Raw genomic sequence first — 72,089 nt, 5'->3', positions numbered from 1 at the left:
TGATATCCTCTCTCCCACGTACACACAAAAAATACTCACAAGAATGTCTACTGCAGCACAATTTGTAAAATTAAATTTGAGGAACAGTCTAAGTGTCCATTACCATGGGAGGATTAGTATATTCATTAGTATATTCATTTAATAGACCACACATACAAATGAACAAAATGAAACAGCGCCTCACATACGAGCATAGTTAAATCACAGAAACAAGAGACAAAAGAACATTGAAGAAGATATGTATTTAATGGAACCTTATATGAATGCTGTAAAAAAAAACAAAGTATATGGGAGTGATAAATATCAAATTTAAGATGCTGGTTACATCTAAGAGTTATATTTGGGAAGGAGGGAAATGAGATCTGGAGTAAATAAGTTTTAATTCTGTCTGTAATATTTTAGCTCTTGAAAATAAAAGTAAAGGAAACACGGTAACATATTGGATTTAAGCAGAGTCAAAGAATAATAGGCATAGGAATATCTGCTATATGAAATCCTTGTACATTTGACATATTTCATCATTAGTAAGAAACATATTTAGAGGAAAATAAAAACTATTTCATCTAGTGTTCCTGAAAATTTCTCTCCAGTTTAGGAATCAGCCATCAGCCTAGCACTGAAAACCCAAGATAAACTCAACCTGAATTAAAAGTTTTGTGTTGAGGAATTAAAGTTGGCATTTAGCAGCTACATGTTGACTTCACATGCCACTAAAGATTTCCAAATATTAACTCCAAAGATATTAAATTCTATAAAACATCAAATGATTTCATGGCCAGAAAAGTTGATTTAAATATGTTTTAATGCAACTTAATGCTAACCACATCCCCCGCCCCCCGCCAACAAAATTGCAGTAGTTAAAAGAGGAAGCAAAGAAGCCTAAAAATTGTGAGCTGTGGGAAATTCCCAAAATTTCTCACAAATTGCTGCTAGGTGGTTTTAATGACATCTGGCTTTAGAAGTAAAATATCTTACACAATATTACCTAAAACTCCACCTAAAGAAGATGATAGAGAAAGGGAGGAGGAGAAGGAGGAGGAAGGGAAAGAAGCAGAGACCAAGCTCTGGTGCCCAAGACCCTGGAATTAGCCATCCAAAGAGCTGGAAGCCATTTTGAAGATTTGTAAGGGTTTCTTCCCTAAGTCCTTACCCTTAAAAACAGACGTAACATCTCTGTACACATCCCCAGGTCCAAAAGGGTCAAGAGATAGCTGTTTACAAGATGTGGATGGAGTTTATGTATCAGCTGGGATGTCAACCATGTGTACGTTAGGACACTTAGTGGTGTCTGAGCGTTCTAAATTTGAACTTGGCCCTGTAGGTCACTAAGAAGGTATCTTTGTCACATATATTTTATTTAAAAGTATGTCAGTTTAAAATACAGCTTTTCAATTTTTTTAGTGATATGGTAAGTCTACCTCCATATATCTGTATTCATAACCTTAGGTCTGGCAAATGTTAGGGGTGGGCCTGGCTTGATCTTTTTATCCTTTTCTTTTCCTGCTTCTTTGAAACCTATTTCTATACTAGCCTATTAAAAAGATTTAAAAAGAGAGATAAAAATAACTGTCATGCCTATCTCATAGACTTGTGTTGAGAATTAATTGACTTAATGGATGAAAAATAGCTTTGTAGCCTATCAGCATTAGATGAAAGACATCACACATCTTGTTTTCCTGGCATAGTCCTTCATTTTATACATGTTGGCCATGAAATTGTCTGAATTTCTCCCTTCTGTGGATACCTTGGGCACTGCTGACTCTGCAGTGATGCACACTGAGTAATGACAGCACTTGGCTTTGGGTGGTTCTTCAGATTGCCCAACACTGAGCTTATAGGTACTTCTTTTATTGTTCTTCTGGAGAGTTCTCTGTCTCCAGTCCCTTGAAGTCTTACTTTTGTCCTGATCTATGTCCTATTTGATTTTTCTTACATTTATTCATAAGCCAGATGTTAAGAATAGTTATTTATCCTCAAGATAAACCTCAGCAAAAGGTATTAATCACTCTTGCTTGGAAGTAATTTATATTATACCAACTCTTTTCAATATCCAGAAGAAGACACCCCATCTTCTCATGTGTTACCTCACTTTAAAGTCAAAACATCATAGCAGGTAGTAGGCATGCTTTTGACCATTTTACAGACAAGGAACCTAGACTCAGAGTGATATGGCGACTTGCCTGTGGTCACATGACAAAGCACATGTTTGTGAAAGCTAGGAATGAAATTTAGGGTGGTGTGATGACAAAGTCCATGTGCTTCTCTATCCTTAAGATAACTAGTAAACCTTGAAGGTATATATTACATGGTTCTCCTGTTTTTATTTTCATTTTGGAACACATGCAGCTAATGTAGTAAGAAAACCCAGGGGGGAGCGCCTGGGTGGCTCAGTCGGTTAAGCGTCTGACTTCGGCTCAGGTCATGATCTCACAGTTCATGGGTTCGAGCCCAGCATCAGGCTCTGTGCAGACAGCTCAGAGCCTGGAGCCCGCTTCAGATTCTGTGTCTCCCTCTCTCTCTGCCCCTCCCCTGCTAGCGCTCTGTCTCTCTCTCAAAAATAAAATCAAAACATAAAAAAAAATTTTTTTTTAAAGAAAACCCAGGGAGTCCTCTCTTAAGAAACACAGGCCCAACCAAGTTCACCACAGGCCTCTTTTAGAAAGCCAAGAGGAAACCAGTTGTGTGCCCTGTGTACCTTGTAGCCCACCCCTGGCTAGGGCAAAAAGGGTCCTTGCAGCAGATTCATGGTCCAACCCAGTTCATCAGGTTAAGGCACTGATCAGAATTTAGGACCATGGTTACCAAGCAGGGAGACTTTGACTATGGTAGATATTTAGAATATGATTGGAGATAATAATTCTGGCCTACTTACTGGCACAACTAAAAGAAAGAGATTTGCTTGAGAATTCAACCTGTGTTATTTGTATTTTCTAAGTGATTAAAGTTTATCAGTGACTATCTACAATGTATCTGCTACTTTCTAACTAATATGTATTTCAAGACATTTTAAATATATTTATGCTGCATATCATTTGGTTGATCAAATTTATGTTTGAAATAGTTCACAGGCAGCATGAGGCTACTTTTTCCTCTTCAAATCACAGAATTGCAATTGGCTCAGCATCAGACTTAAATCCCGAAAAACTCAAAGGTTAGCATTTAGGAACCAGGAAGCTCATCAGGACTCTTACTTATGGGAAAAATACATTTCTCATTCTTAACTACATTGTTTTCTTTGCTCCATTAATGTATTTACTCTAGCTGTCTTTTGTTGGTCTACCAAAAAACTTCAGTTGAAAAAGGTGTCAAAGGAAATTTAATTATTAAAGTAAAAAGCTGGGGCGCCTGGGTGGCTTAGTCGGTTAAGCGTCCGACTTTCGCTTAGGTCATGATCTCGCGGTTCGTGGGTTCGAGCCCCGCGTCGGGCTCTGTGCTGACTGCCAGCTCAGAGCCTGGAGCCTGTTTCAGTCTGTGACTCCCTCTCTCTCTGACCCTCCCCTGCTCACGCTGTCTCTCTCTCTCTCTCTCCTAGAAATAAATAAAAAACATTAAAAAAAAATTTTTAAAGTAAAAAGCCATGACTCTCTTTTCTCTAGTTTTGAACCAGCAAAATGGCTTCTTTTATCATCTACGATTTTAGATTGCATACTTTCTTAACTATTCATGAAAAATGTTCAATTTGATCCATTATTTTCCTCAGAATTCTCTTTCAAACTATATATGACAGATGGCCAAAGTTCATTTATCTCTACCTAACAGCCGAACAGTTGTTTTGCTTAATGTTATATGTTAACACATATATTATACAGAGAACAAAATCTTAGTGGTGTGAGAAAATTGTGAATTTTTTTAGAAGATTTAAACTCTAGAATATTTTAATTAATGCAATAGTTTCATTAGTTTGCAAACAATGATTCTTGCTAACTCCTAAATGTTACTAGTAGTGAGTGGTCCCTCAGGACATTTAATGAGTATATCAAAATAATTTGAAACTAGTGTATTGATTGTTTGTATATACATGGGGGCTTGAGTAAAAATATGTTTTGGAAATGTATTCCTTTAAAAGTTTAAATAACCAGCCTAGGAATCTTGTATTAGCATGTTAATCGGAATCATTTAACGAATTAATGTAAATTAATGATTATTGCCATATGATATTGCTATATTGACTATATTGCCCCTTTTCTGGTTATCTTGAATAAATAACAATTTATTTGAAAAGTGAGGACATACATCATTCCCCTCTTCTTAACCCAGTTCCAACTGAAATTTTAAACTATTGACAAATGAATAAAAGAATCTGCAAAGAAAAACATGAATTAATATAATCGAATTCATCATTTTTCTTTTCAGAAACTGCAAGGCATTGCTACTCGTGAACTTCATCCATTCATATTTAAGAACCTCCAGATTTAGAGGTAAACGTTTCCTCTTATTCTCCCATTTCTCCTAGGAGCAGAGCAGATTGATCGCTGAGTTGATTCTTGTTTCTATCTTCCAATACTTTAAGTTTCAGGCTTTTAAATTGTGAAATAAGGGCTAGAAAACGAAACTAAGGAGATTTTTTTTTTTAATTCCAAAAGTGTAAGGGCTCAGTGGGTTAAGTGTCTGACTTCGGCTCAGGTCATGATCTCACGGTTCGCAAGTTTGAGCCCCTGGAGCCTGCTTTGGACTCTGCGTCTCTGTCTCTCTCTACCCCTCCCCCACCTCTCAAACATAAATAAACATTCAAAAGATAAAATTACAAAAGTCTAGAATATGTTCCACTGGTATTAGAAGGGTAAGGAGAAGCGAAAGAAAACAGTAACGAGTTTTGGTATCAAAATAATATGCCACTACCTAAAAGAGATGAACGAACAACAAAAGAAAAATGTGGATGGGAAAACAAACCAAAAAAAGAAGAGAAAATTACATATTCTCCAGCTAGATTATGGCAATAACTTCCTAACTTGTCACCAGTCCCCAGTATGTGCGCTCTTACATCCAACTCACACCCAAATAACCAAATTCATCTTCATAAAATAAGACTCCCATCTTAGAGCCTTGTACAAAAGCCTTTGGGAACAAACTGTTGGTTATAGATCAAGTCCATACTCTTCAGCTGTCTATAGTCTGGTCCACTCCTACATATGCAAACATTCCTTATATTATCCCCCTAAACAATCATCCAACCCAGTCAGCATGGTTCCTACCAACAACTGTGTTATTTAATTTTGTTACTCTTGCTTATAGGGGCTGCTGCTCTCCCAGGCTTGAAAGCTTACCTATGCTCTCAGGTATGGCCCAAAGCAATTCATACAGCCCAACAGAACACAGTCTTACTTCCAGAGCCTTAATGTACTCGTATTCTGGTCCAAAGATTCTTGCATGTGATTTTATGCTCTGCTGTATTATTCATCAACTGTTAAGTTTCATGAATTCATTCCTTCAGAAAATATTAACAGAGCTCTTATCGTGTACAAGGTAATAGCTATGAAACTTTAAAAAGTGACTCTCAGCTGGGAGGACAGATGCCCCCAATTTGAAAATGTGCATGCGGGGATGCTTTTAGTGACAGAGAGATGCTACTGGCATTTAGTTAGAGAAACTAGGGATAATATTTATCATGCAATAATGGGTGTTGGGTAGTCCCATAATATGACGAATTCTCTCTCCTAAAAAGTGACTATGGAAAGCCCCAAAATGGACCAGTCATGGCTCATGGCCTCAATGAGCTTACTGGTTCAGAAGGAAGATAGTATGAGTATCCTGCATAAAAATAGGGGTTTTTTTAGTGTTTTATTTATTTTTGAGAGAGAGAGAGTGAGCAGGGGAGGGTCAGAGACAGAGGGAGACACAGATTCTGAAACAGGCTCCAGGCTCTGAGCTGTCAGCACAGAGCTCGACTCAGGGCTCAAACCGACAAACCGTGAGATCATGACCTGAGCCAAAGTCAGACGCTCAACCAACTGAGCCACCCAGGCGCCCCCTGCATGAAAGTGTTTTATCTCAACAGATAAACTATTTGGTGTCAGAACTAGGGTGGCTATTTTCCATCAGTCCCTCACAGTATCTAATACTTGTCTGGATACACGGTAGGTACTAGGTAAAGACTTACTGACTTGAAACATATTTTTTTTACAAAACCCTAAAAGTCAATGTATGTCATCCAGGGGAGGAGTAGTTCTACAGATAATCATGTCATTCTCACTGCATATGAAATCAATAAATATGACAAAGCTGTGACAATAGAGCCTGCTAAACCTCTTCAAGGTCGGCTATGAAGGTTTTTTTAGTGGAAAAGGCAGCCTCTGGCAAGACGTAGCAGGAGACAGGGAACAACAAAGGGTTGGTAAAACATCGGAAGCCTCAATTCCTCCTCTTGAGCCAGGGGTTTGCTATAGAACATTTTACCTTATACAGATTGGTGCTGAATAACTGCAGATTTGCTTTCATTTTTCATATCCTCTTCCTGACTATAACAATCATAAACTGCATACACTGCAGAAGAAAAATTTACTGAGCTCATCTACACAATATTCTTCCTTTGTTTATAACCAAATTTTATTCATCTGTACCTCTTGTTGGGCTGCAACAGTTAAATAAAATGACAAATAGTTTTCATTATACATGTCAAGAATGAAAAAACACATATGTGCATATTTCAGAACACTACTTTGAATGTTCACTGTGCCTTTCTGTTGAAAGGAAGACTTGTTTTGCATTTGCCCTTACAACAGCACTAGGTGATGATCATCCCATTTTATAGCTGTAGAAGACTGTGGTCCCCAGAAATAAAGTAACTTGCTAGAAGTCACATAGTCTGTGTCTAGGCCTGAACTAGAAGCCAGAGCTCTTGACTCCCTAGACAATAGATTACTCAGGAAACTTTATTTATCTGCCTTTATTGCTTCACAGATAAGAAGAGCCCTCCAGGAAAAGCAACAAATCTACATACCATCAGAGTTGCTAGACTTCTGCAATCTGTTTGGTTTTGCAGGATTTTCTGCGTTACACTGTTCGTAGTTAACTCTGCACCAGAGCAGGCAGGAAACCAAAATTTGTCATTTGCAAAAAACGTCAATTTGCACTAATCAACAAATTCTAAGTCAGTAAGTTGAGCTTGCTCGAAAGGAACAATGTTGGAACTGTCTCATGCCTGAAACTTTCAAGGAAAGTAATGATGTTTTGATCGAAAATCACAGATAGAATTAGAGTAGACGCACAAACTACCACAAGTCCTACAGGCTGTAGAATCTACTTTAAAAGGAAATAAAGATCCTGTTATCTGCAATGGAAAGTTTTGGAGTAAGAAGCACAAAAGTAGATTGGTCCAATGAAGACTAAGTGTTCACTATAATGTCTTACTATTAACATTCGTGATAAATTCTTAAAAATTAGATATACAAAGGTATATATACTTCAGAGATACCTACTTGAATGAACAGAAATTCTAAATTAGTTGGTTGAGGGGGAAGCAGTTCACTTTGAAAACTAGATGTTGCACTTCTACTATATTTTGGGGGTAAAACCCCTTATGCCTATCAGGCCATCCTAAGGAACCAATCAGATGTAACATTTATCACTAATCACTGCAAACAGATTACAGACTGCTGGAGTGCCTGAGTGGCTCAGTCAGCTAAGCAGCCAACTTCAGCTCAGGCCATGATCTCATGGTTCATGGGTTCAAGCCCCGTGACCCTGCTGACAGGTCAGAGCCTGAAGCCTGCTTCAGATTCTGTGTCTCCCTCCCTCTCTGCCCCTCCCCCATTCATGCTCCGTCTCTCTCTGTCTCTCAAAAATGAATAAACGTTAAAAAATTTATAAAAAAAAAGATTAAAGACTGCTTAAGGGTAGGCTCATAATGAAATAATGAGTGTAAAGGGATTACCCAATGTCTGACACAAGATGAATTTCCAACAAACGAAAGCTTCTATATTAATGTTTTTATATTCACTATAGTGCCATGCACAGTGTTTGGATATTGCAGGCAGTAAGTGCTTATACATACTGCTATTTAGCGTCTAGTTTTCAGATAAATAGAATGCTCTCTACATTCTTAATAGTAAAATAAATGAAATTTACTAGAAATGCTGTATTACATTTGGAAGTTTCAAAAACTAAACATGGATAGCAACATAAAGGCCAGTGTTGGTGTAGAACACCTATGACATAAAACATTTTTCTAGATTTCTTTGTAGATTTGATAATAGCACCATTAAGACTCAGATGCTTTTTGATACTCTGCTATAACCAGTGCAAAGCAACTTGCAAGCTCATTAGGCTGGTAAATATAGTAGATCCTTGGAATTTATGGATTTAACATTTGCAATTTCAACTATTCATGAAGTGACTCCAGGGTCCATGACCTGTAGTTAACTTGTAATGTTGCTGACACATGATTTTGGATCTTTGGTGTTGAGAGAGGCTGATATACTAAAGTTGCTATAACTAGTAAGTGAGCTGGCCAGCTGCCCAGCATCCAAAACTCTATGCCCTTCTATACATATTGGCGTGTAAGCAGCAACTCTACTAACATGATAAAAGGTAACTTTATTTCTGTGTGAAAACATGGCCCTGAAAAGAAAAACAATGAATAGTGCTAATACTGACAGTGAAAAGAAAGTGCTAGTTCTTAGTCAGAGAATGGCTTTGTCAATGACTTTAGTCTTGTGTTTATAGAACCATTAATGGTCTGAAAAGGGTCTGTTAAATTTTTCAGTTATACTTTACTGCATTTTATGAGGGAAATTATATGCTAGAGTGATATTTGAGGATATGGGGAGTCCAGAAGGTCTCAGGGCCTATTCCTTGTGCATGGGGAAGGTGTGCCATCCTCCCATTATGGTGCTCCATTAGAAACAATAGCATATCACTCTCAATGGATAAGTTTATAAAAAAAATATTGCAGAAACTCTTTTATGTATCATCTCTCAGGCTACTCTAGAGACTGAGGGCTAGTAATCGGGTTACAAGGACAATTGAATCATTATTAAATTTCCACCGAAACAATTAAAATGCATGCTCACTCTAAAACTGCAGGTTCTTATTAATTGACATTTCGCAAACACAGATGCCTTTAATCTTCACTAAATAAATGTAAATGTATTCTTTAAATCTTAGCAACATTATGTACCAGTTGGCACTTAGTCAAAATTTTCTATTTCCACCTGATTTATCTTTGAATGTAATTTATGCCTGGTATTGCTTTTGTTATATTCATTTTAAGGATGCATTTGTTGAAAGCTCAACCACTGTATCTTTAAAAAGAATGATTTTCACCCTAAATAAAGCATCATGGTTTTGCAGCATACTTGTGTTGATTTTAAACATCTGAGAATTAAAAACACATTTAAGTTTGAAATGCTTGTGAGTTAAGGTGTCAAAATGTACAAAGAATTGTAAAAGGAAAACATAAAGACAAAGACTATATAGATTGCAGCTATAATACAGGGTGTTGGGAGAGGTTAGGCCATAATACATCTGTAATGAAATGTATAGAATTTCCTTGTTATCAAAAAGGAGAGTGTTCCTATGAAACCTTTCATAAGCCAAATGGTATAAAGAAGCAATTACCATTAATTTATATGGAAAATTTTTTGAGCATTCCCAGACCCCCAAAATAACCTCTCTTACACTTTTCTGATACCTTAGTATACATCTTGCTGAAGGATGCACAAAACAAATCTAGATAAAGCACAGATGTTCACACAGTTCAAAGCCATGGCAGCTTAAGGCTGAGACGCTCAGTGTAGTTCCTGGGGAAGGAGCTTGGCGGGGCCACTCTCACAGTCAAGGTGTGGGCTGCATCTCTAACAGCTAGCTGCAAAACCAACACCTGATGCTATTTTTGCTTTTTGCCTTTCTCCATAAAAGCAAAATCCCTCTCTGGATTTCTTTCAGTGAGCGAAAACAGGTACACATGCAGGGCTTTCATAAAAGCGAAGTGGTGTAACATGCACTTTCAAATAGCAGGGGTGGGCAGGGGATACCTGGATTGCATTGCTCACCAAAACTAAATGTTTCGAGAATATTCCAACGAACAACCGGGGCTTTCAGCTTACTTAACATGGGTGATTTCTAGTGACAAAGAATCAAAAGGATACGAAAACACTAGGGCAACGTATGGTATAAAATAATCTTAATTTCTTCTATCAGAATAATGGGTGTGAAACACAGTAATTGATTTTTCTCTTCAGTGGCACCATCAGGCTTCACTCTGAGTGGAATGACTTAATTTGAATCCAAAAGTGAATGTTTCAGTAGTGGCTCATTTTGTAGTCCTGATTTCCTCCAAGGAGTTTAAATATTTTGACCCCTGTCAACACCGTCCTGATGAGGTAGGCATAATCAGGGGTGCAAGGGCAGGGAATAGTCAGAGGAAGAGCTTAGATATCATTCCATACCAGTTCACTGAGCACCAGACAATAATAGCTACCATTTTACAGAATATATGGAATATACACTTTACATCAGGCTTTACACGCATTAATTTTTTTAATTTATGGGTATTTAATTTAATGGGTATGTACTTTTTGCTAACTATCTTGAATAGATTAAGAACATTCAGACTCAGTGAGGTTTTGTTCACACACTCGTCCATTTATTCACTCCATAAATGACAAGTGAAGGCCTACTATGTTAAATAAAATGCCCAATTCGTAATGTCTCCTCTCTCGGGCTCCAGCATTGGGTCTCTGCTTAAAATATTTCCTCCCTCAGGAGAACAGGTTTTGGTTCTCACTGGTGTCTCCTCTCTTCCTGTAGCAACACCTGTCCTGAGAATCAAGCACAAAACTACTGGACACACCACTGGGCGAACGGAGTAAAACACTGCAACTTTTAACTTAACAGTGTAACACTGTTGTGAGCAGGGCAGTGACCCTCCCACCTCTATGGGATATCATACTGTAAAACCGGAGTATTTAACCTGGACTCTACTTCTTAATATTTATTACTGCACCTTCCCAAAAACCCTGCTGATATTCTTAAAGGTCAGACTGGATCCTTTTTTGTTTTATTTCCTGCATCTATTTTACAGATTAGTAGATATCTCCTGCCCAGACGTTTTATATACTATTGTACCAAAACTATCCTTTCTATAATTTCAACCAATGTTTCTGGTTTCATCTATTTGTGCCTAACTAAGTAAATCCCTTCTCTCCTTGGTGTCTTTGTTCCTCAGATATGTATAGACATTTCTTATGTTTCTCATTAGTCATTACTTAGCTAAGCTGTATGTAATTAATCCTTTTAATCTTTCCTCATAAATGAGTCTCTCTAGGCTCTTAGAACGTTCTCAGCAGTGTGCACTTCATGTTCCCAGACTTTTGTTATAAGGTGCCCTGCATTCCACATGCCATTCCAGCAGAATCAAGTGGGAAAGAACTTCATCTGTTTCAAATTGGCATGTGGAATGTCACATTCAGGGGCGGACTTCTGCAAAGGGTGTAAACATTATCCCAGGGCAGCAAGACAGAGTCGGTAAGACAACAGGTCCTCGTGGTCTTCTTTTTACACTTGTCCAGCCATTTTCCTCTTTGTCTCATGCTAGCTACTATTTTTTTAATTTTTATTTTGAGAGAGAGAGCAAGTAGGGGAGGGGAAGAGAGAGAGATAGAGGGGGGGAGAGAGAGAGAGAGAGAGAGAGAATCTCAAGCAGGCTCCGCACTGTCAGCACAGAGCCCAACGCAGGGCTAGAACTCATAAATCGTGAGATCATGACTTGAGCTGAAATCAAGAGTCAGGCACTTAACTGACAGAGCCACCCAAGCACCCCTCATGCTAGCCGCTCTTATAGATTATTGCTGTAGGTGGCTCTTAATAACTATATGTACTTTAGGGCCACCTGGGTGGCTCAGTCGGTTAAGCTTCTGACTTTGGCTTAAGTCATGATCTCACGATTTGTGGGTTCAAACCCCATGTCGGGCTCTGTGCTGACAGCTAGCTCAGAGCCTGGAGCCTGTTTCTGATTCTGTATCTCTCTCTCTCTCTGACCCTCCCCTGCTCACACTATCACTCTCTCTCAGAAATAAAAACATTAAAGTAAAAAAATATCTATATGTGCTTTAGAATATATTTTTCTAGACGTGAAATAGTTTGGCTTGGCTATGTACTGACATGCTTCTATGCCCTTTGACATCTTGGTCTTCCTTTGTTTTCCTTACTTTACCTACTTTATTCAGTATGACTCTGGAGCCAGACAGTTCAATCCTCCTATCTGCCACTTTGAGCTCTGTGAGCTTAGGCAGGTTTACTTAGCAACTCTGTTTCTCAGTGTGCTCATCTATAAAATGGAGATCATAACAGTGCAAAGATTAAATCAAGAAATATTAAAGTTCTCAAAACAGTGCCAGACTTCTAAGCAGTGCTACATAAATGCATTTGCTTTATAAAATCACCTTATTGTTTATAACAACTATTATAGGCAAATGGCACACTTGGCTATTGAAACTAATACTCTTTTCTAAGAAGGCCACATCCAGCTATATGCACTAGATATCATGGTCACATGGACACTGATGGCTGTTTTGAAGTATGACATACATATCTACAGTAAGCCATTTTTTACTTAATAGTTAAGATCAGCCTATACAACTGTCATTCTTCAATTATTTTTTCATCTCAAAAAACCATGATAATTGACCAAGGCATCTACACCAAAAGTAAACAGTACGAGAGGGAAAGTGAACATGAATTTAGTAGGACACCAGCAAATGATAACTGCTAGGATCATCAGTGGCAAGTGGCTTACTAACCTCAGTTTAAAGAATTCTGGATTAATATTCTAGTACATCAAGCTAAGAAATAGTTGATTCTCAAAATATATTTTTAAAAAAATTTAATGTTTGTTTATTTTTGAGAGAGAGAGAGAGAGACAGAGCATGAGCAAGGGAGGGGCAGAGAGAGAGGGAGACACAGAACCTGAAGCAGGTTCCAGGCTCTGAGCAGTCAGCACAGAGCCAGATGTGGGGCTTGAACTCACAAACCATGAGATCGTGACCTGAGCTGAAGTCGGAAGCTTAACTGACTGAGCCACCCAGGTGCCCCTCTCAACATTTATTTAAATAAAAAGAGTTTTTGTCACTGGAGGGGACCAATTACTACATATTACAGCAAGGGACAACTTACAGAATTCAAATAACTCCTGAAGTCATACCTAATAAACAAGTCAGGAAGGAATAGACCTTCCTATTAGGTCTATAGACCTAAGGGCGCCTGGGCGGCTCAGTCGGTTCAGCTTCCGACTTCGGCTCAGGTCATGATCTCGGGGTTCATGAGTTCAAACACAATGTTGACCTCTGTGCTGACAACTCGGAGTCTGGAGCCTGCTTCGGATTCTGTGTCTCCCTCTCTCTCTGACCCTTCCTCTCTCTCTCTCTTTCTCTCAAATATAAATATTTTTTAAAAAAGAACTAAGGTCTCTTAGCAATGAGCCAATTTATCACACCTATACTATCCCTAAATTCATGCTGTGTACCTATGAATACATTCCAATAACACTCATTATCTTCCTCTTGATTATACACCATTTACTGTATTTACAGCCTAGCTCTTATCAGTTTTATCTTTGGCATGGATCGATATCAGGTGAGTTTTTTTCTAGCAAGTTTCACTTTTCTGATGATTTGTGTTTTTAGGCCAACACTTTAATCCCAAATCATAACCAAAATGGTGAGAATTTGTGGTACCAGCGTGAGACGCAGAGACATTCTTGCATGTAGATCTTGTGGTACCCTCTCAAATGGTACCACTCGGGGAGCCAAATGCTTCCGCAACCTTTATGGCTGGTCCCCAAAGCAGGAATCAATTGTGCTCATCCACCTCTAGTAACCATAAATGTATATTCTAATGTTCCTGCTAGTAATTATACAGATAAACCTTAAATTAAGCCTCCAGTGAATTAAAAAACACAGTTAAACCTAAAACTGACAGATAAAAAGTATGTGCACAAAGGTTCTTAGAGAGGCTGGAGATAACTAGATGCCATTATTTAGTGAACAACCCATACAATAGAATCAGATGCCTAAAAGTATAGCGATGCTAGATTAAATTGCAGTTTATATCACAAATTAAAAAATGAATCATTACTTTAATCCTAGATTTCATTTCACATGTTACACGAGACCATCTGTTTAAGAGGCATTTATGAAAATGTTGAGCCTTTTCTTATTAACCTTGATCAGATTGAATGTATTTCTTGGCAATTCCCATCTCATTGGTATAAAATGTACTATCAGTGATTTAAAATAATTGTAACTAAATTCCTCAAGATGCACTGCATAAAGACATACCAGATTGTCTCCACACTATCAAAGTTTAATTGATCTAATTTAGATCTCATCTTATCAAACCGTGCATTATAATTCTGTCTTTCTTTGACCAAATGATTGCAATCTTGTCACTTGTATTTATACATGTCATTAACATATCAAAACCCTTCTAATATCAAAGGGCTGTGGCTTTTGAAAAATTTCCCTCTCCTTCACTGATCAACTACTAAATTATTTAGTGGTGTGTTCTGCATGCACAAGTGAATATACCTTGAAGCTTAAGCCTCAGGGCACCTCACTTGCACAGGCCTTCTAAATATTCACTTTCATAACAAATTTGGCATTTGTGATCTTGTCTTCTTTTTTTCAAAAGGGGACCCCAAATTGTATAGACCTCAAGCCCCAACAAAACATGGATCGTCAGCTGCCTGCATGTCTTCCAGAAAGAGAAGTGTTGTTTCTGAAGGAAAAGCAGTGGAAACTTAGGACCAAAAAAAAAAAACCAACAGCAACAACAACAAAACAAAACAAAAAAACAAAACAATTGGAACTCTCTGTAAGTTAGGACCACAAAATGTCATGATGTGATATTTACTTCTGTCTCATGGTCATCACCTCTCTAACAGTCGGATTGCAGTTCCCACAAACTGTAAAACTGCAAAGGTCCATCCACTGCAAAAAACCATTCATATGCTTAATATAGGCAACTCTCATCAATTATAATATTTTAAGACATCACTAGATGTATGTTATAATATCAATTGTCAACCACATTAGGACAGCATATTCTGATTAATAAAATTCCATTTGGATCCAGTGTTTCACTGCCCAATAACTGTTCTACTTGGATTCACTGATTACATCTATTTTGCCATATATAAAATTCCTTTTTCCGTCATTAAAAATTTGACCTGCAGGGGAAAAAAAATTGACACTATTCATCATTTGGAGCTCTGCAATAAAATTTAGGCTCATGACCTCAGTAAACCGGTTTTCACCAGATATTGCTATTTGTCTTTAGAAAGTAATCTTGTGGAGTTGGGAGAATCTGACCTATAATTCATTCCTCTTTCTATTAAAGGCCACTTTACTTGGATATTGCTTTAATGTCAATTGGGGAGTCATTAAAACAATGAAATTACCAATACTACAACACCCTTACCCAATACTCATTGTCATCTATGTATTTGAGGGATTTTTCTCAGACATTATAGACCCAGCCAGTAAGATTTCTGTTTCAGAATCACCCTTCTTCCTTCCCCCTTGGATTATTTTCCCTATGGCTGCCATTTCACTCTTTAGTACTACTGCAATGTTACTATATAGCGTGTTAATTAAGAATGTTTCCACCAAGTAGAATTAGGGTGATTTAACAGATGAAGTAATCACTGGGACTAGTTCAATGGGTAGAAAGAGCCTTGGATTAGAAATCAGGTTTGGCTTCTAGTAACACTGTCTCCACAAAATGTCTCCAGGACTGGGAGCTTATGCAAAACTGATAATGAGCAGAGAAGGTGAGCCCTAATGTCCTGCCATTCATCTATTTTACATACTGAACTTTTGTATCGAACCTCACTTCATGAAAGGATTCTAAAACAAAACATAAAGTAAACCAAAAAATTCCAACTTTAATTAAAAACTGGAGATGACCTCTAAGATCCTTCCTAATTGTAACACGCCAGGTTAGTAGATGAAACATTTTATCTTCTCTCTGCCTTCTAAGGAATAAATGTGAATATACTTGCTTTGAATGTATGCACTATCCCTATGGAGTTTGTTTGGTGTTTTTTCTTGTTTATTTGTTTGTTTAGCTAGTGCCTTAGCCACAAACCATAACCAAAATGTTGGAAATTTCAGGCACCAGCGCAGGACAGAGCAGAAGATACTCTTCAGCAAGTAAATCTTGTAACATTCCTCAAATGGTACCACTCAATGGTACCATTTAGGTGATTATATATTCCTTTAGCTTCGCCATGTCCAGAAGAGATGAAGGAAGCTTGTATTCATAGTAAGGACGATAAAAGGATGTAATAGTAAAAGAAAAAATCTGAAGAGGATATAACCACATGGGTAAATGCTGGCAAAGCCTATGTAAATACAGCAGGTCAAGTAGAATGTGCGTGCTTTAATGACTTCTAAAGATTATATTATTCATTGCGCTTTTCACAAGATAATAAAACCTCTCATTTCCGGACATATCCCATACTTCAATTAATGGGCACTTTCTGTTCAACAGCTTTAAGTGGGACTTTAGTGCTCTTGGAGGAAAAAAAAATACTTGAAAGCTGAGGATGTTCATTAATTTCTCTTCATCACCGAATAAGACATAGTTTAAAACCAGCAATATACCTTGAAGTAAATGCCAGTAATGAGCTGAGTTTCCTCTGGATTTTTGAATAAGGCTTGAGTAAAGAAGATAATGTTGGTTTCTGCAGATCTGCTTTTCCTTCTGAGTCCTTTTCCCCAATTTCTGTATCTCTCCCCTTGTTTACCTTAGTAGGTAACCCCAGTAATTTTACGCAGTTTTTGACTTAATAGCAGAATGAACAATAATATGATCTTCACACTTGTTCCTCTTACCCGTGAGCCAGACCACAACTTAACCACCCCTTTAGGACTCCATTCTCAAATGAGAACCTGAAAATGACCTGTATAAACTAATCAGTCAAAATATGTCACTACAGGTAAATTGCAAGTTAATAGGGGGCTCCTAGAGCATCGATGCCTTGATCCTAAAGAAGGAATTTCAGGCACCATAGTGGGGCAGGTGAGAGGTGTTTGGGGAGAAAAGAAAAGAAAAATATAGAGATACCTCAGGAGAAGGCACTACTAGGAAATCCCTCTTCTTTTATACTGTATATCAAATGGGCCTGTTAAAAGAAATATGATACAAGAGGATATCACTAAGTAATAAAGTTCGAAACCTGGACTAGATGCTGACATTTAAAACCTATCTGGAGGAATGACAGGTGTTGTAAGTCAGATTCAGATCTAGAATTAAACACAGGTTGGTGAGTACACTATACAAATTAGTATATTAGGGTATTACAGGTAAGAAAATGATGTTTGGGTAGAAAGTTTAGGAACAGGTTAATTTCATCTTCATCTTTAGAAATGAATAGGTACCTATCAAATTACAGACTTAACTTTTTTTTAAAAATCATCATATGAAATCTGCCTAGTAAACCCAAATTAAAGTAGAAATATATCCCTTAAGCCTAAATATTCATCACTAACCACAACAGAGATTATATAAATTCCACATTGTGGTGTATTATCAGCCTAGAAAACATTCACATCTTTCCATTAAATCCAAGTACTTTTACATGGATATTCTTCTCTATTAAATGGGAGAAAAAAAAAAAAACATCTAGGGAATAGACAGCTTAAACGCACTACCAAATCTTGGAACTTGATGAATAACTTCAAATTTGTTAAAAGGTATGACAATTTTTTATTATATTAACATTGGTGTTAGCATTCTATTAGTGGCTCATTTCTTAATGATTAGATTATTTTATTTCTTTCTGAAATATATCTAAAAGTTATGATATTCAACTTAATCCCAGTTAAATTGGGAATTTTGTTTTGCTGCTGTTTGTAAATACACTGGATTCTAGATTAAGACATTCCATTCCTATGTACACATCTATGGAGAAAGTTGGAACCATGTTTGTTTTCTTTTTTTCATTTACTTTTAAATGCCTTACTACTTGTGGCTTTAGCTAATCAATATTAAATGCTAGGAAAATTATGAAATCCACATTCAGGATTCAGAAAACCCACATTTCTTAATCATAATGCCAGTTAGGTCATGAAAATGACCTGGATAAACTAATCAAACAAAATATGGGGACAGAAAACCAGTTTACTGAGGTCCTAGCATAAACCTGTCAATAGAAATTCTGGCCATCATTGTGAATTCAGTGCAAGTAGAAAATAGTCACTTCCCAATAGACAAGAGAGTAAATTATAGTCACCAGTCAACTCCAGATATTCTACTATCAAATTATAAGGGATATGGGGAAGCTGCCTCCGGATGGGCCACATTGGCATGATAGCTATTTTGAGTTAAAAGTAATCAAAACCCAGCAGATTCAGGAAAATCTCAAGTGCCCAAATTTACATTGGAAAGAGGAGCCTGTCCCATGAAGAGAGATAGTAACAGATTCCTCCTTACCTAAAAAACTTATTTGCATAGAGAGTAAACTTTTGTTTTCCAAACTCCTCCTCCCACCCTACTACTAATGGTCTTCCTCCCCTTTGTATCCCCAGACCCCAGTCCCTTTCCGTAGCTCAAGATGTCACATAAGCTTCATGTTGCCTTACTGTCATTGGAATTTCATATCTATATGGATTGCCTTACTTACAAAACTAAATTTGATTTTCTCCTCTTAATCTATCTCATGTCAACTTGATTCTTAGTCCAGCTATAAGGATTCTGAAGGGCAGGGTAAATTTCTTTCTTCCCAACAAAACTCTTTGTTTATTGAGAGTTTAAAATGCATCAATGGCTCCTTCAGCTGAAGCCAAAAACAGTTTCACCTATCAGTTTCAATTTAATTTTAATTAAAAGACCCCCTCCATATGCATGAATATACTATTTTCATTTACAAACACTAGAAATTTTTTTTTCTCCTGAAGAAACATTTTTTTGTCTCTTAAAGAAGCAAAGCAACCAATTCCTACATTGCACTCCTGATTTGGAGACAGTTTGGAAAAAACAAAATATTGATAGAGTAGTACTAAAAACAAAACAAAACAAAGCAAATTATAACTACTGCCAATTCATTTCCGGTGATATAAACTAAATTGAGAAGAGATCTACTAAGTAACCAAATCTGCTCACTTTTTACAGACGTTTTGAAGGATAAAGGGGGTTAAATACAAAAGCACTACCCTTTTTAGGTATTTTTATCTGTATGCATGTATTTTAAAAAGAGTCAAGCTTGCTCATGCACTTACACCAACTAAAAACCTTTCTTTGACCTCAGTCAAGAAATCCATACTCTGTTGGAATCCAGTAGTAACCTTACACATGAGAGATCTTAAATGGCCCTCCAAAGAACCCTAGTGTCTGAGCCTTCAGAGGCATTTCTAATGAAGTAAATGTCCTAGATATCTACACTATCCCTCTGTCAAATAGTCATAAAATTCCTAGTTGCCCTTTGCTACTAGTTCTCTTCTTTATAATTCCATGTCCGTTGGTTAATGCCTGGCACTAATGAGAAGGTGGGGGTTTGATCTTCAAATGGGCCCCTTATCTTTTCTCTGTACCATAGATACAGAGGAAAGCCTAACCCCAACCAGCTGCTACAGAAATGTATGTCACAAGATACAAAGAAACTGGCAAGGCCATCTGCATCTCTAAACTCAAGGGACATGTCCTGCTGACTTTGGGTCAGTAGGGTCATCCTCATTTCACCTCTAAATCTTTCCATGTCCGCAAATGAACTTCTCTAAAAGTCAAGCAACTTGAGAAGGTTAAGACAATAGAAACCACAGCACATTTGTTCATTCAAGTGTGTGTGTGTGTGTGTGTGTGTGTGTTTGTGTGTGTGTGTGTGTGTGTTTTAGGGGATGGGGTAAGAGGAATACATTTAAATAAGTAAAAAAGTCTAATTACTACTGAAGCAACATTTAATAGAAATATATTGAAGAAAGGGCATGCACATCAGTGGAAACAATTCAGTTCAGAATATTCCAAAAAAAAGCAGTGATGGTTTTGAATCCTTCCCCAATGTTTTCCATTCAGTATATGATTACAGTATTTAGATACTTCTGCTTCTAAATAGAGATCACAAACTGACTTCCATAAGTCAGTTTCTAAATGCTATTTTAGAGTAAGAAACTTACTGCTTTTCGAACCAATTTTTAGAATTATTTAAAAACAAATAATGGCATATCTGAAATATTAAATATTTTAAATATTCACCATGCTCTGAGTATATCAAGCACAAAATGGGTGCTTAAGGTTTACGCAGTAAGAACCATAATATTGCTTTCCATTTTTAGCCTAGAGTTAACAAGATATAGGCATCCATTATGAATAATACATATTAGTTAGAATTTATTACTAAGCTATAAGAATTCACTATAAATCATTTTCAGAGACCCCAGCTGTTTTTATTATGCTACCTTTCAAAGTAAATCAACAAAATTTCTTAGTCAAACATGGTGTTGCCAAGTGTCTGGCCAGGGTAAATGAGAAAACACTAATTTTTAATTCAAAAAATATAACACTCACACACATATTTCAGAAATTAGTGGCAATTAAAACTGAAGGGTATTAGCATTTACACTCTGAGTGAATGGGATCATAGAAAAAAGGCACCCAGGAAGATTTTTTCTACACGTTTTGCCTACACCATGAATCACCACTAAACTATACTATATATCCTTTCTCATATATATATCTTCTTTCAAATACCTAGCCTCATACATAGCCAAGTACAGTCAGTTTCATTAATTCAAGGGTGACTTTCTAAATCCAACTCCAATTCAGAAACTCCCTTTTGTGTTTTTGTTATACTTAATGAGGATTTTAAACTCCACCTTTTAATTTTTAGGTTAATTGTAACCCAGGGGACACTAGTTACCTTTTTACACTCCCCCAAATTACTTGTTAACTGTAAGACAACTACTCAAACTGAAGTCAAGAGGGTCAGGAAGAAAAGCAATAGCTTCAGGACAAGCAGGGTAGGAAAGGTTTCTAGCAAAGCCACTTAGCAAAACCATTTAGCTAGAGGGCATTGGGCCAATTTCAAAGGCAAAGAAAGTTCCTGACAATTTCTGCATTCTTTCTCAGAAGCAAAATATACTTTTATCAATCAATTTTTTTGCCTTTTTAAAATTTTTTTTAAATTTTTTGAGCAAGGCCAGCTCCTCAGTAAAACAATGCATGAGATTCCAGAAAGAGGCAAATCAACACCTGTAAGGTCTCTCCTTTGCCTTTAGGAATATCATATTCAGTTATTCTCTTTCCTAACAATGGAGGTTTCCAAGGCATTTTTAAAAAAAATTTTTAACGTTTATTTGTATTTTTGAGAGACAGAGAGTAAAGAGCACGAGTCGGGGAGGGGCAGAGAGAGAGGGAGACACAGAATCTGAAGCAGGCTCCAGGCTCTGAGCTGTCAGCATAGAGCCCAATGCAGGACTGGAACCCACGAACCATGAGACCATGACCTAAGCCGAAGATGGATTCTCAACTGACTGAGCCACCCAGGCGCCCCTCCAGGCCAGTTTTGAAAGGAATCCTACCATCTGATAATTTCTCATAATCGACTAACACAATTTTAATAAATAATACAACGATGGAAACGGTTATCGGGGTCATTATCAATCTACCCCCACAGTGCCAGATTAGTGGTTGCTTATAGGACTAGGAGAGGAGGGTTGTTTGTAATAAGAAAAGTCCTAAAATTGACTATTATGATGGTGGCATATATCTGCAAATATACTAAAAAAATGTGAATAAGTGGTTCATTTAAATTGGCAAAATATATGGTATGTTAATTTCTTAAAAGTAATATAAAAATGTAGGCAGGAAGAACATGTAGTACTCAAGAGTACAGGATGGCTATCTAGATTTTCAATTCCAGCTTTGGGTTTTTAGGCTCTGGGACATTGGGCACATTATGAAGTAACCTGAGTAATGTTACTAAGCTTCAATTTTCACATCTGTAAAATGGAGGAAATAATATAGTACCTATGCATATACAGCCACTGTAAATATTAAATATGACCAGGGGTAGAGAAGTGCTTAGCCTAATGCCTAGAATCCAATAAGTGCCCAGTATTGGCTATTATTCTCCTCCTTAAAAAAAATAACAGCTTTATTGGATCTAACTCACATATTATAGAATTCACCCTTTTAAAGTGTATAATTCAGTGGCTTTTAGTATAACCATATAATTGTGCAACCATCACCACAATCCAAGTCCAAAATATTTCCATTACTGCAAACAAACAAACAAAAAAAAAAACCAAACTCATCAACTGTCACTCCCAATTCCCCTCTCCCCGCAGTGGCAACCACTAATTTACTTTCTAGCTCTATGGATTTGGCTATTCTGGACAGTTAGTATAAACGAAATCATACAATATGCGGTCTTTTGTGTATGGCTTTTTCACTCACCATCGTGTTTTTAAGGTTTGTCCATGTTGTAGCATGGATCAGAACTTCATTTTTATGGCTATATAATATTCCTTTATAAGGATATTTTACATTTTGTTTATCCATTTATCACAAGATGAACATTTGTGGATTTCTACTTTTTGGTTATTATGAATAATGCTGCTTTGAAAACTAGAGTAAACTGAACATATTTAGGGGGGTTGTTTTCTTTATTCATCAAAAAAGGAAATCAAAACTCCTATGTACCTTCCTATCCATCATTCCATTATCATTATAGAAGGTCTTGCCCAAGATATGTGTGTAGAATAAAATAACATTTCAAATATTCATAGCTGTATATAAAAGTAAATGAAAGCATCTTTTTAAATTATGAAGGAAAATACTACTTATATTTTATTATGTATTTTTTGTTGAGATAATTGACATGCAAAATATTAGTTTCAGATATGAAAGTTTTTTTTTAAATTTTCATCCAAGTTAGTTAGCATATAGTGCTATAATAATTTCAGCAGATTCCAGTAATTCAGCCTCAATGTAGAACACCCAGTGCTCATCCCAACAAGTGTCCTCCCTAATGCCCCTTACCCATTTAGTCCATCCCCCCCACCCACAATCCCTCCAGCAACAGTTTGTTCTCCACATTTAAGAGTCTCTTATGTTTTTGTCCCCCTCCTTGGTTTTATATTATTTTTGCTTCCCTTCCCTTGTGTTCATCTGTTTTGTATATTAAATTCCTCATATGAGTGAAGTCATATGATATTTGTCTTTCTCTGACTGGCTAATTTCACATAGCATAATAGCCTCTAGTTCCACCCATGTAACTGCAAATGGCAAGATTTCATTCTTTTTGGTTGCTGAGTAATACTCCAGAGTGTGTGTGTGAGTGTGTGTGTGTGTGTGTGTGTGTGTGTGTGTACCACAGTCTTCTTTACCATTCATCCATTGATGGGCACTTGGGCTCTTTCCATACTTTGGCTATTATCGATAATGCTGCTATAAGAATTGGGGTGCATGTGCCTCTTTTAAACAGCACACCAGTATCTCTTGGATAAATACCTAGTAGTGCAATTGCTGGGTCGTAGGGTAGTTCTATTTTTAATTTTTTGAGGAATATCCATACTGCTTTCCTGAGTGTCTGCACCAGTTTGCATTCCCATCAGCAGTGCAAAAGAGATCCTCTTTCTCTGCGTCTTTGCCAACATCTGTTGTTGCCTGAGAGTGGTTTATTTTAGCCATTCTGACTGGTGTGAAGTGGTATCTCATTGTGGTTTTAATTTGTATTTCCCTGAGGATGAGTGATATTGAGCATTTTTTCATGTGTCTGTTAGCCATCTAGATGTCTTCTTTGGAGAAGTGTCTATTCTTGTCTTTTGCCCATTTCTTCACTGGATTATTTGTTTTTGGGTGTAGAGTTTGATAAGTTCTTTACAGATCTTGGATATTAACCTTTTATCTGATAGGTCATTTGGAAATCTCTTCTCCCATTCTGTCAGCTGCCTTTTAGTTTTGGTGATCAGATGTGCAACATGTTTTGAAATTTGTATACTCTGCAGAATGATCACCACAATTAAGTCTAGTTAATATCCATTACCATACATAGTCACGAAAATGTATTTTCTTGTGATGAGAAATTTTACAGTTTATTCTCTTAGCAACTTTCATACATGCAATACAGTGTTATTAAACTACAGTCATGATGTTGGGCATTATATCCCCATGACTTATTTTATAACTTGGAAGTTTGTGCCTTTTGACCCCTTCATCCATTGTTCCCACACCCCGCCCTTCACCTCCATCTCATATAAGCAGTCCAACTTATTTCACTTAGTATAATGCGCTCAAAGTCCATCCATGTTGTTACAAATTACAAGATTTCATTCTTTTTTATGGCTGAATAATACTCCATTGTATATAAACATATACCACATTTTCTTTACCCAGTCCTCCATTGGAGGTCACTTGGGTTGTTTTCATGTCTTGGCTATTGTAAATAATGCTGCAGCAACATGAAGATACATGTATCTTTTCAAATTTGTGTTTTCATTTTCTAAAGGTAAATATCCAGAAGTGGGATTGCTGGATCATATTATAGTTTCACTTTTAATTTTTTGAGAAAGCTCTATAGTGTTTGCCACTATACACCAACTTACATTCCTACCAACACTTTTCTCCACACTCTTACTAATAATTGTTCTCTCTTGCTTCTTTGAAAATAGCCATCCTAACAGGTGTGAAGGGATATTTCATTGTGGTTTTGATTTGCATTTCCCTGATGATTACCAATGTTGAGCACCTTTTCATACTATTCCATCTGTGTGTCTAAATTGGAAAAATGTTATTCAGGTCCTTTGCTCATTTTAAAAATTGGGTTATTGGGGGGGGTTGTTATCGAATTGTAGGAAATGCTTATATATTTTGAATATTTAACCCCTCATCAGATACATGATTTGCAAATACTTTCTCCCGTCCCCGGGTTGCCTTTTAATTTTGTCAATCATTACCTTTGCTGTAAAAACCTTCTTAGTTTTGATGTAGTCCCCACATGTTTATATTTTTGCTTTTGTTGCCAATGCTTTTGGCATTATATCCAAAAGCACTATACATTAAAAAAAATCATTGCCAAGACCAACATCAAGAAGGTATTTTTTTCCTATGTTTCTTCAAGAAGCTTTATGGTTTCAGGTCTTACATTTAATTCTTGAATCCATTACAAGTTAAATTTGTGTATGGTGTAAGATCAGGGTCCAATTTCATTCTTTTGCATGTGGATATCCAGTTTTCCCAACAGCATTTATTGAAGAGGTTATCTTTTCCTCATTGTGTATTTTTATTCTGGGCACTTCTGTCAAAAATTAGTTGACCATACAGGTATGGATTTTCATTTATTTTCCTTTTAGTTCCTCTAACTGGCTAATTTCAAGTGACCTATCTTGGGAGTATGGTGATTCTTCCGTCAGCATGATCAAGTCTGGTGTTGAAGCTGTTAAAATTTCTGTTCTGTCATTGTATTTTTCAGCTCCAAGACTTTTGTTCAGCTCTTTTTTATAGTTTCTGTTTTTTATTAAGCATATTTTGTTAAGTTACAGTTTTCCTGATCTTTTTTCTTTTTAGTTGTCAATCCGTGTTCTCTTGCATCTTGTGGTTTCTTTAGGAGGATTACCTGAATTCTTTTTCAGCTGATTCACAGATCTCCACTTCTTTGGGATTGGTTACTGAATCTTTACTAAATGTTTTTGGCGGTGTCATGTTTGCTTGATACGTTGCATTGGTGTTGGTGCATTTGAAGGAGCAAATACCTCTTTTAGTCTTTAAAGAATGGTTATGGCTGGTAGTATCTGTCTCCTATAAAGCCCCTAGTCTAATGGTATTGTCTCTGGGATGGGAGGCAAACTATTAAGAGTTAGACTGTGTGGCTGCTATTGGGTCTGCAGTGGACCATGTGGTTGGCAGGCCTGTCACCATGGTCTCAGGTGGGTGTGGATTCTGTCTGATGCCTGGGTGGATAGGACTGCCTGTGGGACCCTGTCCAGTAGCGATGGCAAAGTGACAAGGCTCTCTTCAGTGTCTGCAGATGGCAGGCCTGTTACCAGGTAGGCAGACAGTTGTGGCTCTCTCCAGCTCCTTCCAGTTGGGACCAAGGATTGTAGGCCACCCTCCAGGGGCACAGACTGGAATGCTTGCTGCCAGGATCCTAATGCTTCCTGCCCTCAGAATGTGGCTGAGTCTAGAGAAGTTGCATCACAGGGTTGCCTAAGGATCTGCAGTTGGACTGATGTCAGCAGTCCTGCCTCAGGGGACATAGACAGGGAAAGCTCCCTCCAGGTCCCTGGGAGAGAGAACCATTTCTGGACCACTATTGGAAAAGGTTAGAGCCAGGTTATGATGCTTCAAGGTCCATAGTTGAACTAAATTTGGTGGGCCTGCCTCCAGAGGCACAGACAGGCACATTTCTCAGCATGTTCCTGGATGGGCAGGGGTGTTCCTGGCCCATGGCTGAGAGGGCTTGAGTTCAGGATCTTCAGTTGGACTGATGTTGCTTCAGGGACATGCACAGGTTTGTGTCTCACCTGATCCCATGGGCAAGCAGGAGTGCTGTCCACCCATGGCCGAGAGGGGCTGGGACTCAGCTACAGGGCCATTTCAGGATCTACAGTGGGACCAAGGTTGAAAGGACTGTCTCCAGGACACAGTCACAAATATTTCCTGACCAATTCCTAAGCAAGGCTGAGAGGGGATAGAGCCTGCTCACAGCAACTTCATGGTCCACAGCCAGGATTGGGTTCAACAGACCTGTTATCTGGGACAGGAGGTATGATGACTCCTGCCAGCTTCTTTGTCAGATGGTGCTGGTGGCAGGACTGAATCCAAATAAGGCTATAACTGAATTCTATAAGGGGACAGAGATGGTTCTGGGGACCATGCTTGGGAAATCAGCCACCTGGGCAGAGGCCTAACTTCCCAAAATGGCCCTCCACAGTCTTGGGCTCCACTGGGGTTTCACAATCTCCTACCTGGAGCTCAAAGCTCTAAGAAAGGTATTTTTGTCCATGGATGGCTATCAAATTTTTATTGCTGAGGGGAGCAGCCCATGAGCATTGACACCATGCCTTCTAGCCCACCATCTTGCTGATGTCTACCTATTTTTTAATTTTTTTTGTTTATTTATTTTTGAGACAGAGAGAGACAGAGCACGAGCAGGGGAGGGGCAGAGAGAGAGGGAGACACAGAATCTGAAACAGACTCCAGGCTCTGAGCGGTCAGCACAGAGCCCAACGTGGGGCTCAAACCCACGAACCGGGAGATCATGATCTGAGCCAAAGTTGGACGCTCAACCAACTGAGCCACCCAGGCGCCCCATATTTTTTAATTGCGTTAATTATTTTTATATTATGGACTTGTGTGTTCTGGATACAAGTCTCTTATCAGATACATGGTTTGAAAATATTTTCTCTCATTTTATTGGGTGTCATTTCACTTTCTTAATGGTATCTTCCTCTTCCCCCCCCTCCCTTCCTCTTCCTTTTTATGATGATGATAATGATTATTATTATTAACTATAGGAAGTAAAAAAGTGCTCATTAGAAATAATGTTGCAATCACATCCTCATTCATGTTTCCTTGTAATTTCTAAATGATTCTGATGTAAGCAAGACAGGCAGATTATTCCAGAACTCAACAGCTGGAGAAGTACAGAATCTTAAAAGTGACAGAAGAAACAATATCAAATGTCAGCCAGAAAGCAGGGGCCCAGGGGACAATTAATGTGCTGTTGAAAATAACCAGTGAAGCTAACAAACCATGCTTAGGGAGACAAACCAAAATCACATAAAATCTGGAAATCTCAAATGGACAGGGTCAAAAAGGAACAGTACCAAATGGCTTTTCAAATGGTTGTTTTTTGCATTGCTTTACTTTTTATAGTTCCATAAATTCAAGGAAACACAGAAATGAGAGCACATAATTAAACTGGAATGCTGTCCTTTTCAATTACTGAATTAATTGGATGCAGCAGACAAATTTAATGCATTCAATTTTAACTGAAGACACTTTATACTGAAGAGAGCCCAACCCAAGTCACCAAAACCCTGCTTGCCTTCTTGCAGGAGTAAGCTCAACTCCTACCCCACAGTGGCCCACACAACCAATACTGAACAACTTCTAATCAAAGGAAGCAACCAGATGTCTCATCTCTTTCAAAGACACAATAACAATAATAACGTGAGAGGAACATTTAGTCCATTTTGCACATGAAGAGTAATATTGTTCAAATATAAAAAACTGCAATCCAATGGATAGATCTCTCAAACAAAACAGATAATAGGTCTCCCACACCCCTGCTTGCCAGCACCAAGCACTTTTATGAGCAGAAGAGAAATGTTTCAGTCTTTGCCAACAAAAAACAGAAGCAGAGATCATGGTTGTTCCCCCAAACGCATTTTCCTAAAGTGGAACAACTTTAATTAAGAAAATTTTAAGGTAGTATGTTGACGTAATAATTGCTAAGACTTATTAAAAACATTGTAGAAAGTGACTGTGGAAATTTTAGGGAAGAAAAAAAGCTAATATTGATTGAAAATTTATTATGTGCTAATTTACTATGCTATAAATTAACTGAGATTAAACAAAGTTAAGAGATCATTCTAAAGTCAAGTATCTAATTTCTGGCTGACAAAAGTCCTCTTTGAGGAACGAGCCCATGGTCTTTGTAGTTGGTATATATGAAAGCCAACGTGTAAAAATATCCATATTCTTTGACCAGCTTTCCTGTGTGGCTTCAAATTCCACCTCTGCAGTTTACTAGCAGCCTGACCTTGAGCTAGTTACTAAACGCAAAAAGAAAAAAGGAAACTTTTGTTAAGACTAAATGAGTTAACAATGTAAAGCAATTTTCTCACTGGCAAAAAAGAGGTGATTGGCTCAGAGGAGTGGTTTTCAAAGTGCCCCTCGAGTGGAGGAAAAAGGATTGGACTTACATTGATAGCGGCCACAAGGTGGGGTGTGGCTGGTCAGCAATGTCACTTCTGCCACTCTTTTCCTGTCAACCAGAGTAGTAGCTCTTCCTTTGCCTGCTGTATAAGTTTGGATTTTATAAAACAATTGCTTCTTTGGAAAACTATTAAGTATTTAAATGATATGTTCTTTGTGCCAAACAGCGTTCTAAGTGCTTTTTATGCACTACTTGATTTAATCTTCACATGATCCTCATTTTTCAGAAGAGAATCATGATAACGGAGATAAGTAACGTGCCCATGTTCTCACAGTTAGTAAATAAAAGACGCAGAATTTGAACCCAGTCAGGCTGGCTCCACCATCCATCCTCTTAACCACTATACGATGCTATCTCAAAAACAAAAGTTTCTGATGCTCAAAAAGTGAAACATAAAGGGGCGCCTGGGTGGCTCAGTTGGTTAAGCATCCGACTTCGGCTCTGGTCATGATCTCATGGTTCATGAGTTCAAATCCTGTGTCGGGCTCTGTGCTGATAGCTCAGAGCCTGGAGCCTGTTTCAGATTCATTCTCTCTCTCTCTCTCTCTCTCTCTCAACCCCTCCCAGCTTACACCCTTTCTCTCTCTCTCTCTCTCAAAAATAAATTAAAATAATTGAAATAAAATAAAAACATTAAAAAATAAAACATAAATTTTGAAGCCTGTCATACTATATGAGTTCTAAGGACCTCTTTTGCTTTAAAAGTATCACAGTTCTACAATGAGTTAATTACACTAATACCAGAATTTAGTCACAGCATAAGCCCAAGCCAAGGGTCAAGATAAAATCAACCAAATCTCTAGCTACAATTCTATACAGCAAGAAGGAAACTTTCAGAAGGATGAACATTAGATACTCACAATTTTGAAATAACTTGAAGAAATATCCATTTATTTGCTTCATACTTTTACACTGGTCCCCTCACTAGCAGGAGATCTACACAAGCTTCTGGTTAAGACAGGTGTTTCCGGGGCGCCTGGGTGGCTTAGTCGGTTAAGCGTCCGACTTTCGCTTAGGTCATGATCTGGCGGTTCGTGGGTTCGAGCCCCGTGTCGGGCTCTGTGCTGACTGCCAGCTCAGAGCCTGGAGCCTGTTTCAGTCTGTGACTCCCTCTTTCTCTGACCCTCCCCTGCTCACGCTGTCTCTCTCTCTCTCTCCTAGAAATAAATAAAACATTCAAAAATGTTTCCGAGGCTGGAGTCTCAGGAACAAAATGTCCCCGCTAGGAGTGTCTCATGTTTACTATCTTGGAGCTATCCTAAATCCAGAGTGTATCTATTGCCAAAAACTCATCTTGTGTTTAAAAAAAAAGAAAACTAATCTTGTGTTTCCTGCACCCTGGCTTTTAACTACTTATTGGGACTCCAAACCTCTAGCTCCATTTTCTTGGTTGGGGCGACTGACATTCTGCCCTAGACACGTTAGAAGATCCTGATCTGGTTTTACCTAGACTTCCCTGCTCACAGAAGGGGAATGCTGCAGAGCAAGGGAGCCACACCCACACTAAGCCTACAGTTCCCCTCCATCCCTACCGTGTGGTACCCTACAATCCCTTGCCAAAATGGGTCCATGCAGAGATGGGGATGCCATGGAAGGGGCTCAGGCTGCAGGTCTGAGTCCTCATTTGTACTTTTGTTTCAACACCCACTGTGATGAGCCTGCCTGCTAGTTTATGGAATCTCATACCTTTGTCTTATGTTCCCAAGTCTTAATTTCCCTAGTCTATTTCTAACTCTCTTCCATCAGTGATTTCAGAAGTTTCAGAAAGATTAATTCCTACTCACAATTTAAAATCTATTCAAGTATCCTATCCATGGGGAAGCTTTTTCTGACCTCTTACAGATGTGACTGGCATCTCTTCTCAATGCTTCCTTAGCACAGTAAGATTATTATATCCCTTGTATTATTTCTAGAGTTTACCTATGTTTTACCTACTAGAGTAAGCTCATTAAGCATGGGAATGATATCTCCAGCCCACACACATAGTACACAGTAAGTACTCAGTGAAGTTTGGTGAACTAAACTCGGGGTTTTTTTGTATTATTTCTGTACTTTTCCCAAGTAAAATAACCTTATTCTCTTCTTCTAGGATCTAATTCAGCATTTCTCAGCCTCAGCACTATTGCCACTTTGGGCTGGATAATTCTTTTATAGGGGGTGGATGCCTGTGTTTAGCGGCACCCCTGGCCTCTGTCCACTAGATGCTAATTAGCACCTCCCCGCAAGTGATGACAATCAAATATGTCTCTGGGAATATCCAAATGTCTCCTGGTGGTGGAGGGTAGGCAAAATCGCCCCCAGTTGAGAAATACTGTTCTAATGCATCAAATTCTTGTCCTCCTTTCTTTGCATTGGTCACTACTACCCTTCCTTCATTTTTCAACTTAAATGTCACTTAAGGAAGGCTTCCCTCCCCACCAGACTGGGATTAAGGCCCCTAATATATTTTCTTTTTTTCTTTTTTTTTTAAGTAGGCTTCACGCCCAATGCAGGGCTTGAACTCATGGCCCTGAGATCAAGAGGTGGACAGACGCTCCACCGACTGAGTCACCCAGGTGCCCCATGACCTCTGAATTATTTTCTTGTAGCATTTGGTAATTATCCTTCAGCATACTATTTACAATTTTAATTTGATAGCCATTTATTTTTATTTTTTTAATGTTTTATTTATTTCTGAGAGAGAGAGAGAGAGAGAGAGAGAGAGAGACAGCATGAACAGGGGAGGGAGGGTCAGACAGAGAGGGAGATACAGAATTCGAAACAGGCTCCAAGCTCTGAGCTGGCTGTCAGCACAGAGCCTGATGCGGGGCTTGAACCCACGAACTGTGAGATCATGACCTGAGCCGAAGTCGGATGCCCAACCGACTGAGCCACCCAAGTGCCCCTGACAGCCATTTCTTATCTGTTTCAACTTTCAATTCCATAAAGGCAGAAACTGGGTCCATTTTATTGCTACATATTTAATGCTTTGCAAAGTAACTGACGTATAATAGGTGCTCAAGAAATATTTCTTAAGTGAATGAATGGTAGTTAATGGCCCTATCGTCTGTTCATATTTCTATCATAGCACACATCAAATTTCTATAGTAAGTTTCTGTTTTTATTGTAACCCTTCTCCAAGATGGAGGAGGGTGTTAACATCTTATCAGCTTCCTCAGTATGTCCCACAATAGCTGGCACATGGTAGATACATATTTCTTAATTTACACATATGCAATGCGCTACCCATGTCTTACTGAATTTACTAAGAAGTAAAATTACTTATTGGGCTTTTAACTAGGAATAAACTAAAAATGAATTTAAGTTTAATAGTCAGTTAACCAGAAAAAAATGCGATTTAATTGACATTCTTGCTCGAAAGCAAATATTATCTCTCAATTGAAAGATACATTTAAGTATGCAACAACATATCATAAAGTCAAAAAGCTCCAAGTGCAGTCAGTTAAAAAAAATCTGTCTATACATTGCTAAATAATTTGGGTGGTTTTTTCCCAATGACTGACTATTTCGACATTACGTAGAGAAAGCTTAAAACCAGCAACATAAAGGACAGAGAGAGGAAAATAGTACATGTTAAGTTTCTGCCATAAGTCATGTTGAAGGATTTTTGTTTCTTTATTCAGTGCTGGCTTTTCATGTCCTAAAGTGCGTCCAATTTTAAAGTTTCAGTTTGACAGGAAAGATACCAGAGAACAGAAAGGAGACATGTGGAGGAAGGGAAGCTAACATTCTTCTGTGCACAGCCTTTCTTGGCATGACCCCTACAAGGGAAATCTGAAAAAAATAAAAACGTGTGAGACAGAAATTAAGCGGCAAATGAAATTATTGTGTTTAAGGCAAGCATAATATACATGCCATGCTGGACAGACAGAAAATATGTAACCATAAAAGCATGTTTGGTATGATCTACAGGTACTTGTAAGGCATTGAAGAAATACAGACATTTTCCTTTCTAACAGTTTGTCACTTTCTAAATTGGAAAAATCTTGTTTCTGAGAATGGAAAAAAAAAACCTTTCAGTCATATAACATGCAATCCATATAAGCAAATTATATATTAATGCCCATGATCCTAGCTGCCATTTATGGACTGTTCACAAAAGACCACTCATACTCTATGTATAAATTATAAAGCTCCCCCAAACTCTGTAAGGCAATGATTATTATTATCCCCATTAGACAAAGAGAAAACAGAGGCTTGTGGGGTTTGAGAGGTTGCACCAGGCTTTACAGCTAGCTAAATGGCAGGGCTGAAATTTGAACTCAAGCTTGCCTTTTATTTACTTTCGTAATGACAAGGAAATGGAGAAAGCCTTTAGCAGTGTCAGTAAATGCCACGGAAATACTTCTTTCCCAGGACCTGTTATATTTTATTGTCCCAATTCTCAGATCTACTCCTTACTCCAAGCTCTATCCACAGCCTATAAGTTCTTCAAGGGAAGGTGCCATCTTCTTCATTTCTGTGTTCCCAGTAAACTATCATAGTGACTGGCACACAGAGGGGAATTAACACAGGCTCTTGAAATAAAAGAATGACATTTTGTCAACATAAATTCAATAAAACCTTTTGAAGGCATCTTCACCCACATTTTTACCCATTCAGTTGCAGTGACAGGCCACATTCCAAATAGGGGCAAACCAATGAAGAGGAATAAGGCTGTCTTGACTTAATAAGAACTGGGCTATATGACGAAGGGCTTCATTGTAGACTCAAACAGTTACATATTCAAAATAGTTGATCAACATAAAGCTGCCCTTTCACATTTAATCTGAAAAATTATGTTGAAGGAAACAAGCAGTTAATTAAGAGCACTGTTGTTCATTCTGAAAGTCAGGACTCAAAAGAGTCCAAATCATTGGCCTCCTCCTGTCTACCCTATCATACTTAGAAACCAAGGCTCACTTCTCATGAATGGCTTTTATAATTACTTTCTTTCATGCCCCACATCTAGTACCACAAATCCTCTTTATAATCACCATGCAATGTTCTTCCTAGTTCTGTTACAGCTAGCATTTGCACATGTTACAGAATGCAAAAATAAGTCATTCACTTGTCTAGTCACTGTGTTGTACACCTGAAACTAATATAACATTGCCTCAACGAAACTTTAATGAAAAAAGTCATTTGTGTCACAATTCTTACCCAAACTAGGCAAGATTACCATAGATCATTATTTTATACTTCATTAGTTCAAGTTCTAAGCTTCCATACTGGCTATCAAAGCCAATGAAAAGACAAGCTGTCCTTAAGCAAGGAATTCTTGAACATTACAACATAATGACGATTTCATTAAATGGCACCCTTTACAAAGTTTTTAAAAAAGTGTCTCAGTATAAAAGATGATAGAGGATGCCATTAGATGTATGTCTTGCTTCTCTGAAGAGCTAAGAAGTGCATGTAAGATAAACTGAAAGAACATATCTGTTCCTGAAACAGACTGCAATCAAATATTTTTTTAAATATATATTTTTTTAAAAATGAAAGAGCCATGGGGCACCTGGGTAGCTCAGTCGGTCAACCATCCAACTTCAGCTCACATCATGATTTCACAGCTCGTGAGCTCAAGCCCCGTCAGGCTCTGTGCTGACAGCTCAGAGCCTGGAGCCTGCTTCGGATTCCATGTCTCTGTCTCTCTCTCTCTGCCCCTCCCTGGTTCGTGCTCTGTCTCTCCTTCTCTCAAAAATAAATAAACATTTTTTAAAAAGTGTTTTAAAAGAAAGAGCCATCGTACAATGGGTTAGAAAAGACCACCAGAAATATCCCGGGAGCTCTCTCCTCCTCTCTGAGATTATCATTATACCTCTCAGGACTACTGTCAGAAGTACAAGTCTGTTCTTGATGTACCACACCACTGACCTAGAATGAGGCTCCTGAGGCTCTTAAGGAGGGGAATGAAGGCAAATTTTTTAAGCAGAACTCCAACACCCAAAGACCACAACAGCAGAATTCATAGACCCAAATGAGCCTTGGCTCCTTCACTGGTCTGTGACCTTGTGATGCCATAAACATAAAAACAATGTTGTCATTGCTCAAAACATTTTTAGAACTCCTCATTGGTGATTATCTTTAGTGTTTGTTTATAAGCTGCTTTTTAAAAAATCAGCTTTACTACTCTAGAGTTTTTGATCAAAGATCATACTTTATAATTTTAACACCTACACTGAAGAGACTTGACTCCAAATAGCATTTGGTTGTTCCCAAAAATCAAATCCACCTTCAAAAGAAACAAATTCCACAAGTGAGAACACTTTATGATAATTCCCAAGGTCTAAAAGCAATAGCCAGAAAGAAACCCTATGGAAATTTTTAGTAATGATAGCCATGGAATCAGTGTATACCCTGACATGATTATTTCCATGGGAATCACACTTATTTGTATGCATATATTCTTGCAAGATAATGTATTAAATTGCACATACATACACACACATTTTTATTCCCAAAGAAATTTTCAAGAACAATACATTAAAAATCTTGTACTTTCTGCAACATGTGAATGGAAAGTTGAGGGGGGGTGGGGGGAAGGGGAGGTTTTACTTTATATACCCTGTTTATAATGATATGTCCATGTCTATATCTGTCTATACACATATATATTTTACTCTGTGTGTATATTGCTTTTATAGCATGGGAGGAAGGAATGAACAAAGAAAAGAAGCAAGGCAGGAAGGCAGGAAGGCAGGAAGGAAGGCAGGAAGGAAGGCAGGAAGGCAGGAAGGCAGGAAGGAAGGAAGGAAGGAAGGAAGGCAGGCAAGAAGGAAGGAAGGCAGGAAGGAAGGCAGGAAGGAAAAAAATTGGGAAAAAAAAAAAAGAAAAGAAAAAACCTTTAGGGGGCCTGGGTGGCTCAGTCAGTTAAGTGTCCAGCTTGATTTCAGCTCAGGTCATGATCTCACTCAGTTCATGAGATGGAGCCCCGTGTCAGGCTCTGCTTGGGATTCTCTCTCTCCCTCACTCTCTCTGCCTTTTCCCTGTGCTCTCTCTCTCAAAATAAATATTTAAAAATTTAAAAAAAAAGAAAGAAAAAACTGAAAGAGAAATGAGGGAGAGAAGCAGGGAAGAAGGGAAGAGAAAAGGAAAGCAATCCTAATAGCTAATACCCTTTTGTCCGGTCTTTCGTATTTTTTTTTTTAATTTTTTTTAAATGTTTTATTTATTTCTAGGAGAGTGAGAGACACCGTGAGCAGGGGAGGGTCAGAGAGAGAGGGAGATACAGACTCTGAAACAGGCTCCAGGCTCTGAGCTGGCAGTCAGTACAGAGCCCGACGCGGGGCTCGAACCCACGAACCGCAAGCTCATGACCTGAGCGAAAGTTGGACGCTTAACCAACTAAGCCACTCGGGCGCCCCTGGTCTTTCGTATTTTTAATTGCATTTTTTACTTTAAACCATTTTGTGTCTTTTTGTCTCCATGTTAAAATCATGTGCCGTAAAGACTCTGATGCGGTAGATGAGAAAGGAGGAATAGAGTTAAATTAGCAAATAATGAAAGCACTGTGGCAGCTGTTCTATTGAGTGAAGTGAGAATGCCCTGGCAAAGGAAAAAAGATCTGAAATCTGTTCAATGTTATCATGTTTTTATTGATCAAGCTGTGACCAATTAAAAAATAAACAACCAAAAAATACCCTTATCTAAAAGCAAACTTCAGGATGTGAATTATGGGGTATGTGATATCCATGAGGATAAGGGTCTGCAGAGTGGACACCACTAGTACCTCTGGGTTTCCTCCAGAGGGGACTTCATGGCCTGATTAAAAAAAGCAAGTCACATAAAAGTGTGATTTCAGTTTGTACTATATTTTCCATTGTACATTCCAATCTATTCGAAAGCAACAAAAGAACACTTTAAAAAAGTATCCATCCAAAAAATGCCATAAACACAAGATAAAGACAAATGAAAAAGTGCGGAATCTTGGCAGCATTTATGACAGACAAGGGACTAATTTCCTTAATGTTTGAGAGCTCTTCCAAATCAATAATAAAAAAAAAAACCAATAACCCAATAGAAATGTGCACAAAACACATAGAAAATTCAAAGGAAAAAAATACATACAACAAAATATAAGATGTTGACTTTGTTCACAATTAAAACCTGACATGAGGAAATATTTTTTCCCCATCCTATTGAAAAAGATCAACGAGTTTGCTAATATCTAGTGCTGATTTGCAGGAACAAGTACTCTCAAACACTGTCAATGGGAGTCTAAGTAGGTCCAGCTATTGTATAAGGCAATGTAGCAATCAATAGCTATCAAAATCTAAAATGCACATTCCTTTGACAATTTCATGTGTAAGAATTTATCCTACAGATGTAGTTCTGCACTGTCTTGTGAACAGATATGGAAGAATGTTTACGCAGTATTGTCTCAAGCACTGGAAAGAACTATAAATTCCTCAGAAGGGAAATATTTAAATAGATTCTGTTGTATCCATATAAAGGAGTATTAGACAACTATTCAAAAGAATATCAAAGATGTATATATGATGATACAGAGTTTTAAAGCATCACTGAGTAAAACCATCAAGGGACAGAACAGTGTTTAGGACACACATTAGCAGGGGTTACTAGTAAGGAGTGTGGGGTGAATACAGATTGGGGTAGAAGTGAGAGGAAGACTTCAGCTTTCCAACATAAACTTTTCTATGTTATTTAAAACTTCTCTTATGTGTATATCACTTTTTAACAGCTCAATTTACATACTTCACATACCATACAATTTACCTAGTGTGTACAATTCAATGGTTTGTAGGATAGTCAAAATTGTGCAATCATCACAACTGTTTTTGAAGCATTTTCATCACCTCAAAAAAAAGCCTGTATCCATCCATAGTCATTCCCTATTTCTTACTCTCCCCCTCAGTCCCTAATAGTTGCAAATCTACTTTCTGTTCTATGGACTTACCTATTCATGAAACTTCTTATAAATGGAATCATACAGTATATGGCCTTCTGTGATTATATCACTGAACTTAGTATACTGTTTTCAATGTTCATCATTACAGCAACATGCATTGGAATTTCATGGACTTTTATGGCTGAATAATATTCCACTGACGTGTATACCTCATTTTGTATATTCATTGATTGGTGATGGACATCTGGGTTGTTTCTCCTTTTTAGCTATTATGAATAGTGCTGCTATGAGCATTCATGTACATGATACATTCATGTGTTTGCATTAGTTTTTAATAGAAACTAGTTCAAATTTTAAAAAATTATTATAGCCACAACTATTAGTTGCTCAGAGGAAACCTCCAGAAGATGATAAGATGGTGGAAAAGTGGATAGGGTGGGTTTCCTATGGAGAGTTATTGTTTTGTTCCATCAGTTATTTATAGAATGGAAATTCTGATAAAGTTTTCAATAGCAAATAGATTTAAACATGTCATTTTCCTTCCCTGAAAGCATACTTCTTAGAACGAGTTTGTTACAAATAAAAACATCTGTCTGCTCTCTTTATATATTACACTCATGACAATGTTGAACTATACCAAAGCTTCAAAGCTGAAGTTTCACCTTTCAAATTTATATTTCTGCCCCCAAAAGACAATCCACAACCTAGAGAAGTAAATTCAGAATCGTACAAAGTTCTCTTGCTATACAGACTTGTGATGGTTAATATTATGTGTAAACTCGGCTAGGCCATGGTACTCACATATTGGTAAAACATCAGTCTAGATGTTGCTGTCAAAGTAATCTTTTTGGATGTGATTAACATTTAAATCAGCAGATAAAGCAGATTACCTTCCATAATGTGAGTAGGCCTCATCCAATCAGTTGACACCCTTAAGAGAAAAGATTAACCTTCCCTGAGGGACAAGGTATTTTCCTTCCAGACTGTCTCCAGACTCAAGCTGCAACATTACCTCTTACTCAGGTCTCCAGGCTGCCAGTCTACCCTACAGATTTTGGGTTTCCCAGCCCCCAAAACTGTGTGGGCCAATTCCTTAAAATAAATCTCACTCTCATATAGGTAGATATAGATAAAGATATTAGATATAGATAAATATAGGTAGACAGATATAGATAAATAGGTATACATATATATAAACACATACACATGCACATCATAGATAGATAGATAGATAGATAGATAGATAGATAGATAGATAGGCAGATAGATCCTCTTGGTTTTGCTTCTCTGAATAATCCAGACTAATACAAGACTCAGCAAGTGTTAGTGTTAGAAAGTACTTTACAGATCATCCAAATGAAATCTTATCAATGTATAGCTGAAATAATTGAAGATCAGAGTTTAAGTGATGCATATGTATGTACATTATCTTATAATCACAGGAGAATAAACGAAGGACTTCCTAGGATGACAATTTATTCTGAAAGTTGTGAAAAGTACATGGTAATAAGGTCGCAAAAAGTGTCCCCATACCTGTGTGTTTAGGAAAGGTAAAAGGTAAAAAAAAATTATCATATATCATTTAAACATATACAATGTGTTGAAAAACATTCAGTTTTCCAGTTTGCCCAAACTACTTTATAATATAATTATATGGTTCCTGGAGGCTAGTTATAATTGAATTATAGGGTGTCTTGTTCACATTCTAGCTGGTGAAAAAGCATTGCTCAGCTCTGCTTCGCGGTTCTCTAAACACCAGCTAGAATACTCATGAGGCAGCTTATAATTCAATTATAACTCCCCTCTGGGAACCATATAATTATATATAAAAGATCTAAGCCATCATATGTTCTCCATTTATTTTTTGTTATGAAAGGATTTGTCTAAAGTCTGATATTAAATTTGAATAGGTCTGAGTCAATTTGCACCTCAAGATTTACCCAGATACTAAGATAATAAACTGTATTCACCTAGCTGAAAGACACTAGGAGTTGATCTGTTTACCCGAACGAAAAGCCATCATATCCTTATCTCTTTGGAGATTATACACATGCACACATACACAGGCGTACGTGCACACGCATGTACACACACACACACTTCCCATAGATATCCACACTCATGTTTTTAATTGAACTTGTAATGAAATAGTATTGTAAACTGCTGGCATAGTTACTGTGACTCAGATCTGAATAAAAGACTTTAGCACACTGCATCAATCAGTTAATAGTTCAAAAGATCACACATTTTGCAGAAATAAGGCATGGGGACAATTGATATTGATCTTCATCCAGGAAACTCTGCCTCATTCATTTATTCATTTAGTAGACAGTCACTGAGCATTGCTATATGCCAGGTATCGCGTTTTCCCCTCACTACTCACAGTTTATTTGAAAATGCATTTGAGCTCCTGAATCTGCATGTGCGCATATACCCCCTCCGTAGGAGAACACAACTCATTTTTCAGCAATGAATTCCAAAGTTTGCCACTTACTTAATTCCACAAAGATTTCACATATACCCCATATCTGACAGTGTGCTTAGCTACAGTATGTAGGTAACAAAGGAGTAGCTATAACAAACCATACTCCCTAGGAACTTTACAGTTTAGCTGAAGAGCTACAGACAGTTTACAAGTAGAGGAAACCCAGAGGTTGGCAATAAGAAACAGTAAAGGTAGTTAAATGTGCAGAAGAGAGGTGGCGTGCCAAAAATGAATACAGAATTAGTATACAAAATAACCCACAATTTTGCCTGTAAGATGTTCTCAGACTCCATCATGATTCCCCTTATGAATTCAAGCTTTCAGCATCTGACCTGTGTTCTCAAGCAATAGAGCAAAGGTTCAGATCCTATACTATGAAATCAGAATGCGGGGCTTTCAGCTCTGAGCCTTCCCATGGGATTTGGAGTGAACTACCTTAACCTCTCCACACCTTCATATGCTTATATGTGAAATGGAGATAATAGGAATCTATCTTTTCCAAGCGTTGTTGTAAAAATTAAGAATTAACATCTGAAAAGCAGTCTGAGTATGTTATGGACTGAATGCTTGTGTTGTCCCAAAAGCCTTACGTTGAAGTCCAAACCTCCAATGTGACAATCTTAGGAGGTAGGGCCTTTGGAAGGTGATTAGGTCATGAGGTTGGAGCCCTCATGAATGGGATTAAGTTGGCTTATAAAAGAGACCTGAGAGCTCTCTTTACCCTTCTACCGTGTGAAGCAGGCCCTTACCGGATCCCAAATCTGCTGGCAGCTTGGTTTTGGACTTTTTGGCTTCCAGAACTGTGAGAGACACACTTCTGTTACTGTAATCCACCCAGTCTTTGGTAATTTAGTAGAGCAGCCTGAATGGACTAAGAATAGTGCCTGCCACAGAGTCAAGTGCATAATAGCTGTTCACTCTTCTAATACTATTGTTGTTGTCACTGTCATCTTTGTAACCTTCATCATTATTATCCTAGTAACATTGGCTGGAGACAAAAGGGAAATTTACATAAGATTAAGATATGGCCATAGTTGGGAACTTTTGTTGACAGTCGGATTTTTTTTAATGTGATACCAAAAAATGGAAATAATAACATACAACCAAGAATAGAGTTTGATGAAGCTAAACCTACTACAACTTGTGAAAGATAGAGACCAAAAAACTCAGGAGTGGAGGCTTTTTCAGGTATATCTAGGGGAAGATTAAAAATGAGTGAATATGAGCACTCTAGAGTCAGTGGTGTAATGATACCTATCAAATCCTAAAATCATTAAGTCGATAACCCCTATTTTGCATCTGTCTTTTCTGTTGAAGAGATTCATTTTTGGACTACAAAGAATACAAATTCATTAGCAAGAATAAATTGAAGTCCAGGATTCATGAAGAGTTAGTGTTGAAAACATTTATGTTTCTAGGCCCTCATGAAAGATTTCTGAGCGTACTGACTTAGCTTGGAGAGTGAAAAGCAGCCAGTACCATAGTCAGCATAGGCATACTCTGAATCTGTATAGACAGACTAACTTCACTTTCCTTTTGAGCAAGAGCACTAAATTCACAGGACAAGGAAATGGGTAGATTTAAGTGTTTCATAGTCAAAAACGTACTTTGCAAAGTCTTTCATGATATCCTATTGGAGGTGTTTAAACAATATATAATGGTGCCATTAAGTTGACACATAAATGAATGAACAACCATATCAAGGTTTCAGTTGGTTAATTTCAGTCTAGTTATTTCCTCTCCCTCATCTTACTTAACATTTTTATCCATCCCATGAGTGAAGAAGTCATTTTTAGAGGACACAGAAGCAGTCGGAATAGCTATCTTGTTGAATGATAACAATCAGGATGCCCCAAATTCAGGCCAGGATGTAACTATGAGCCAAATATAACATATTAGAATTTCATAGACAGATATAGAAAGTCCTTTATTTGCTTTAAAAAATATCTCTACTACATTAATTACATCGTGGGTGATTTGGCTTTAAAATAGCATATGTATAGATACTAAAAGATGTTAGTTGACTGTAAGCACGAGGAGTTGGAAGGATGATGTGGTTGACATGGGCATAGGCTATATAAATGGAAATGTAGACCTTAGAAAGAAAGATATTCTTGGTATATACTACTCTTGATGTGGTTTGGACCACACTTGGAGTACTGTGTTCACCTACAGACCCCTCATCTTAAAAAGGCCACAGACCAAATGGGGTGCGTTGAGAAGAGAACAAATAGATAGTTGGATGGCATAAAGAGGTGTCATCTCTGAATGTGTTAAATGGCCACTTGTCAAGAAACTTGTGCAAAGGACTTCAAACAACAGGAATAGATGACTTACACATAAGGGTTTTTCTACGCCTGATTCTGTGCCTTAAAGGCAAACTGGTAGGAAGCCAGGAGCTCAGAGTGAGAGCTGGTGGGAAGCTAGCAACTAAGGAACACAGCGGTTCCTTATGGATTATGGGTATTCATGAATACATTTTTTGTGGGGGTCAACTTTTCTCTGAAACTCAGATGGTCTGGGACTACCTTCCCCAACTCCATCTCCTACTGGCTTCTAGCCCAGAGTCCCTTGCTGCAATAAGCCTGATTCAGAGCCTCACTACTTATGCTAATAAAGGGAAGCAGAGAATTAGTGACAATTTTTATCATCCTTCATTATTGTTCTCTTCAAGTTGTAATTCCCAATGAGCTGACTGCATAGGGAACATTTGGCACTATTGGAATGATCACTGAACTGAGAGAATATCAAGGTTATATAAAACCTACATTAGTCCATTTTCTCAGATTTTTTTCCTCAATTTTGTAATCCGAGAAAGAAGGGAGTAAGATTAAATGGTTTCTAAAATCACTTTCAGATCAAAAATATACTATAATTCTATCACAATTATGTTAATTTTTAAAGAATACTACATGGGTTTTTTTCCAAAGTCACTCAAAAAACATGAAAATAAGCCACAATTTCACTTAGTGAATTAAACTGAATGAAATATTGCCATGCTACATATTCAGTCCAGACAATGCAAAGAACGTTAATAAGTTCAGTTATTTAGGCAAACATAGTTTTATTTCTGGTTCTAATTGCTCTAGATGTTCTCTTGTTTGGTGTTTGATCGGTCTGTTTAAACCGGGGTCCCATTTTATTTTTTTTTAATGTTTATTTATTTTGAGGGGGGAGAGTCAGAGAGAAAGGGGAGAGAGAATCCCAAGCAGGTTTCACGCTCAGGGTGGAGGCTGATGTGGGGCTTGGATCTCATGACTGTAAGATCATAACCTGAGCTGAAATCAAGAGTTGGCCACTTAACCGACTGAGCCATGCAGGCGCACCAAACTTGGGTCCAATTTTAAAACATTAGTTCAATCTGGTAGAATCTCACACAATCCTTCTTTAAAGAGCTGACTCCCAGCATAGCAAATGCCAGATCAAGCAAAAAGGGAACTCACTGCCAAATCTCCATGCCTGGGACAGAAGGTCAGAGGCCCTCTAAGACCACAGAAGAGGAGTGAGCCTGTGACACTGCTATGAATTTCCTTGAGCAGGGTTTCTCCAAATTAGAATGGCTCCTTCGAGTTTTTGATTCAACTTTCATATTTGACTCTAAATGTGTCATTTATGTAAAAGAGAGAAATACCTAGCATAGGAAAAAGTAAAAGGCCCAAACATAGAGTATTTATAGATGTATGATTTAAGGCATAAATACTTCATTTTCAGTGACTTTCAAATGGAATTTTTCTCCCAAATAGAAATGACAGGTCAGAGAATCCTTGTTCACTTCCACCAGAACAGTACATGGTTTGCAGAGCTGCACAGCAAATGTTATGGCTCATTCTTGCCTCTACACCCCCAAAGAAAGGGTTAATTTTCCTCAGACTCCAAGTGGAGGGGTCTGGGGAAAAAATCCAATCTCATCGAAAATCCTGTGACATGAGTGGCTTCCCAAGCATTATAGACCACTTATTCCCAAAATAACATTGGTGTTCAAATAGATTTCAGTTTATTATGTTGGAGGCTTCTGGGTAAGGGACACTTTGCCAGAGATTCTAGGAGAAAGAATCTGAAATGCCATTTGTTGACAGGGAAGGGGAAATACATAGTTTATCTAATGAAAGCCTTCCTCATCGCTCCCCTCTATTTTAGAAAGCATTCATCTCCACTCCTCACTTCTTGGGTCCCACTTGATCTATTGTATCACCTATCTGGGCTCTCAGTAACTGAAGTTCAGGCAGTCATCAAAAGGAATGCTTATTCAAAGACTACTGGCGAGACAGGCAAACTTCTATCATGTCTGAGCTATGTAGCAGGCCACAGTTTCCTTCATACTGCTGACATTTGAAATAGCTTCGCTAGGTGGTTATTTCTCATTTTGTGTGTTTCTTTTTTTTGTCTCAGAAAGGGTTGTTTTTGTTTTCAAACATTTCCCTAAAGAAACTGACTACAAGCTCCCATTCAACACTTTATGCTTTTCCTCCTCATCCTTCCTCCCCAGTTTTTAGAGAATAAAAGTTGGTTTTGAAGTATCTGCACTTTTCTGTAAATCCCAGTAAGAAGCTGATTCAGAATTGACCTGCAATGCTTTGGAAGACGTATATGCAAAGGAAGAGTAAGAACGAAGATTCTAGTACCATACACTAAAATGCACACCGTTTCAAATGAAACACTCCCTGATTTGTGTTATTGAGAAAAGAAAGCAAACTAATAATATGCCGCTGACTTGGAAATAATCACAACTGCTTTGTGATTCAGTGAGAATTGGTAGCTGTCCTTGGGGAGGCAAGATAGAATATAAAGAAGTGGTAATGGTAGTCTGACAATATTCAGGATTTTCATCTAGGATGACTGTGCTATCAATTGCCACAATTGATGCCTCCCACCAACTCCAATTAGACCTTCTCAGTATTCTGCTCCATGAGAGATATGGAAAAGACCCAGAAAAAAATTACTGGAATAGGGAACAGTCAGAAAGTATTATTAAGCATCTGAGACCTGGAAAGACAAAGGCTAAGACAGGTACATGATGGAAATCCAACAAATGAAGTTATGGACTGAATGAGTCACATTTCAGAAAGGTAAATTTGGGTAACATCCCACAAAATTGATGAATGAAGTTTATGTATCATTTACACATTAATTTTTTCAATTATGTTAATCTCGGGGAACAAAGTATGAACAAGACATGGTATTTAACCTCAGAAAGTCACAGTCCAGCTGGGCAAATGATAAAATGATAGAAAAGATTTAAAAGAGGCATGGGCCAAGAGTAAGAACATATCAGAGATCCATCTTCTGAGAGATGGAAGTAGGTATTAAGAGGAGTGTATGAAGATTTGACAAAGGAGAGGACATTTGACCTGGGCCTTGAGCAAGTTCTTCAAAGTTCATTGGTCTCGGAAGGGAAAGAAGGCTATTTCAGAAGAGAGGCAAAAGCATGAATGGAGACGAAATAACTGGTTCAAGGAACAGAAAAAGGTCCAGGGAGGTTGGAGTAGAGACTGCAATGGGAGAAATAATAAGAATTAAAGCCAAAGGTAAGCAGAACCTTAAATGCCATGCCAAGAAAGTGGTACAGTATCTTGTAGGCAACAGAGAGCCAACAGCAGGTTTTAAATGAGAGAATGTTCTCAGTGCTGGCTCTTCTGGAGACAGAGCCTACTCCTTAATATTCAAGGGAGTGAAAATGAGACCCAATGGGAGGACATACTTGACTGTTTCTCAAATATCTGAGGAGTCATGTATGGTATGGAAAGAAATCAGATGTACTCTGTATGACTCAAACCAGTGGTCAGATATATCTGAGCTCAGAATGAAGAAGAGCTAATAGGGGCAGTCATGGGTAGAATGGGCTGCTGTTCTCCAGATGTTCTCAGTCACCAAATGGAATGATGTAGAAAGGATTACAATATTATGTTACCCATATAATATTGCACACACACACACGCACACACACAGAGAGAGAGAGAGAGAGAGGAGGTATTCAACTAGACAAACTTTCAGATTCTTTCCAAAAGGGATTCTACTCACTTGTCCACAAGAAAGCTCTTCATATAGACAGAAAATACGTACTATCTCATATTATCTCCTGCTCTTCTTTCTTCACTACAAACACTTTCTCTTCCTTTATCCATTTTGAATATATCTTAAACTTACACAATATTATATGTCAGTTATATTTCAATAGAGGTGGGAAAAAATAAATGACAACAAGCTTTACCTTCACCTTTCTGGTTGATTTCTTCTGGATATCATCATGCAGTCAGCCCATGTTTCTAACCAAATTTGGCACCAAAAACTGAGCATACTACTTCCCCAAAAAAAGCAACCAGATCCCTATGTTACTAATTAGGATTTTATATACAGTAAAACCTTAATTAACTGAAGCCCAACTAATGAAACATTTTATTGCATGTTCTATACTCAACTTTTATGAGGAAAAGAAACATGGTGACCAGGCAAGCATCATCTTAAATTTACTAAAAGAAAAACAAACTTGGCTCCCAAGGAATGGTCTGGCCCAATATAAATTAATCACAATCTCCTATTTTTCTCATAAAATAAGAACTAATTTCAGAATGATGAACTTGAGGCCCTGAAAAAATATTCCAAATACCAAAGTAAAATTCAATTATGTTCACTAAACTGTACTTATTAAAAGGAGTAAAATGGACTATAGTTTTATAAAATGTATGAACCACAAAGACTGAAATAAAAAATAGCTGTGCCATTTAATTTTTTAAAAGCTTCAATTAGTATCCCTTTCCCTAAGCATCTAGTTAGTTAATCAAGGCTTTTTTTAATATTATAGAAGCATGTCCTTCATTTCTTGTGAAAGGAAAGGGAATATTTCATTTTCCCCTCTACACCTACCACTGACATGGCACCTAGGTTTTCAATGAATTCACTGAATTGACAATACAGATGCTTTAGTTATTATTATTATTATTATTAGCCTACCTCAGTAGCCACATTCTCTTTTCGCCTTTAAAATGCTGCTACCTCTGTAGTCATATATTGCTGTCAGGTCATACAAATAAGGGACATAACTATAAATACACTATATATAGTATTATATGCATTCATCATAGTAGAATATAGGATATCAAAACCAAAAGGAATTGTGAATGTCATCTAATTTAACCATATAATTTTACAGAGGTGGAAACTAAGGTGCAGAGAACTTAAGTAACTTGTTAAAGGTCATACAGCTTGTTAGTGATAGAGGCAGGACTAAAACACTGGTTTTTCTCTCTCTTGGTCCTGTGATTTTTCTTCTATGACAAACTGCCTCTGCATTTTTTAGAGTCAAGTAGGAAACAGATACACATTTTTTGTGCCAAAACAAGAAGCTGCTCAGAAATGTCATTCTATTTTGACACTAGAATTCTCAAGCACAAAGAAGGCTGGTTTTCCTCTCTTTTATTGGAAAGGTATCTTGTGTATTTATTTTATATCCTTGCTACTCTAAAATCAATCTGATGATGTTTTAAGAGACAATAAAAGCAGGAATAATATGGCATAGATTTATCAGTGGCAGCAATGCAGGAATTGCCAGCTACTATTATTATTTGTTAGTAATTTATAAGAGTACCTGTTGGACACCAAGACATGGAGAGTTACTTTGTGTTACCAAACTAAGAGCTTCTGACTTCATTTTTAAGAAATCATAATTCTTGGGGTGCCTGGGCGGCTCAGTCAGTTAAGTGACCAAGTCTTCTTGATTTCGGCCCAGGTCATGATCTGACAATCTGTGAGATGGAGCCCTGTGTCGGGCTGCACTGCCAGTGAGGAGCCTGCTTGGGATTCTCTCTCTCTCTCTCTCTCTCTCTCTCTCTCTCTGTGTCTCTCTCTCGGCCTCTCTTTCTTGCTCTCTCTCTCAAAATAAACAAACATTAAAAAAACCTTTTACGAAGTCATAATTCTTAGTTATGAATTGCAGACACAGGTTACGTCATGAAGCAAGGTTTAGGGCTGTGGTATTCAAAGTTTTGAGGGGCTACAATGAACAAAAGACCTTTAGAAGTCCAGGGAAGAAACTGGAAGGCAACACTGGTAAACCTTCCAGAAATGATGGCATCTTCCGTGCCACCTTGGTTTTGTATCTCACTTGGTTTTGAACATTATGAATGTCACGTTATGTTCACAGTGCTATGTAAGCTCTTTTTATGATAAAGGAGGAGCTTTTTGGTCATTTGCCTTATGATCACATTCACGGAGATCTCTGGAATGACAAACTAAAATCTAACCTGGACAATAAATAAAAGTTATTCATGGGGGCACCTGGGTGGCTCAGTCAGTTAAGTGTCTGACTTCAGCACAGGTCACAGTCTCATGGCTTATGAGTTCGAGCCCCACATAGAGCTCTCTGCTGTTGCATGGAGACTGCTTCAGATTCTCTGTCTCCCCTCTCTCTCTGCTCCTCCCCCATTAGCGCGCATGAGGGTGCTCTCTCTCTAAAAAATAAAACATTTTTTTAAAAAGTTATTCATGGTAAACAAGCCTCAATAGGGATTCCTGAGCTGCTAGTTTACAAAAGTATCAAATATCTCAGGTTGAACCTTGTGCATGACACTAAGGCACAAGGCAGAGGGCAGGAAAATTAGCTTGTGGTATGCTGTCAATCCTCTCAAGCACTCAATAATCTATGTGGACATGGAGGGAAATTTTAACGGAAAGAAAGCTGATGGCTCATGAAAATATTAAGAAAAGCAACAAAGGCAAAAATAATCCCATTTCTTCAGTTTGTGAACTATAGTGTCTATGGTCTCTGGGAAAATGGGATACATTGATGAAGAAGAGATTAAAAGCATTCTAAAACTTAATAAATGATCAACCAAAAAGTATCACATAATTACTTTGCTGTTATGGCCAATCATAAAGTACACCTGAAAAAATAAAAAAGCAATTCCAATTTCCTTGCTCTTTTATGTTTATATTATCAGAAATGATAGTGTAGTTTTTTTATTTATACATCAGAAAGGCCATTTGAGGAAAAAATGGGCTTTCACAACTCTAATCCTTCACTGGTACATTTTTTCCCACTTTTATAATGACAATTAAAACTCCAAATGAGTTACCTGCAGTATTTTTCATTTCTGTATCTGTTGATTGTCAACACTGGTTTTTCTGAGTCATTGTAGGTGGGTGGATAAGAAAATGAGCAGTCTTCATTTTCAAAATAAATCACAATATGGATAGTGGGCAGGAGGGACTAATGGCTGCCAAGGTTTCTGTTCAGTTTATCACTTCAAGGTCTACCTAGTGCATTTTTACTTCATTAATCAATGGCCAAACACTTAATAAGTTCCTTCCGAGTCAAAGAACATCACTCACCAGACCCCCTCGTTGCTGCCCTGAGTTGCAGCAGATTATTGCCACAACAGATTACTGAAATGCTTGACAAACTGGCTTATAATGTTTCATTCTTACAGTGTCAGGTAAAATTTAGCAGAATTAGGATTGACATCAAAGGCATTTCTGAAAAGGTCATGATCTTATCACATCACTTAGATTAAGCACTGTAAGAATTTGCTTCAAGTTGGCTGGGAAATCTTTAAAATTCTAGACAACTTCAAGAAGACATTCAGAGTTCTCCCCCAGCGACCTCACTGAATTTGCTGGAAAGCTGGAGGGCATAATGTTGACAGGGCTGCTTACTTGAATAACTCATAAGACTGGAAGGCAGCTTAGTCAGTGCTTACAGGATTCCACGAGCAGCCAGAGAAAAGATAGCCAGCTGGATCCCCAGTTTTTTCTTTACCTACATGTCTCCACAACCCCGGCTTTACCTTACGTGCTGCTAAGCAAGTCCCTCGGGCCCGGCTCATCAGGCTGGCCCTTCTCCCTACTGGTTCAGACACAAAACTGATCTTTGAGAAGTTACTGCTTAGGCACCTGTCACACTCCTCCACACCACACCACACCACACCACACCACGTCGTATCACATTCTATCACTTAAACTCTTCCTAACTCAGCATCTAAAGGTTTTGGATCCGCAACTGCCAGCTGATAAAACCATCTCTATCACCTGGGGACTCTACCACTGAAACTTCTCCATTTCTACCTACTCATCAACGGTACGTGTCAGCCATGCACCTGCCAGCAGTAGTCCAATTCCAGCAGTTTCCTATCCCCTCTTCATCCGAACTCTAGTCAGCTCTAGAGCAACACTAATTACACTAGGCCTATTTCTCCCTCAGGCTACTGCTTATACTATTTCCCTTGCCTTCCTTCTTCCGCTTCCCCATCCTCTAGCAGAACCCTATCTATTACCTGCGTGTCTCAGTAGGCTGAGCGTCTGACTCTCGGTATCAGCTCTGGTGGTGGTCCCAGGGTCGTGAGATCAAGGCCCATGTTGGGGTTCTTTCTCTTTCTCTCTCTCTCCTCTCTCTCTCTCTCTTTCCCTCTGCCCTTCTCCCCTGCCTGTACTTTCTCTCTCTCTAAAATAAAATTTAAGGTTGTGCCTGGGTGGCTCAGTCGGTTAAGTCTCCAACTTCAGCTTGGGTCATGATTTCACATTTTCTGAGTTTGAGCCCCACATTGGGCTCTGTGCTGACAGTGTGGAGCCTGCTTGGGATTCTCTCTCTCCCTCCCTCTCTGCCCCTCCCCTGCTCACTTGAGGGCTCTCTCTAAATAAACATTTTTTTAAATCTAAAAATAAAAATTTTTTTAAATAAAAAAATAGCAGTCCCTTTCCTTCAGAAGGCCTTTCCTGAGTGCTTTAACAATGATAAAAGCTACCATTCATTAAGCATATATTACTTGACACTTTGAATCCATTGTTTCATTGAGATATCATCTACACACCATAAAACACACCTATTTAGAATGTACAATTCAATGATTTTTAGTTAACTTACTGGGTTGTGCAATCATCACCACAAACCAATTTTGGAATATTTACATCACCCCCAAAATAGCATCCCCCTGTGGCCATCTGCAGTCACTCCCTGCTCCCACTTCTAGTCCTTGGCAACTACTAATTTATTATGTATGAATGGGATTATACAATATGCGGTCTTTCACCTCTGGATTCATTCACTTAGCATAATGTTTTTGACATTTCATCCATGTTGTAGCATGTTATCAGAGCTTCATTCCTTTTTAGGCCTGAATAGTATATCCACTGTGTGCATGTATGACAATTTCCTCATCCACTACCAGTTGATGGACATTTGGGTTGTGTCTGCTTTTCGGCTTCTAGGAATAATACTGGTAAGAACATTCAAATAGAAGTTTTTGTGTGTACATATCTTTTATTCTTGTGTATATACCTAGGAGCGGAATTGTTTGATCATATGGTAAATTTATGTTTAATTTTTGTTGATAACATATATATGTATATCTTACAATTATAATTAAATATATATAAAAGCACTCACCTATTTAAAGTATACAATTCAATGGATTCTAGTATGTTCAGAGTTGTGCAACCATCACTACAATCTATTTTGCAACATTTTTACTATCCCCAAAAAGAAACCCCACACCCTTGCATCCATTATTGACGATTTTAACAGCATCCTTACAAGTTAGGTATTACATCCCTAGGTTTACAGATAAAATAAACAGAGGCTCAGCAAAGCCACATACCTGATAAACATCAAAGCCTGCTTTGAACCCAAGCTATTATGACTCCATGGCATTTGAACCCAATCTATATGACTCCATGGCTTACAGTATTTCCACATCACCATGTTGTCCATGTTGTCACTAATTCTCAGTCTCCTTTCTCTGAGATCATTCTAGAATGCTCATTGAGATCCTGTTTATGTCTCTCCTTCAGTACTTAATCATCAATTTCCTTATTTATGTCTTACAAATCAAAAATACCTTGTATCTAACACTAAACCATAAAGCAAGGAAGAGCATTTGACTTCTTCTCAATTCTAAAAAGTATTGTAAAAAGATCTCAATATTTTTCTAATTAATGAAGAGTATTCTTTATTTATTAACCTAAATATCTACTCTTATTAAGGTCAATTTTCCATCTTTTCTTTTAGTGTCAGCATAGCACAAGCAGCTGAAGCCCCATCATAGTTTAGAGTCACCTCACCCTAGAAACATCTACTTGTACTTGGAATTTACAACTCCAGCCAACATGTATATAGTTTGTACCATGTAGTCTTCTAGATCCCTATGTTTCATCTGAATGTGGTATTGTCCTCTAAGATGTTAATGTAAATGTAGTAAATTTTGTTTTCCCAAACTTATAAAAAGCATCTCATGGGCAAATACGATGTCCTTTTGGTTTGGATCCCATGTTAACCAACACAGTGATGAAGGAGCCTCTCATACTGATATGTTTTTCCTCTGGAGGGTGGAGCCTAGCACTTTCCTGTGTGCTGAGGCTGCTACTACTATGCTGTGTGCCAGTGGGAAAATTGTTTCCTGGCCCTGGCCCCTGTTTTGCTATCTGTGGCATGGGCATTGTTTGAATGAGAAAAATCTCAGTAGAGCTTCCCACTCCTGAATCTTTTCAATATGCCTACTCAAAGTTCTCAGTCATACATTCAGCAGTTTCAACATTCAATCATTTTTGCCTGGATATTAATGATGTGCTTATTCTAAAAATTCTTACCACCTTCCTCCACTCATTTTTTGTTAGCCTGGGCCAGTTTTCACCTTCTTGTAGCAAATGAGTATGTAATATCTTTTACTCAACTTGAGATGCCTCTGTCATCCTTTTCATACTTCAACATTTCACAAATATTTTCTCATATCTCGAACTCTTTTCTTTCAAAGGACAATCTGCTCTCCTAGATTCCCTTCTCAGGACACATCCCATAGCAGCTTTCCTACTTCATTAAGTTTGTGTTTGCATTTTTCTTTTCTGCTAGACAGAAATATGACTCATGGACATTAAATGCTGTCGTATTTCAAAAGAAATGGTGCATTTTCTCATTAACTGATAGAGAAACGAGCATAAAATTTGATAAGGAATAAAATAATTGGAAGGAATGGGAAGTTTTCCATAATTTTCATCCAGAGAAACTATTTAAAGAGACTATTTTATTTTTAAACAGCACCTTGCCTTATATATAGTCCTGCAAGTACCTCAACTAGCCTGTTAATTTCAAAATGTTATTAGATAACATTTATACAGTCAATAATAGATCTTGTTGCCATGGAACCTAAACTGAATTTTCTAGCTCTGAGAGTTGATTTTTCAGCAATTAAACCCTTAGCTCTAATGTTTCATTAACAAATTTTTTATATGAATGTAATTATTTGGATGAGGATATTGAAAACATTCCCTAGTTTGCAAATGATACTCAAATTGGAAGAAAAGGAAATGAAGGATCTGTAATCAAAACTTTAAAGATATATATTATTCAGGTGACAGAATCAATATAAAGCAAAATATAGTCTCATATTAAGGATAAGGGCTCTTGGGAACAAAAGTACATTCGCAGATCCTCCTACTCTTGATCAGCTTCTCCATCCATCATGCACTCCCATAAGAATAGTTTAAGGAAGAGAAGTGATCAGGAGAGAAGGGAAAATCCCTTGAAATTATTGGCCCCAGGCAAAGTAGAACTAGGAGATTATTAGTGGTTTAATAATCTGCTAATGTCAAGACTATAAATCAACTGAAGTAATCCTGTTTATGTCCAAGCTGCTCATTATAGTACATCTAGCCTTTAACCAGCAATATTGATCATTTCCTTTCCGTTCTGCACCACTGCTTCCGAGTAGTACATACTAATTAAAATGTGATAGCTAGCCAGAGTGTTGAAACAGATGGAGAGATACAATGTTTTCATATTTGGATTATTCTCACTGAATGGAAAATCAGAAATGCATTATCATAACTTATACCTATGAAGAAAGGGAGGACGAATCCTGCGGGAGGATATCAGGATGTGCAGTCTTGGGTTGGCAGTTAACTATAGGGACTTTGGAGGAAATGATCAACGCATGTGGTTTTACAGACAGGAGCAGCAGCCTGGCAGGGAAATGGCAAAGGCTGAAGTCTTTTACCGAGAAGATTTAGATTCAGATGTCTTTCTGTACACGCATGGGTTCTGACTTCCAAATTGTCGCATGGTTAGTGAGAAGCAGAACTCAATTCAGCTGTTTTAGCCAAGAATCACATTTCAGATTAAAATTTTTTTTAATGTTTACTTATTCTTGAGAGACAGAGAGAGACAGAGCACGAGCAGGGGAGGGGCAGAGAGAGAGGCAGACCCAGAATCCTAAGCAGGCTTCAGGCTCCAAGCTGTCAGCACAGAACCCAATGCAAGACTCACACCCACGAGCCATGAGATCACGACCTGAGCTGAAGTCGGACACTTAACTGACTGAGCCACCCAGGCGCCCCACATTTCAGATTTTTAAAACAGAGATGAGCCAATGAAGTCTTTGAAATTAGCGAGTAATCAGTTTGGATTCTAGTTGACTAACCTGAAACTCGTTACTAAACCTCCGAGTTTCCATTTTCCAATTCATAGAATAATTGTGAAGCACAAAAGAGATGACATAAAGTGTCTAAACACAGTAAAATGGGTGCTTGATAAAGTTTTATTATAATTAGTATTAATTATTAGTGAGAAAATATGTGCTTTCCATTTGCCCCACCTCATTACCCACTGTTTATTGATGGCAGTGTTTCCTAATTGCACTTTCCAATTTTTAATTTATAATGCACTTCGTAGCTGCATCTGCAAACCAAATCTATAGTGGTGACGGCAAACATACAGAAATAACGTATTGAAGGAAATACACAGGAAAAAAAAAAAGATATTGTCCCCATACTTAAAATGTGTTTGTAGTCTGATTGGGGAGATAAAACATGAGCACTGACACAAAACGGTAACATCATTAGTAAGATTATCCAAGATATTCTCAATGCTTGGTAAGGGTTCACAACCATGCTGGTCATTAGTTTGGGCTGTTTTACATATATTAACTCACGTATTACCCACAATAATCCTATAAATTAGGGACTATTATTATGATTCCCATTTTACAGATGAAAAAAACTATTACCAGGAGCTTAAGTTAGTTCTCCAAAGTCACACTAGGCAATAAATGCCAGTGTCAGGATTCAAATCTTTCCTAAAGCCTATGTTCTTAAACACCTCACTATACTGCCTCTCATACCAATCACTCAGGTACAGAAAACATAAAGGACTATGGGTTAAAAATAAAAACCTCAATGATCTTTAACAACAAAGACTGAACAATATACAAAGATCATAAATGCCTCTTAACAGAAAAAAAACCAATGTTTCCTTCATTAAAAGGGTGGATCACATTGAAAAGGCCAACAGACCAGAAACACTGCCACCATCATTTTCTGCTTTACTTGCTGAAAAGCAAGATATCTGAGTATATTCAGTAGCATCTGAATATACTGTCTATTTCAATCTCTATTTATCAGAGGCCTTTCTTGGAGAAGGACCATTTTTACAATAAAATATGCTGGTCATATTGGAACATTGTATTTGAAAGCCACATTTTTATCTCAATAATCATAATGAAAATCTTTCTGTATATTACAAGTATTTCTGATAAACAATATGCAATTTATATTGAATGATTTTTCATCTTGCCCAAATTTCATTTCTAATGGTTGCTTATGTTCCACCACAAACATTTCTCAGATAAACTCTTAGTTGTGGGAACACTTTCTTGACATTATTTCTCCATTGCCCTATTCATTCAAACAGGCTACAATAAAATCCCATTATGTGATCTTTCATGGGATTGAGAAAAGAAAACATCATAAAGAGGAGAATGATAAAAGTAAGATATATTGCTCCATGGAGACTTTCTTCAGAAGCTCTCTTTGTAGTAGACAGCTGTGCACTCACATCTGTTTCAGGGCAACATGGAGGCTGTAAGGGATCATGAGCAGCATTCATGTTTTTATAACCCCATTTGCCACCCCCAAATCCTCTTTTTACACTGGGTGTGCCAAAACAGAACCACCTGAGGCAGAGATTAGAAGCAGGTGTAATCATGGCTGGCATGCGTCACTTATTTGAGATTGAGATCACTGACTGCCCCAGCTCTACTATGTTTTCTAGAGCTCAGATAAGTTTCCTAGGTCAATGCTACTCAAAGTTCAGTTCACTGAAAGCAGCACCAGCATCAGCATCCCCTGGAAGCTTGTTAAGAAATGCAGAATCTCAAGCCCCAACGCCAGACCTACTGAATGGGGATCTGAATTGTCGGCAAGGTCCCCGGGTGATTCCTGTGCACATTCAGGTTTGAGAAGCATTGCTCTAGAGAGGACAAGGTGTAAAATTGAGAACGAAAATCACAAAAGTGCAAAAACAGGCATATTTACCAAGCATCAACACAGTTTACCTATGGGCCTTATTAACCCCTTTCTTTCCCCAGTTTGCTGGAGGAAATATAAGCCTGATGGAAATCAAGGCTAGTTCAGCTGTGGAAGATTTCCAAACTTTATAATCTTCAGAAACAGTATCACTATAAGCCAACATTTATTCAGTGTTTATTATATACAAGGCATCTTGTTAGATATTTTCCATACCTTAGCATTTTAATCCTCACATCTACCATATGAGTTCAGAACTTTTCTTCTCTGTCTTACAGATGGAAAAACTGGGACTCAGAAAGAGTATGTTGCCTCTGTCACGTAGCTAAAGGTAGCCAATATAAAGCCATGTCTGTCTGACTTTGGAACCTGAGTTCATAACCACTTACTGTCTTTCTGATCTTTTCTCTACTTGTGACTCCAGGCTGTCTGTTCTGGAGCAATACGAATGCACTACCATTCCAGATCTACGCTGCATGAAAGACATTTTCCTTATAAGCTCAAAAATGTTTATCCAAGGCTTTTGCTCTACCTGTATGTTCTCCAGAGATATTTAACCTCATTCCTGAGGGTGTCCCTGACAGAGCTTCTCCTGCTCCCCCAACCCCATACATATCCTGAACACTCATTTTTTCAGTTTTCTGCCACTTTGACTTAACAGTTTTATTCTTTGTAAAGCTCAACATTTTAATCTATCTTTCCGAGCAACACTTTGGTCCTGATCCTCTTATTAGCCATGTAGCTTTTCATCCTAAGCTCTATAAGGACAGTAGCTTTATCTAACTGCTTGTTCCCTATATCCCCAGAGCTTAGAACAGTGCCTAACATATAATAAGCACTCAGAAATATTTGTTGACTGAATAAATCTCGGCAAGGATAACCTGATGAAATGCATCTCTGTTGGACCTCTTCTTTTCTTTACTTACAGTCATTCCCTAGACTACCTCATCTAGTCCCACAGTTTAAATAGTATGTATCCGGGGCGCCTGGGTGGCTCAGTCGGTTGAGCATCCGACTTCAGCTCAGGTCATGATCTCACAGTTCGTGGGTTCGAGCCCTGCATCAGGCTCTGTGCTGACAGCTAGCTCAGGGCCTGGAGTCTGCTTCGGATTCTGTGTCTCCCTCTCTCTCTGACCCTCCCTTGCTCATGCTGTCTCTCTCTCTCTCAAAAGTAAATAAAATAGTTAAAATAAATAAATAAATAAATAAATAAATAAATAAATAGTATGTATCCACTCCTCAGATTACAATGTCAATCCTGACCACACCCTGAACCCAACTACATACTCCTAATCACCACTTGGTTACAGTATAGGCATCTCAAATTTAACGTGTTCAAAATCTGTCCCTTGATTTCCCTCCCCAACTTTCCCCACCGTTATAACCCCATCTTCATAAATGGCATTATTACTTACACAGTTACTCAGACCAAAAACCTTGATGCCTTCACTGGTTCCTCTTTCCAACCTGGTTAAGGGCCAAGGGCAGGCCACCCCAAAATGGACTACTTTGGCATGATGATTCTTGTGCAATAAGCAATCAAATCCCAACAGATTCGGGAAAACCTGTTATGTCCTCCTCAACTGCTCAAAATTGCATTGGAACGGAGAGTGCCAGAAGAGAGCTTTTGCCAGAGATTCCTCCGCACCTAAGAAATTTATCTGCCTAACAGGGAAACCTTTGTTTTCCCGACATTTCCTCTCACCTGTCTACCAATGGCCTTCCTCCCTTTTGTATCCCCAGACCCCTACCCCTCTCTTTAGCTCAGAATGTCATATAAGCCTCATGTTGCCTACCTTGAAATGTCACATCTGTCTGGATTCCCCTTATGTACAAAACTAAACTTGACGTTCTCCTGTTGATCTGTCTCATGGTAATTTAATTCTTAGTCCAGCTAGAAGAAGCTTCGACCAAAGAAAGCGTCTTTCTCCTATCCCACAGCCAGTCAATTATCAAGTTACACCAGGTCTACCTTCAAAATATCTTTTGAGTCAGGGCCCCTGGGTGGCTCAGGTGGTTAAGCGTCCCACTTCGGCTTGATTTCTGCTCGGGTCACGAGCTCACGGTTCTTGAGTGCGAGCCCCATTTCGAGCTCTGTGCTGACAGCACAGAGACTGCTTGGGATTCCCCCTCTCTCTGTGCGTCCTGTGCTCATCATGCGCCTGCTCTCTCTTTCACTTTCTCAAAATAAATAAATAAACTTAAAAAAATATATCTTCTGAGCCTAGTCACGCCTCACAACTGTCACCACTCCCACTCTTGGCCACACCACCTTTAGCCTGCACACGGACTCTGACAAAACCTTTGAACCAGCCTCATTGTTTCAGTTCTCGTCTCCCTGACATTTCATTCTACCCAGCAACCAGTGTAATCTTTCTAAAACATAAATCAGATCACCTAACTCCTCTGCTCAAAAACCTCCAATGGTTTAGCATCAAACTCAAAATGAATTCTCCACCACAGCCCCATACAAACTGCCCTTGCATCCCTCGTATCACTAAACTCTAGCCTTACTGGCTTACTTTCTGTTCTTCTAATGCTCTAATACTACTACATCAGGGAATACGCACTTATTAATCAGTCTGTTTGGAATGCTGCTCCCCTCCCCGCTGGTTTTGTATGGCACTTCCATCATGTCTCTGCACAAGTGTCACGTCCTCAGAGAGAAAACCCTTGGCCATCAGTTACCATAACACTCCAGCTGCACCACACCATTCTTTAGTCCCTTGTCTCCGCTTATTTTCATTATAAATTTATTTCCACCTGGGGCACCAGGGTGGCTCAGTCAGTTCAGCATCTGACACTTGATTTCAGATCAGGTCATGATCTCATGGTTCATGGGATTAAGCTTCGCGTCAGGCTCTGTGCTTACAGCATTGAGCCTGCTTGGGATTCTCTCTCTCTCTCTCTCTCTCTCTCTCTCTCTTTCTCTCCCTCTTTCTCAAAATAAATAAACATTTAAAAATAAATAAATCGGGGTGCCTGGGTGCCTCAGTCAGTTAAGGATCCGACTTTGGCTCAGGTCATGATCTCACTGCTCATGAGTTCAAGCCCTACATCGGGTGAGCACGAGCCCCACATCTAGTGAGCTTGAGCCCTGGTTTGGGCTCCACACTCTCTCTCCCTCTCTGCCTCTTCTGGGATTCTTCTTCCCTCCCTCTCTCTCCCTGCCCCTTGATCACTTGTGCTCGCTCGCTCTCGTGCTCACTCGCTCTCTCTCTCAAAATAAAAAAAAAAGCCCAATATCTCTTGGGGTCTCTTCACAAAGGCTCAGTTTCCCCTTGAACAAATGAATCTACTTTTTGGTTTACTTACAAAGCATAATTATCATGCTCCAATCTCAATGAATGTTTAATCCTCCCTTCTGGTCTCATTTTTATTTCCAAATAAAAGGAGTCTGTAGTCTATTTTGTTACCCTCACCAGTCAAGTCTGATTAACATCACATCTACAGATTCCGACTCCTCTACTACCTCTGAGACTGAACATGTCCTACTTGGGCTTTCCTACCCTGGTCATGACTATGGAAAAATCTACCCATCTGAAATCCTGATAAGACTTCCCACAATAAAGGTGTGTGTGTGTGTGTGTGTGTGTGTGTGTGTGTGTGTGTAATCCATGACAGTGCGAACCCTTCTGAAAGCCCCCCCAAAATCCTTGTATTTTAGAAAATACCAAAAGGCACTGAGAGGTATCTTTTCATACCCTTCCATCTCCCTTTTTTCTCAGCCTTCCCTCCTCTTCCTCCATACCTCTCTTCTCCAGATACACATGCACTAGGTTCGTTGACATTACTCCCTGGCTACTGCAGGCTTTGATTTGTCACACCTCAGCCAGCCGGCCAGCCGGCCATCCTTCCGTCCATCTATTCAACAGATCTTTACTGAGCACTACTATCTACTGGGAACTGTGGTAGGTGCTAGGGATGGAAAGGTGAATGAAACATGGTCTCTAAGTGCAACTTGCTTAGAACATTTCCTGAGAGCCACTTCTTTCCTTTATACCTTAAGTAACTTAGAATGGCAGTTCAGCTGATACTGAGTCCTTCTGGTAGCATTAGCTGCTAATGATAACAATAAAGGACCTTTTCCTAAAAACATCAGTATTTTCTTTAGAAATTCACTGGTCTCTTGCAGTCCCTAATACATAATAGTAATAAGAGCTACCAATTTAATTGTGTACTATATCTCAGGCAATGAGGCAATGCATTTTACCTCTTAGTCCATAACAACTAAGGCTCGAAGAGGTTGAATCATTAGCCCAAAATCCACTAACTAGTAGCAGAGCTGGGATCCGTATGACCCCAAACCCCATGCCCATCATTCTGTTTCATGATGGAGTAAGTGTCTTCATCCAAAGTACAGTCATTTTGAATGGCAGAGGGTTGTTTGAGGGACCTACATGTTACATCCTCCCATCATACTAAGCAGACAGCAGAGGGACAATTAGAAAAAGGGATGAATGACAAAGAGACAGTAATGACAGAGCAGTAAAGACAAGAGAGTTTTAGGAAAGTGAATGGTCAACCTTTTGATAGGCCTACCGGGAAGGAGAAGCGAGGTTCCTTACTGGGACACAGGTTCTGAAGTCTTTTCAGGGTTCTGTCATCTAAGCAAGTTAAGTCACAAGTGTAATTTGATACCCACAAAGGAGCAAGAGCTTCATCCTGACCCAGGCCACAAGATCCAACATGTAAACTAGTGAACAGTGACTATCTAGAGTTTTGGAAACTCTGCAATGTTTCCTTGATTTAAACACCAATCTTTTTATTTGATCAGGCTCAGGGATGAAATGTGCAGGATCAAAAAAGTTCTCTACTCAAGTGACAACTGAAATCATGTACACAACAAGGTTGTAAATGCCTATATATTATTCTATTAGAGTAAGTGTACTATAACTTTTTTAATGTTTCTTTCCATCTTGTTGGCACTTAGATTTGTTTCGGTCTTTCATCACTAGTGATAATGATAAAATGATTGTCCTTGCATAGATCTGTACAAATCCAGATTATTGTTTCTCCATTGTTTTCTAGATATAAGATTTCTGGGTGAAAGCCTAACAGTTTTTTAAGCCTCTTTGTACATGCTGTCATTGTTTTTCCAGAAAGATTATACTGATTTACACTCCTCTAGATGCCTATAAAAGAGCCTGTCTCACAGCACCTTCACGAGAACTTAATATTATTTCTAATCTCTGTGAATATGATCAGCAGAGAAAAGAATTTGCTTTTAATTTCTACTTGTATTTTCTGAATGTTTATTTTCCATCTGTTTTCATTTCTTATTCACATTTTGCTATTTTCCCTACACAATTGTTCATCTTTTTCTTATTGATTTTTTAAATATTTATTTAGTTTTGAGAGAGAGTGAGAGTGAGAGAGAGAGAGAGACAGAATGCACGCAAGCAAGCTGGGGAGGGGCAGAGAGACAGAGGATCTGAAGCAGGCTCCATGCCAACAGCAAGAAGCCTGACATGCAGCTAGAATTCACGAACTGCAAGATTATGACCTGAGCTGAAATAGGACACTCAACCAACTGAGCCACCCAGGTGCCCCTTTCTTATTGATTTATAAGAGATAATTACATATTACAGGAATTAGGTCATTGCTATATACATTGCATATATTATTTTCTAGGATTATGATTTGCCTTTTCATTCTGCTAGTGATGTTTTTTAAGAAAATATATTCTTTGGGGCGCCTGGGTGACTCAGTCAGTTAAAGCGCCTGTCATTAGCTCAGGTCATGATCTCAGGATTCATGAGTTCAAGCCCACCTTGAGCTCTGTGCCGACAGCTCAGAGTCTGGAGGCTGCTTCAGATTCTGTATCTCCATCTCTCTCTCCCCGCCTCTGCTTGCACTCTGTCTCTCTCTCTCAAACATAAATAAACATTAAACATTTAAAATAAAAGAAAAAATATTGTTTGTTATAGATTTAAATCCATACTCCTTCCTTCTGTGATTTCTTCTCATCATAGAATCAGCTTAATAGTCAACTTTATCTGTCATTTTGAAAATTTTAAAACATTTAACTCTTAAATGTTTCAAAAATGTATTTAGGCATATAGTGTAAAGTGAAACTCTAACTTGAGATGTTAAAGCAAACCCCCTCAACCTCCCAAATAGCCAATTTTCCAAGAACTATTTATTGAATGATTTCTTCCCATTGTTCATAATGCTCTTTTATCATAAAAATATTTTTTCAAGGCTATCTAGTTCATTTTATTCACCTCTCCATTCTTACAACCTTACCGCATTAGTAATTATTATAACTGGTCCATTTTAATATCCTTTATTGATGTTTTGAGAACACATTTTAATAATTAAAATGTGATTATTCTTGAAAATGAACTTCAGAGTCACAGTCTAAAAAGTGAACAGAAATTTCTGTTGAATTCATATGAAATTTATAGATTAATTTTGACTTTCCTGTACCTGTAAACCTATAAATCAAATTGAGAAAGCATATATTTTAAATGTTCAGACATCTTCACCAAGAACATGGTTCTATCTCTCCGTTTATTCAAATTTTAATTTGTTTATCCAGAAAATCTGGTGGTTTTGAAGAAAATATAAGCCTCATATTTTTCTTGTTAAAATTGTTCTTAGAATTAGAAGATATTTATTTTTAAGTATTACCAATAGACTCCTTTCTCATAAGTATAATCTCTAACTGGTTATTGCTGATACATCAACAGAGAAATATGGCATAACCCATAGGGACTACATTAGTAGGCCATTAAAAAAAAGAAGAAGAAACACTTACTGCCATTTAGAAAACATATTCTCTGCTGGAAGTTGCCTGCTGTAGAATCAAAGAGTTATGATGTTACATACCACCCATCAAACTCAGAAAATTTAAGGCAATGTTCTCATTCAAAAGTCATCATTCTCAAATGAGAAAGAAACCATTTATCAAGACACAAGAAGAAAGAAAGTAGCTATCACACAAGTTAAAGCACTGGGGCAAAAACAATGATTCCGATTAAATTTTCAAAAAAAAATTCACAGTCTGAAATTTTGTTTGGCAAGTTGAAATCCTAAATGAAATTTCGAAGAAGATGTTATATGCCCTTGAAAAGAGCATATAAGACCTTTATATGAAGGATAAATCTACTTGAAAGATTTATCATGAAAATGCTGACGAACAAACCTTACAAGAGAAGATCGCAGTATCACGAGCATCTGTACTGTCACTTATGTGTAAATGACAATATCTGCATACATAGGCAATAAATGAAAAGTGATAAAGTTTTTTTCTTAAAATCATTGTCTTATTTATCATATTCAATGTCCACTGTCTCCCTTTAAGTTACTATTAGGACATAATCTACATGGTTTTTCAATTATTTAAACAATATATCATATTTTCAATATTTTATTTGGAAAAGCATTCTCTTCTAACTCATTAATTATAACTAATGCTTATGATGTCTGGGCACAGACATATCAACTACTTCTTTCTAAAGACTAAGGTTGATTCAGTGACTCTAAAATTCCCTCAAGATTTTATAAATCTATTAAAGTCATCTCCCACAATTCCAGTTTTCTGATATAGAAATCAGTCAAGTTTGGGGGAAAATCAATAGAAAGCACAAGAAGAGTTCCTGTTAACTACAATATGAAGTCATAGGTGAAAGAGTAATAAAGGCTTGAGGTCATTCTACTTTTCTAAACCATCAATCAGCTTTTTCTGGTTATCTGTGGTCTTAACAACATCTACAATGATCACTGATAGTAAAAGCAAAGAGGCCAATATGCAAAAGGAAATTGAAATAAAAAATAGGAGCATCTTGTTCTTCCAAAAACTACGTAAATGCTAAAAAAAAAAAAATACCCTGACATTGGTGGGGATATGTCCAAGGGGCACAAGAGCCAAGTGAAAGATCTCCTAATGGGCAAAACTGGAACAATTTGAGCAACAAACTTTAGTACTAGATTATAACCCAAAGTAGAAAAGAAATATCCATGAGTCCATATGGATATAAATGAATGACTGAATAAACAAATGAATGGGAGAGAAGAGACAAATATCTGGTGCACTATTCCAAATAACTGATGGAGATATTCTGCCTTCAAGGAGATGGAATCTAAGTGTGGGCTGCGCATGATTTCCTTCCAAAGGGTATACTATAGAAAGGGAGGAAAATAATAAATTTACAGTGGAGAAAGCTAACAAGCACTGTCTCAGTCACAAGGCCAACATCAACAGCATGTCTTGTTGACAATATGCATCCTTGATATGTTGTGAAGAAAACGGCATTTTATTTGCTTCTGTGTCCTTCCTCCCCAAAACCCATACCCTCAGTCTAATCATGAAAAAAACATTAAGAAACATTCCAAGACAAGGTCATTCTATGTCATACCTGACCTGTACTCCTCAAAACTGCCAAAGTCACCCCTCCCCAAAAAAGTCTGAGAAACTGTCTCAGCTGAGAAGAGGCTAGAGAGACAAGACAACTCACATAATGGGGTAACCTGGATGCGATCCCAGAATAGGAACAGGACATCAGGTAAAAACTAACAAAATCTTAATAAACTATGGACTTTAGTTAGTAATAATGAATCATTATCGGCTCATTAGTTGTAACAAATGTACCATAATAATACAAGATGTTAATAAGGGAAACTGTACTGGTGGGGGTGGTGGGTGTAGTAATAGCAAATCTCCGTACCATCTGTTTAATTCTTCTGTAAACTTAAAACTGTTCTAAAAATAGTTTATTAATTTTTTAAGATTATTTCAAAATACAGCAAAGAGGTCACAAAAAATACAGGATTATAATGACAAAAGAGGGAAAACTGACCCTCTTGAAGGAAAATAGGTATAGAGACAACACTAGTATAAGCTTTTTCTAATAGAAAATCCACTTACTCTAAATGTCAATGTCATAGGTCATTATGATAGGAAATGATATACCACAAATCAAATCATAACTTCAAAAATACATATATACAGGAAAACCTTTTCCTTAAGTTATTTATTTTGAAAGAGAGAGAAAGCACGAGTGGGGGAGGGGCAGAGAAAGATGGAAAAAGAGAGAATCCCAAGCAGGCACCCACACTGAGTGTGGAGCCTGATGCAAGGTTCACACTCACAAACTGTGAGATCATGACTAGAGCTGAAGTCAGACACTTAACCGACTGAGCCACCGAGGCACCCCAAGAAAATATCAATATAATACTTCTCTCCCCATTAAAAGTGACTCACTGTATTCCAAATTAGCCCAAATACTGCTTAACCTTAGTTCATTTTTCTAAATGGTATCTTAAACAAGATATCAGAGAGCTGAATAAAAGTTTGTATTAGAATCCATGATATCAAGCATGGATTCTAACCACAGGATCTTAGAGCTCAAGGGACCTCAAAAAGATCAACAGATCCAAGTTTATGATTGTCTGTAACATTTTAGTGGGCTGTTGATCTCTTATAAAGATCTCTAGAGAAGGCTCCTGAGTTTTCAGGGTCATCCTCACAGTTAAAGATTCCTCTGTTAGAACAAACTGAGGGTTGTTGGCGGAGGGGGGGGGGCAGGGGGGAGGGGCTAAATGGGGGATGGGCATTAAGGAGGGTGTTATATGTAAGTGATGAATCACTGGGCTCTATTCCTGAAACCAGTACTACACTATGTTAACTAACTTGAATTTAAATAAATTTTTTAAAAAAGATCCCTCTGTTAGGGTTTTACTAAATTAAATGCTAAAACCAATTCTCTGTAAGACCCTATTTTGTCAAAATTTTCCTGGAATCACCAGCAATCAGATTGTTTTAAGATTGTTGGGTCTAACGACAGACTCCACCAGAAGCCTACTAGAACTGATCCAAGAATTCAGCCAAGTTGCAGGGTACAAAATCAACGTACAGAAATCGGTTGCATTTTTATACACCAACAATGAAGCAACAGAAAGAGAAATCAAGAAACTGATCCCCTTCACAATTGCACAAAAAACCATAAAATACCTCGGAATAAACCTAACCAAGGATACAAGAGATCTGTATGATGAAAACTATAGAAAACTTATGAAGGAAATTGAAGAAGACACAAAGAAATGGAAAAACATTCCATGCTCATGGATAGGAAGAATAAATATAGTTAAGATGTCATTACTACCTAAAGCACTCTACACATTCAATGCAATTCCAATCAAAATTGCACCAGCATACTTCTCAAAACTAGAACAAACTATCCAAAAATTTGTATGGAACCACAAAAGACCCCGAATAGCCAAAGTAATACTGAAAAATAAAACCAAAACGGGAGGTATCACCATCCCAGACTTCAGCCTCTACTACAAAGCTGTCATCCTCAAGACAGTATGGTATTGGCACAAAAACAGACCCATAGACCAATGGAACAGAATTGAGAACTCAGAAGTGGACCCAAAAGTATACAGCCAACTGATCTTTGACAAAGCAGGAAAGAATATCCAATGGAAAAAAGACAGCCTTTTTAACAGATGGTGTTGGGAGAACTGGACAGCAACATGCAGAAGAATGAAACTAGATCATTTTCTCACACCATGCACAAAAATCAACTCAAAATGGATAAAGGACCTGAACGTGAGACAGGAAACTATCAACACCCTAGAGGAGAAAGCAGGAAACAACCTCCTTGACCTCCACCGCAGCAACTTCTTACTTGACACATCCCCAAAAGCAAGGGAATCAAGAGCAAAAATAAACTGTTGGGACCTCATCAAGATTAAAAGCTTCTGCACAGCCAAGGAAACAACCCAGAAAATTAATAGGCAACCAACGGAATGGGAAAAGATAGTTGCAAATGACATATCAGATAAAGGGTTAATATCCAGAATCTATAAGGAACTCACCAAACTCCACGCCCGAAAAACAAACAACCCAGTGAAGAAATGGGCAGAAGACATGAACAGACACTTCTCCAAAGAGGACATCCAGATGGCCAACAGACACATGAAACGATGCTCAGCATCCCTCCTCATCAGGGAAATACAAATCAAAACCACACTGAGATACCACCTCACGCCAGTCAGAGTGGCTAAAATGAGCAAATCAGAGAACTCTAGATGCTGGCGAGGATGTGGAGAAACGGGCACCCTCCTACACTGTTGGTGGGAATGTAAACTGGTACAGCCCCTCTGGAAAACAGTGTGGAGGTTCCTCAGGAAACTAACAATAGAACTCCCTTATGACCCAGCAATAGCACTGCTAGGAATTTACCCAAGGGATACAGAAATGCTGAGGCATAGGAGCACATGTACCCCAATGTTCATAGCAGCACTCTCCACAATAGCTAAAACATGGAAAGAGCCTAAGTGTCCATCAACAGATGAATGGATCAAGAAGATGTGGTTTATCTATACCATGGAATACTACATGGCAATGAGAAACAATGAAATCTGGCCATGTGTAGCAACATGGATGGACCTTGAGGGTGTTATGCTGAGCGAAATAAGTCAGGCAGAGAAGGACAAATACCATATGTTTGCACGTATAGGAGGATTAGGAGGAACTTGACGGAGGAACAAGGGGGAGAAGAAGGGCGGAAATGGTGGGGGAAAGGGAGAGAGGCAAACCATGAGAGACTCTTGAATGCTGACAAAAACTGAGGACTGATGGATGTGGGGGGGAGGGGGGGATGGGCATGAAGGAGGGCACTTTGGGGATGAGCACTGAGTGTTATGTAGAAACTAATTTGACAATAAACTATTTGTAAAAAAAAAAAAAAAAAAAAAAGGATTGTTGGGTCTAAGATTCATCCTTATACATGACTGGTAACTGAACTCCCAAAAAAATGTATTTAAAAATTAAAAAGCAGGAAGAATGCATCACTCCAACTTTTATAGGAGAATATACCATCTCTGGAAGGCATGATGAACATTTTTCTGGGTACTCTGTGGTTTGGCACACAGTAGGCACTCATAGTCTGGTTGTTGAATTAATGAATAAATGAATACATGGGCAATCTTGCAACAAATATGGTTTAGAAGCTCATAACTTATGTTATGACTCTTGGTGGGCAGATAAATCTATTTAATGCCCTTTGAGACAGAACTGTATAAAAATATTTGGCATGCTGTCTGAGACAAAGACAAATGAGAGGAGTGTGAAGATAGTAGTAGTTTAAGAAGGGAGTAGGTCGGGGCGCCTGTGTGGCTCAGGCTGCTGGGCATCCAATTCTTGGTTTCGTCTCAGGTCGCGATCTCACAGATTCATGGGTTTGAGCCCAGCTTTGGGCTCTGCGCTGACAGTGGGAAGCCTGCTTGGGATCCTCTCTCTCCCTCTCTCCCTGCTCCTCCCCTCCCTTCCCCTCTCTCTCTCAAAATAAATAAATAAACATAAAAATTTAAAGGAAAAAAAAAGAAGGGAGTAAGTTGAATCATCCTCCCTTTGGTGTTTCTGCCACGGAGAAGCACAGGGAAGGACTTCTAGGAACATAGTCAAGGGCTCCTTGAGAAAGTACTTCTGGAGAAAAATGTAAAATACGGGCTTCCTACATTTATGTAAGAAAATTCCAGGAAGAACCAGACACGATATCTAAAGGTGTGTGTGTGAAGGCTATGGGATGGCGAAGGGGCCTATCATCGTTAGCCACTCAGTAGGCCTCCCTACTTCTCCATCTATCTCTGCCCTGCCCAGTCCCCCCACTACCACACAAAAGCTTTGGCAAGGGTATGGCCTTAGGTCCAAGAATTACATCTGCCACCACTACCCATGTCACCATCCTCTCCGAAGTTTTCCAATTTTGTTGTAATGCCCCCTGCTATCTCTTCAAGAGTCTGGAGTTAGAGGCTTCAAGTTGTGCTTAACTATCCAAAATGAAACCTGTGCTACTTACTTGGCATTCTTCCATTCAGTCATTCAACAATTTGTGGAGCGTCCACAGGCATGTCAGACGCTATGCCACAAGCTTGAAAAACAAAAATGATTAAGACACACTGCTCACCAAGGAAGTAAGGACAGAAAAGCACATAAATAAACGGTTGCAAGACAATGTGGAGACACTGTAATAAAGTGTGCAAAGAGGACCATGGATATATACAGGAGGAATTAATGCTGCCTGGAGGGTCGACTGGGAAAAGCTTCACATGGACAATCTAGGTATGGCCAAGAAATCAGTGACTACGACTACAGCAAAGGGAATGGCAGAAAGTGAGATTAAAACATAATGAGACAGATTAGGAGGGACTTTGCTCACTAAGTATTTTATTTTCGTAACATGCTGGGTTTTTTAAAGTTATTTATTTATTTTGAGAAAGAGAGAGCAAGTAGGGGAGGAGGAGAGGGACAGGATGAGAGAGAGAATCCCAAGCAGGCTCCATGCTGAATGTGCCCCAATGCAGGCCTCAATCTCAAAACTGTGAGATCACGACTTGAGCTGCTATCAAGAGTCAGATGCTTCACCGACTGACCCATCCCGGCAGCCCCTATTAAGTATTTTAGATTTTAACTTAAGGCAATGAAGAACTGGAAACAAGGGAGTGACACGATTAGAATAGTAAATCGCTTTGGCTATACTGTGATTAGATTGGCAGGTTGGGGGACAAGACTGGAGACAATGATAGTTAGAAGATGACAGATGAGGACAGTCTGAATTATAGGATTAGCAGCAAAAAAGTAGAAAATGAAAGGACATTTGAAAAAATATTGGCAAACCAGGCTTGTTACTCAAAAACAACAGGGAAAGAGAAAAAAATATGCTTGACATTATTTTGAAGACAGAGATGAGGAAAGTTGAGGGGTTCATACTTGATAACCTCGATTTTCTTGGTGAAATTAGGCCTAATCATCTACTGGGAGGGAGGAAGACATGGCTAGAGACAGCTACTGAGTGGAATGGAAAAGAAGCTTACTGTGGAGGGATAAAAAGATTGCCTTACAAAAGAAATGCTGAGGGCTCAGTGAAGTTTGGAAACTTAAACTGTAATACACTCAACTAACAGCAGACCAGGTAGGTTGAGTGTGTCAAGTAAATGACACCAGGGTGTCAGGAGAATTGATCCATGGCGGATTGTAATGACAGGTGACCAGAAACCTGCCCTCAAGAAGACCAGTCAGGGATCAGGATGGCTAGCCCAATGTTCATTCACAGTACAGTTTCATAAGATCCAAGTCTATTAGTTAGAGAACCCAACATCTAAACCAAAATGATACAAAAGAGAAAGTGTTTGTATCTACTGTGGAGCTATAATTTAAACCATAAAGACTATTTTTAAGGAGAGAAATGAATGATTTTGTGCTAATTAGGACAATAGATGGTTAAAACTTTCTTCTTTCTTTTTGCTTGGGATAGATTTATGCCAGCATCTGCCAATGTGATATTTTGAATAGGAAGATGTCCACGTGAAAGTAGGAAAAAAAATTTCCCAGTAGTCCCTACCAACAGCTGAAATTATGCCCCATGCTTGTATATAAACTTCTTTTAATCAAAGCACACATCAAAGCAAAACTCTCTAGAATGTGACAACTCAAACAATCTACCAAACAAACACATTTCCTGCTTAACTAGCTTGTCAATCTAAGAAGCCCAACAGAAGGAAGCTATTCAATCAAGAAAAGGATAAAGAAAGGTCATATTAAACTTGATTAAGTGTTTTATGCATTATAAGATGATTACTTTTCCCAATACCACTCTGCAGTTAAAGTTTTGTAGACTTTATAGCAGGAAAAAAAAGTTGTAGAACTAATTTAACATTTCTCCCAAAAATGTAGTCAATGAAAGCAACACTAAAAACCCAAAGACACATTGAAAGGAGTCAAATGAAAGGCAATATTGTTTAGGAAAGTGCAATCCAACAGCAGATGTGATTTCAAAAAATACAGATGCTAGAAAAGCCAATTTTTAGAAAAAGCTTAATTCTATGGTCTAAAATGAAAGTGAAGTGCTCTAGAGAAGTAGGAATTTGTGAACCAGAGAAACCACAAATTAATGTGGATTCTGACCCAAGTACTACCAGAAAATTACAAGGGATAGACATGGAAGAGGTTTAAATATGCGAACCACAGATCAAATTATAAAAATGACTAGCAAACAATACACAGGACATTCTCTATGATTCAGTGTTATTTACTAAATGTATTTACATGAAAGGAAATCATTTTCTGGAAGACTTCTTCCCATATTCCTGGAACTAGTAAGAGTTATAAGGATATTACTGGAGTTTGATTTTGTAGTTATGTACTCAATTCCTGCTAAACAACTTGTGCCTGACCAGCAACTACAGAATCTATATCCACTGCATATTCTATCAAGGAAAGCTACCTAGAACCTCCAGCTGGTTTTTCCGACAGCTGTGTAAATAACCACTTTGGAATATTACCGCTGCTAAGTGTATTCTATATGAAATGAGCTCTTCCCCACAGAACTTTCTACTTGGGGAATTAAAAAAAAAAAAAAACTTTGTTATCAGAATAAGATTCTTGTAGGCCACATAGCAATTTCTAAAATACACTTGTACGGCTGGCAAAGTGGACACTGCAATGACTGATTCTCGTGATCTGGTTTGCTGCTCTCAGATTTAAACCTATTCAAAATGTAGTGGTGTGGGGCACTTCCTTGCTACAGCTCAAACCCCAGAGGGCCAGATTATAGCAAGAGGAGTCACTTCCTCTAAAGCCCAGA

This window comes from Hyaena hyaena, unplaced genomic scaffold (assembly GCF_003009895.1).
Source record: "Hyaena hyaena isolate Hyena2069 unplaced genomic scaffold, ASM300989v1 scaffold_147, whole genome shotgun sequence".
NCBI lineage: Eukaryota > Metazoa > Chordata > Mammalia > Carnivora > Hyaenidae > Hyaena > Hyaena hyaena.
The sequence above is the reverse complement of the archived record's forward strand: the minus strand, read 5'-3'. Positions refer to the sequence as shown.